This window comes from Prionailurus viverrinus, chromosome C1 (assembly GCF_022837055.1).
Source record: "Prionailurus viverrinus isolate Anna chromosome C1, UM_Priviv_1.0, whole genome shotgun sequence".
NCBI classification, from domain to species: Eukaryota; Metazoa; Chordata; class Mammalia; order Carnivora; family Felidae; genus Prionailurus; species Prionailurus viverrinus.
The window spans coordinates 79,449,527-79,521,615 of NC_062568.1; positions in this window are offsets into that span (position 1 = coordinate 79,449,527).

Here is a 72,089-nt window from a genome sequence, read left to right on the forward strand (position 1 = left end):
ATTGTGTGCCCTCTGACAAAAAGTTTTAACAACTACTCTGAAAAGTACCTTAATTGGCTCAAATCAACTATGAATGTTAAAAATATTGATACATCTTAACATCAAACAAAAAGATAACACATTAGTAAAATATTTTAAAAACATGCATTTGATTCTAAAAGAAAACAGCACATGTTTTAACATTTTAAGAAGTGTGCTACTAAAAGGCTTATAAAAACTACTTTTTTTTAAATAAAACAAAGCCTATTGATTTTCCAAAGAAGTATTTTATAACATGTTTACATTTTTTTTTTTTTTTGGAATTTTTGGTATGAGACAGGAATCCCGACGGGCAATGAATGTTGTGGAGTGGGCATATTTCTAAGTCTAACATAGTATACTTAGGAAATAGTCAAGACAACCCATGGTGGGCAGCATCCTATGGTAGCAGTCTAGAGGTGTTGCATAGATTTTTTCAGTCGGGTAGACAAACACCTTGACATGTTATCTCTCCTTTCCAACAAAATCCTTCATTCTACCTGCCATTTGGCCATTTAAATAATTTAGAAATAAATATTATCTACTGTAACTGAATATGTTCTTTTCATAGCTATAAACTGTTCTCTTGGGGAAAAATATTTCAAATTTTTTTTTTTTTGTTAGAGCAAGCAGGTGACAAGGTTCTGCTTCATCCCCTGAAAAACGCACTCCAATGCCGTACTTGAAGGCAATTACAACATGTCATCAGCCTTATCACTGAGACATTCTCTGTGAACTCAAATCTATAGTCCCTTTACTGCAGTGAGTCATCAAATACTTAAACTATTACATTACTGCATGAATTTTTCCCCCTGAATAAATTACTTAATGTTCTTTGTCATTCTTCAAAAGCAATTTCGGCCCTAAGCACAACTCTAAACTAGGTAAGGTTTACCCTAGGCCTGTCAGCTTTCTGATTCCACATCCCGTCCTCTACTTCTGGACACCTCTTTCTGCCTGAGATCACATCAGTGTCCTCCTGGCACTCTCTATGGAGATTGTTGTCAAGGAAGGATAGAAATCTCTTCCTCAGGACAGTAAACGACTGTTAGCAATTTTAAATGTTTTTTTTCCTTGCAATCATTATATATTTGGTATAACAGAGATCAAAACCTTGAGTTTAAACTTGGATCTTAATACTTTTAAGAAGATAGTGTGTAATGTAATCAGGCATTTTTTCAGCGGGGGGAAAATAGACACAATTTTCCACAAAATTTTAGAGAAAGACTATCTGGGAAAGCTGTCTATGGAATACATGATAGAACCATACAATGAAATGTATTTCATGTTAGGGTATAATTTTTGATATCAGTGAGAAGGATTTTTTTTAGGTTTAGAATTTTCTCTTCACCCATGTACATAAGGCCAGCCTGATTTAAAGCATACTCTTTTCTAAATATCCAATATATATATTTAAATCTTAAAACTCTTTTTTATTTACCTATACTCTCTCATTATGTGCAGTACTCCAAGATGCTTAGCACATTCTTAGAAGGTGCTAACTGATCCAAATTAGAATGCTGTAATTTTAGGGATACCTGACATGTAGTGATCTCGTCGTGGTTCATGAGTTCAAGCCCCGCATCAGGCTCCGCATGGATGGTGGGAGCCTGCTTGGGATTCTCTGTCTCCCTCTCTCTCTGTGCCCCTTCCCCACTTGTGTGCACTCTCTCTCTCTCAAACTTTAAATAAAATAAACAAACAAACAAGAATTACCTTTCAGCTTTAAGGCACTGTGTCCTTTTTAAGTACAAAATAATGAAATGTGTTGCATTTATTCTGAAAATCATGTACATTTCATTTTTTTTAAAGATTTTTAAGCAGCAAAATTTAAATTTATCCATATATATGTCTAGTTGCATAGCATACATTACCAATCTTTGTGAAGTTCTATGTTGAAAAGAATATGCTCTCTTTATTACCAACTATGAATTACATAAAAGTTTTAAATCAGTGAATAAAACTGAAGGTCCAGTGTTTGCTAGCATTGAATTTTCACTTCTTAGTCACTTTGTATCAGGAATGACTTCAGCATATTTACTAGCATGTCAACAGTAAGATTTTCCTAAGATGTTTCTATGTATAATTAATAATACAATCAGTAAAAACTATTCTCCAGGGAACTCACAGTCCTAAAGTTATACATGAATTAAAGATAAAATCTGTGATATTGTACTACTTTTTTCCAGTCTCATCTATCTATAATTCAGATTGCCTAACTAAACTTAAATACAAATATGAGAGTGAGAGTATTTGCAAAGTACTAAGCTGACAAATACAGAGTGCTGGCTATTATTTCTGTTTGGAAGTCAGAGATTTGAGCTATTCATTTTGTAGTCTGACAGTCATCACTACAATTCCTTGAATTCCCAAAGCTTTTCATACAGCTTCCTCAAGGACGGCTATCATGTCTTAGCTACTGCAATGACAGATGGGATATAATGTGTCATGTGATGGATAACTCTGGAGCCATAGTACTTAATCCTTCTAATACTAATAGCTGCATTATCATAGAGATTTATGGGAATGTCAGTTTCAAGTTCCCAGTTCCATTCATGGGTTTTTAAAACTTCAGCTGCAAAAAACATGCATCCATCCCATTAATTCTAATTATCATGGTTCATCTTCTCAGCAGTTTTGCACTCCGGAACCTTTCAGTGCAAATTAACGTACCAAAAAAGTGTATTAATTAATATTTGTAGCTTTTAATTTCTGCAAGAGTGTTGTCTGGAAGCAGCTGGCAGTACAGGGCCGCTGCTATTGAATCTTTGCCAAACAAGTGCAGATGTAATTTTGTTATCTCTTGCTTAGTCATTTACGCAAATTAATTTGAACAATTAGCCTTTTACTGGTCCTTCATGAATCATGCAAAAGGGATCTGCCAAAAATTGCTAGTTGACAGAAAAGAATTGGTTAATGCTGTGCATTTTCTAGGAAGGTAATGCAGAGTGAAGCTCAACACTATTTTAGACTGTAGACAATTGCTTAAATATTCTATTGTAAGATTTACTTAGCACTGTAAAACTTGAGAATCCCCTTAATGAAGAGTAAACCTGCATGCTAGTGAAGGTTTATTTGATAAGACTCAGATTTTTCATGAAATACCCAACTTGAATATGTCTTAATCAAGTATAGAGGCAAAACGAGAAGTAAGGTTTCCTTATGAAATGGAAATTAATTAACCAGTTTTTACTACTTTTCAGGTCACATATGCTCACTTCCGTTTACTCAATGTTTGTGTATATCTTTGTGTAATTATTTGTTTATTATATACGTAGATTTAAAACACATGTGTAGCCTCTTTTGGTGGCTTCTAATAATCTAACTTTCTAAGAAGTTAGAGATGGAGAGTAATTTAAAATAGTTAACTATGTAGTTATTAGATTTTAAGGTCTGGGTGAAAAAGAAGACTTTATGTGAAGGATACATGATTAAATCACCTCTGAATGAGTAGAGATCTGTTTTGTGGTCTTCATACGAAGTTACCAGTATCTTAAAGGAAAAAATAAAATCAGAAAATAACAATTGTAAAATTTGTAATTCTTTTCATTAGAAGTGGTCCAAACTACCTGTGATCTTATGTTTTTAGTTTAATTTTAATCTACTTTTTTGTTGGTATTTTTAATAACCGGAACTAAGGATTTTTTCATCTAATATTAAATGCAGGTGGTTGTACACTGTTACAATGTCAAATAAAAGCTCACCTAAAGTTAAATCCTTCTTTACTTTGTATAGCATTAGCTTAGAAAGGGCACAGAAAATATTTCATGGTATGTACTCAGGTATATGGAAATTATGCATGTATGTATTTTAAATACATGTATGTATGTTCAAATGGACAACATTTATATTTGGTTAAAATATGTCATTCCATCTCCTTATTATTTAAGTTTAAAAGAAAATTGTTTATCTCAGACCATAGCTTTTAAAAAAAGAGACTTGAAAAAAAAGTGAAATTCATTTAGATGCCTGTCCTAGTATAGATCTTAAAAGTAAATCTACTTGAGATGGGTCTAATGAATTTTCTACTGCAGAATATTTTTAAAATTGAAGTTACTGATGATTACATGGATAATAAAGAATTCTAATCATAAAGATTAAAATCACAAATGTCCAAAACTGCAAAGGGATTGCTTTTCAACTGCTTTTTTTTGGCCTCATAATGAAATTTAAATTTTCCAAAATATAATTTCCATAAATATAACATTAATGGAAAAAATCTTTGAAATATTTTAAATTGTTATTTGTAGAAAGTCTTATTTTATCTCTCTGTTGGTCTCAGTCCTGTTGAAAGTAAAATGCTTTGGAGGATTTCAGTTGAATAAATAGTAACAAATCAAGCTCAATGTAAAATCAATCCAGTGAATGTTTAGGTGACATTCAAAGTTCAAACCACAATTAGTTATATTTTTTCTCTTTAAAGAAGCAACATTTGCTAGTGTTAAAAATCTAAAATCTATAACAAAGGCTATTTTAAAAATCACCTTGAAAATTTTGCAAAATAACTATAGAGTTAACATTTTGATTTATCTTATTCCTGTTTTCCACATATATTTAACAAATTACCATACCCTATAAGTAGTAATATATAATGTCAAATATTTCTTGCTGTTAAAAATAGCTGTTAATATCATTTTATTAGACTTACAGTTTTTAACTTTAATTGCCCATTTTGCTATTGCTACACATTAAGTTGTATCTTTTAGTGATAAATAATAAAGCAATGGACATCTTGACTCATAAACTTTTTCTTTATTTCAGTCAGATTCTTTAGGCTTGATTCTCAGAAGTGGGATTATTTGTTCAAATGATGTGAATACTTTGAAATTTGGTACACAGTTCTTCTTTCTTTCCAAAATTATACTTTTCCCTGGAAATAAGAGAAAACTTAGATTATCACATCTCCAACAGCATCAAATATTATCAAAATACCAAAATAGAATTTTAATATTATACATTTAAAAAAAGGTAACATGTTGTTATTTGCTTACCTCTCATTATTAGTAAAGTTGAACATTTTCTCACATAGTGTCTGATGTACATTTTTCTCATCTGCATATACTTATTAATATGAAGTTCGGTGATTTTTTTCGAGATTTAGTTGCAATGATTTGTTTAAAAGAGCTTTGTAAAATCCCATACAGATATATGCTATTATCAATAACATATTGATGAATAATCTTTTCCTATAGAAACCTCATTTGTAACTAAATAACAATAACACTCTAATTTCAATTTAGCGGAAACACAGTAAAAAGACCATATGCCTCCAGAATTGGGGTTGCTCATTTCTTTGGCTAAAACCCTTTTCAGAAAATTTGTTTTTCTTCTGTATTTCTGTATAGATCATTAGAAAGTATAAATCAAAATGTAATTTACATTATTAACAATACATAAGATACTATATAATTTTTCTAGCTCAAGCTATGGAAATCAGTTTTTTAAATTTCATCTTCTTTTATTTTCACTAGCAAATACTGCCATATAGTTACTTATTGCTTGAAGTCATTCTATAATTTATATGACATATGATAAAGTTCATTGGCTTTAATTATATTACAAATAACTTTCTCATATAGCAAATCAATGGAAAACTAAATCAACAAAATAATAGTAATTATTATTTTTTTTACTAATTGACCAAGGTAGCTTAGTGATCATCTTCCCCATTCCCTAGGCTGTATGTACACAGTCTACGTTATAGTCACAAACAAATGTAATACAATGGCTATCCAGAGTTTTTTAAAGAATTATATGACTTGGTATAATAGTAATTTATGGTACCATATAAATATTGAAGGAAAAAAAGAGAGGACAACATACTTCCATTTTTCCCTGGCTATGTAGATGATTTCTTAAGCACAGGATTAGATGAGTTATCATTCATCTGGTTACAAAGGAATGTGCATTTGATGTTGAAAATGCAGAATTAAGAAAATAAATAGGACTCATAATCATCAAAACATAAGTACTGGCTATATAGAGATGATTATAGGGACAGGTTTTGTGTGTGTGTGTGTGTGTGTGTGTGTGTGTGTGTTTGCACATATTTTAACAAAATAAACTGGCTTTTTTCTACTTAATAAAAGACACATATTTCCCATGTTAAAAAAAGTTTTATAAACCCACTGTTATATTATTCAGTTATTTGGAATGATCCATAATTTATATAATCGACATTCTATTTTAAATATTTATATTGTTCTAAATATTTGGTATTATGAACAACACTGAATCAACCATAGAGAATTCTTTGCATGTATTCATTATTTTTTCAAATAAATTTCTTAATTGATTCTTATATTTTAAAGTATGTTTCAGTATGTGTCTTAATGAATGCATTAGTGTTTTATAATATTAATAACTGTTAGCAATGAATACCAAGGAATTCAGATTTGTAATCATTCTTAAGAAATGATTAATAGTTTAAAATAGTTTAAAATGTTTTGGTTTGTTGTTATCAAATCTATAACTCATGTGTTAGTAATGTGTGTCTAAACCAAGTTTGCAGTTTATTTCATTGCTGGGTAACTGACTAATCAGAAAAAACAAAAAAAAATCCCTTCATATATACACACTGAGAGATGAAGCTAGTCTCTCTATAATTGAAAGTATCAGTGGTAAACTTGGCTGGAGCTTGATTAATAGTATATTAAAATCAGAGTCTTCTTGGTGAGTGCTAGATAAGGAGTTTTGGGCAAATTACTTGGTTACTGGGAAGCCTTTAAATTTTAATCATGGAAGTACTTCAGTGTCATTAGAAACTGAAAGGACAGTGGGGTCTGCTGGCAAGTTCTCTGAATTGTTGTGCTTTTCAGGCTCTCCTTCTGCCATGCTATTGAGAGCCAAGCATGGGCTGCAATCGAAAATCCTTTAGCTCCCCATGACTTTGATTGCTATTATTGTAATTTAATATTACACAGTATCTTAGAATAAAAAATTCCATGGAAATGAGAAAAGATAATGCAGGAGGTGGGGGTGGGGTTAGGGAAAATTGAAATAGCACTCAAAATTAGTTCTGAAAATAGTTTTAAGCCAGTGAATCTTTCCTCAAGCCACTGAAGCTGCAGTGAGAAAAGCAAAGATTTTAACTTAAAGTAAGCAACAGGTAAAATAAAGACAGAAAACTTTCTTTATTCTTGGAAATAGCAAACTGTGTTTAAACAAGTTGCAAGGTGAAAAATACAATAGGAAGCAAAGGTGGTTATCCTAGCCTCTGCATGTTTTGACATTTCGCATATAAGTATTTAGATAAAGCATCAGACACATAGAGTTTTATCCAAATAAGAATCCAACATACAATTGGCTATTATTAAAATTTTTATATTAAAGTCATGCCATGAGATTATTTCATGTCCAAGAGGCAAGTGAGCATTTTTCCCTGTGTATGTGACTTTTAGTAGTATGAGCCCTGGCTGCCTCAGTTTTGAACAAGAAAAACAAGGAATAGAATCATAAATAATAAAGTAGTGATTTTAGAAATCACCTAATCCAATAACATTTATTTTTACCAATTAGTGAAAAGAAGAATAGAGTAAGAATATTATCTGATTGGTGTGACACAACTGAAGCAAGCTCACCATTAAAGTATTTCAGTATAGTTTACAAGTTGGGGGATACTTTTATGTCTGACTCCTTTTTAGGAAACAATTTTCAGTGATTCATGCAGCTATTTTCTAGAAAAGGGCACAGAGCGCTTGTGAGATTTGGAAAGAATTTTCCGAATAATTCTAAGAAACCAAAACGTAACTCTGTGCATTGGTGGCTTGCATATGTGTTGTGTGCTGCACTGAGAGTTATTTCAAGTTTTGTAACCTCTTTAATATATTTCTGAAAACTCTCTTATGAAAAAAAAGGCAAACCAAGGTAGGTTGTTTATAAACTAGTTATGAACAAAACACAATCTATTCAAGCATAATTATGAGCCGTTTTTAGCAGTGGGGCTATAAATATATATCATAGAGTAGATATGATTGCAGGCGAATAGTCACACAGATATTTTCAATGTGATGTAATAAGCAGATTTTTAGAGACACAAACAAGATTGAGTAGTGCAGGGGCGCCTGGGTGGCTTAGTCAGTTAAGCGTCCGCTGTGTCAGCTCTGGTCATGATCTTACCATTCCTGAGTTTGAGCCACGCGTCAAGGCCCTGTGCTGACAGCTCAAAGCTTGGAGCCTGCTTCGGGTTCTGTGTCTCCCTCTCTCAGCCTCTCCCCCTGCTTATATTCTGTCTCTCTGTTTCCCTCTCTCTCTCTCAAAAATAAATAAATATTAAAAAATTTTAAAAAAAGATTAAGTAGCGCAATGAACCTGATATAGCATATAATCATTTTTGACTATCTTCTATTCATTTCTCTCCATAACTTTAGGTTATTTCATTTTTTGGTATAGAAACAATCACAAATTTACAGAAATGTTACGAGTATGGTATAAATAACTTCATTTTTGTTTCCTGTGCCAATTGAATGTACATTACTGCCTTCATATCACTTCATCCCTAAATGTTTTCATGTTTGTATCCTATATGACAATAAAAACAGCCATCAAAATTGAGAATTTAACACTGATGTATCATCTTCATTGAATTCTCAGAGGATCCAGGTCAGAGTAGTGTTTTTATTTATTATATTTCCTTAGTCTCTTTCAGTCTAAAACAGTTCCTCAATCTTTGACCTTCATGACCTTTTGAAGATTACAGGCTATTTATTTTGCAGAATGTCTTTCAATTTGGATTGTTTTTCATGATTAGGTCCAGGTGATACATCATTGAAGGTAATATCAAAGTCTCAAAACTTTGTTTTTTTCATCATATTCTCTTAAATGGCTCACAAATTTTCATTTGTCCCATTACTGAGGATTTCATTTTATTAATCAAAGTGTGTTTGCCAGGATTCCTAAAATAGGCATATTATGTGTGTTTCACCAGTGGTTTTGCACAATTATTCAAAGGATTCTTTACATATCTTTTGAGTCCTATGTACATTTTTACCTTTGGAATTAATAAGCGTTTTGTGGGATATACTTTCATGCTATGTAATAAGTTCATAGAGCCAAGTATGAGCTGCTTTATTTATCCATTTATTTTTTGTATGTGTATAGGATCATGACTTCCTATTTTATTCAGTGGATTCTAATTAATGCTATCACTTATTGTGTCTTGACCAATGGGAGCTCATCAAAAAGCTAATTTTTGTGTCCTGTATTATTTGAGTGCTTTTTTTTCTTTCTCTTTTGTGGTAGACCAAGATTTCTTGCCTTATGCACTTTGCCTGAAAACAGCAATTTCTCCAAGGTGCTCTGGTTCTTTTAACTAGTAAGTGATATTTAGAAGATCCAGTTTCTTTATAATTCCTTGTTGTGTCATTGTTCTCAGGTCCTATTGGTGGGCAAAACTAGGGAATGTGTATGTGTGTGTGTGCACGCACATGTGCATGCATATAGTACACATATACTCTGTTGATATTTATTATTGATCTATATAAAACATATGTCTTTTAGATTTATATTTTTATGCTTAGAACTATATGTATGTATGTATGCATGTGTGGCTGTGTATATGCACATGCATATGTGTATTTCCATCAATGACTCTAATTCCAATTCATTACCATAGGGTTTATTCCAGTTTTTTTTTTTAACTTTTCCATATTTGTAAAAATGGCTTCTTCTACAGTGAGAATCTGCCTCCGATTATTCTCAATATACTAATTTGGTCAAGCCTCTATAAGGATGTAAACTACTGTCTGCATTGCACTTCTTCCCTGCATGCCATATACAGCTTGGGCTTCAGTATGCAGTGAGGGGCTTTTGTTATGTAAGCCTATCCCTCTTTTCCTGCTTGATATCTAACATCTCCCCTTGGGTGGCCCTTCCACATGGATGTCTTCTGTGCTCTGCTTAGACACCAGCAACTTGTTCTAGACCACTGCCACTTCATGCCACATACCACCTCTCCATTTACTAACCCGTAAATTTTTGTGCTACAGGTAAAGGCTTTGGTACTAATTTAAGAAGGGGAACAACAGGGGTGCCTGTGTAGCTCAGTCAGTTAAGTATCTGTTGATTTCAGCTCAGGTCATGATCTTGCAGTTTGACCCCAAAAGGAGCTTGCTCAGGATTTTCTCTCTCCCTCTCTTTCTGTCCTTACCTTGCTCGTGCTTGCTCACCTCAAAATAAATAAACTGAAAAACAAAAAGAAGGAAAGGACGAAAGAAATGAAGGAAAAGAAGAGTACCAAATAGAAAAAAAGAGGAAGAGAAAAAGCTCTACATGTTCATCAACTCCCTTACTTATTGGTGCTAATTATGATCATTCTAGCACACTGTTCATTATAATTGTTCACATTAAGAGCCGTTAAAAGAATTTGCTGACTGTGACAGAGTGCTAAGTCTGTCCATGCTCTACAGAAATATGGGGTACAATGTTTTTAAAGGGAATAAAATCAGATTAGGGGAAGTTGCTGGAAGGCAAGGGAGCAGGAAAAGTCAAGAGTACATTAGATCTTGTCATTTTGGGAAATAGCACGAGGAAATGTCTAGATTTAAGAAAGAACATTGTTTTAGATGAAGAGAAATGGCGTTCTGTATTTTTTTAAATAGTAACAAAGGAAGATAGTCATCTAAAAGATAGCAGCCAATAATTCGAGTCCCACTTCCAGACTTTCAATTAGTTATGATAGTAGCATATAATGTTCCCCAAACTGCCCAATTTGACAGTCTCTTCAACTCTACATGTTCTAAGTGTCCAGTAGCTGATTTAGTATGTTTTAGACAATAATTTTTTTTATTTTTTTATTTTTTAAGTTTTTATTTTAATTTGAATTAGTTAACATGTAGTGTTATATTAGTGGGCAGTATTTATTGACCCCCAAAATAGGATGGCCAGTTCCTAATTGCCTAGCCAATGAACTGTCAAAATTGTTCTGTGTGACTATATGGCTATGCAAAAGACAGAATAGAGAACTAAGAAATACTTAGAATACAAAAAGTTGCTATTGACTTGGAGAGAACCCCTTCCTAGTTCTTGCTTCCACAAGTAAACAATTCCAGTTGCATGAATAGACAGATTGAGGTTGGCATTGTTGAATAAGCATATTCAAGAGAGCAATAGCCATTTTCAGCCTTGATTTTAAATGTCTCATGTAATTAAGGAAATAGTTTTATCATTAAACAATCAATATCATAGGCAGCATGATTAAAGATGTAAATGCAAATTATAGCAGTCTTAATCCACAAGCCAACACAGAACATTATTAGATTGTGATAATAAACGGGCATATTGAACGAGTCTTTGATTTGGGAAGATATCCCTAGAGAAATGGCTCCTGGAGGAGCAGTGATCTCAGTCCAAATTTCCTATGAATAATTCTTTGCCTGAAGTGGTGGTATTGCTGGCATTCTAGTGTAGTAAATATGATCTTGGTTAATATAGAGATATCTTTATAGGATTCTAAACTTAAGAATACGAAATCTTGCAACAGTGTCTGCTGCTCTGATTCCTAAGGCTAGAGGTATCTAGTCAGTTAACTACATCACAGAATTTTCATTTCTTATTGGCTCTACTAGTATAACTGAACCAACGGAACCAACCATTTGAATTCATTTTTTGCCTTTGTTTTTTTTTTTTTTTTTTTTGAATAGGCATGATGGTATAAAAGTACTTGTACGGATAAATCTTACATATGATTTCCTTTGAAGAAGCTAGAGTATTTGTCTTGCAGACACTGCCCCCTTTCCACAAGCTACCCATACTTTATTCTTGTTAGTGCCGCACTCTGAATGCTCACTTGTTTCTAGCTTGTTTCTTACTATGTGATGCTGCTCATGACTCAGCAGGACCTTAGGAAAAAGTGTCAAAGGATATTGTAGTATATAACTTGATTACTGGATGTGTGTGTGCTCTTGTGCATGCCATTTGGGTGTGATAGCAAAAGACAAAAAAACAAATTTCAATATAACACTCAAGTTTTGAAATTTGAGAAGTGTAGGGGAAAAAAGAGATAGGAAAACAAACAAAGTTAAGATAAAAATGGGTGAGTTGAGTATATTTTCAGATGATTACAGGACATCCTTGTGGAAATGCCTAGCATGATGACATCAAGCTGAAATTTGAGATAAAGATCAGAAGGCACTCATTTTAACTTATTTCACACTTAATAATGTGTAGCATTTGGAGTTTTTGCATGTTGGGGAAAAAAAACACAGCATCTCATTCTGTACCTATATGCTCCTAGATGAATTCAGAGTTAGGCCTTTTTGAAATATTAATTTTGCTTGTGGGTTTCATTGGGCAATGTGAAAATGACTGTTAGTTCTTTTGAAGTTGATAAAGTTATACTTGGAAATTTGAAAGTTTTCAGACTTAATTGGCCACAGATAGTTGCAAACTTATTCCAATTATTTCAGTTAAGGAATGAAGTATAGACCATATTAAAAACAAAATCAGGAAACGATTCTGATTAAGATGAAAGATCCATCACAAATTAAGGAATAAAAGTGTAATGCTGGTACTTCATGTTAGAGCAGGCCATTTAAAAAATCATGAAGTGAAACATAAGAAGCCTAGAAAAGTTTGGAGTAGGCTAGATAAATTATTTGGAAGACTGTGTGCTAATCTGCCATAAGGGTAAGAATCAATTTGGCTGATAGGCAACGAGTGACTTGTGTTTGATATCTGAATTTTTCAATCAGCATTTTCTGAACATGGTTTCTCATTATGATAATGACTAAAGGATTAATTATCACCACGAGAACAGTGATAATGGCACTTTGAACTGTACTTGTCACCATATGACACAGACTATTACTTGTTTTTTACATTTTAAGAAAGATATGCTTCCAAATGGAAGCACTTGATTCACTTGGTGAAAGTAATACTATTAAGTTGTTGGAGTTAAATGATGGGGAGACAACATTTTAAAAACACTACTTCTACACTGGCCATCCTTTTTACAGTTTTAATTGACCAGTTAAAACAGAGAATAATTAACAATATCGGTGTGAATGCTTGTATCAAATGCATAGTTCAATTAGAATATTTGCTGGTTTCCTCAAAAACTCTCTACTGTAGCAGATAGAATGTTGTAAGAAATAACATTGCTAATTACCTTTCCAAAACAATATCCTTCACTAGCTCAAGTGCAACAGATTAGATGTAAGGCATTTAATGAGAATGGCATAGCATACTGGATTTTAATTTTAGATTATTGGATACATGCATGGTAGGCAATGATATAATTGAGAAATGACTATGTTACTAATTGATACTAATGAAGGAAAAGTATAGATTTTTTGGTATCATCGTTTTTATAGGGACTAGAAACAATGTTTATTAAAGTAATCAAATTAATTACATAAATGATTATATTTTCTTTGTTCTTCTTCTAGGGTGCTTTATATTTGCCATATTAAGGAAGGCTTCTGAGTTAAAACGATAAAAAATTCTGAAATACTGGGCATGTTTATTGTAGTTAGCTGCCATTCTTTGATGTACCCAAGGGCAGCACAATTAAGATAGCCACTAGACAGTTTTAAGTGACTACTTCTGAATCTGCATATCTTAGGCAAACTCTAGAGGAAATTGTTTTAATCCTTCTCTGCTTTCATTTCTTCATCTTTTATATAGGTTCTTTTGGAGCAGTGGTTTCTCAAATTCTACTTACGTACTCCTGTAGTAAGAAATACATTTACCATGCTTACCAACATATTTTCATATATGTAACACAGAGAAAAGTTTCACTAAAAGTATTTTCTTACTACACAATGTACACTGACATTTTCTTCTTTGTTCTTTATCTATTTTATACTATTAAAAAATACCCCTTATGACTACTAAACTGATGGTTCACAGCCTGCAGTTAGAAAATCCTGGTTACAGGACCTTGATATTAGCCCAGCGTGGTGAAGGGTGGGTCTGAAGGAAGACATGAGTTAGGATTGCAGCTACATAACTCTGCATACAGTGCAGAGCAAATGATGCAAGTAAATGAGAATTAGTTAATAGATTTCTAAAATAATATTTTATTGAAATATAAATGTATTCCGTACTCAATAAAAAATATTTTAGGGATCCCTGGGTGGCTCAGTCAGTTAAGCATCTGGCTTCAGCTCAGGTCAGGTCATGATCTCATGGTTTGTGAGTTCGAGCCCCATGTCGGGCTCTGTGCGGGACAGCTGAGAGTCTGGAGCCTGCTTCAGATGCTGTGTCTCCCTCTCTCTCTACCCTCCCCCACTCACACTCTGTCTCTCTCTTTCTCTCTCAAAAATAAATAAACATTAAAAAATTAAAAAAAAAATCTTTTAGTAAAGGACCAAGGAACAAGGAAAAACAAGTTATTCCCATACAAAAAGATGATAGTTGTTAATATTTTGCATATGAGTTTTTGGTAATTTTTCATGTATATGTGTATAGTTTCTTAATAAAATATTATGTATGCTATTTTATAGTCTTTTTCTCAAATTTTATTTTACAATATGATTTTTTTTAAATTTTTAATGTTTATTTATTTTTGATAGAGAAAGAGTCAGAGCATGAGTGGGGAAGGGACAGAGAGAGCGGGAGACCCAGAATCCAAAGCAGGCTCCAGACTCTGAGCTGTCAGCACAGAGCCCAATGTGGGGCTCAAACTTATGAACTGGGAGATCATGACCTGAGCCGAGTTGGACACACAACTGACTGAGCCACCCAGGCGCTCCTACAATATGATTTTTAATAGCTACAAACCACTATTGGGGGAAATTTTCATTTGAAATCTAGAATACAAGTGTCACTGACATAGAGAATTTGAATGTTTAGCTGCCCTGCAGAGGCTGGCTGCTTCTTGGCTATATCAGGTATGTATGGCTTCCTTTTCCAAATTATAAATGAATTAATCCTTAAGATCTAGGATTTGGTTTTCCCTTTTAAAGGTAGCAGATGGAAAGTTTTAGAACTACGTGAAACGATTTGATATAAAGTAAAAAGGATGCAACAATATAAAAATAATAAAAGGCTGGAGAAAGAGAGGACATTCACAAACATAAAGTTGAGCCCTTGACTTACTAGGGGAAAAGGAAGATTAAGTGATCTCAGATCATAACTCCTTTTCTGCATTGGAAACTTCCATAAACAGTTGTCACTGTAAATGGCCTTGGCCACAGGATGCATTAATAATACTTGCTATAAGCCAATAGTGAATCCATTAATGTGTGTCCTCGATATAATTATTTTAAGTGACATATAATTAACTCATATCTTGTATATACCTAATAGTACTCTTCAATTAACATGCGATGACTATATTAGTAAATCAAAGTTAAATGCTTACTGAAGACACTAAGTTTAGTGTGTTACTCTCTAAACCCTTCATGATTTATACATTTATATCTCACTAGTGATTAGTGTATATGTCCTTGGATTGTGACAAACTTTGCCATTACAAAACACGAACTCAGAGGTCTAAAAAGGCAAGGAATGGTAGATTTAGTTTATTTGGTGGGCTCAAGTATTCATTGTAAGCCCAGGAATTCTGCTCTACCGGCTGTAATCCTAGTTGGTTCTTTTGGTGGTGCAAGATTGCTTTCAAGGCATAGTCTTCCTCTGTTTAATTTTTGAGAACAGTTTTGTCCTCCTGAATTAGAAATTTAGATGTTTCTTTCCATAGTCTAGTTTTTACTCCTGGAAATAGTTTTCAAGTTCTGAAGGAATCCATGGGCCATATATATACTATATGCATCATTCTCTAATGCAGTTTTGTTTATGCTGTTCTGAAATAATTCACTTCCTATCTCCAATAGGTACAAATCCATTTATGTATGCAGCTAGAACGTTGTGCTTTGGTTTTAAATTTGAAAGTAGGAACGACTCCTTTTTTGCATCTAAAGGTCAATTAACATGTAGCAGCTAAAGGTATGGATTATGGAAAGGACGTCCTAAGTTTGGATCCCAGCTCTACCACTTACAGCTTAGGTGATGCAGGCCTAGGCATTTCACCATTTTGTGCCTCATTTCCTTATCTGCAAAAAAATGGAACATAACACTGTACCTGTCTGATAGGATAAAGAACTAGATGAATTAATTTATGTAATACACAGTCATAGAAACATTTAGTAAATAATATCTAGCTCTCTATTTGCTTTTAGTGTCTGATAGCATACAAAAGATAGTTGTAGCTGAATACGTTATTGGATGAATGAATACATATTATGGCCACAATAGCTCACAGACATCTTGTTTACCCAATTATTTTATGTGAAATTCAAACATAAAAGCAACTTACTTTATATTCTCTAAAACACCTAGTGTATTATGGTACAAATTATATTTAATGAGTGGGATGTGAATAATGGAATTAGCAATAAATGTTAGAAAACGTAGTGTACTCTATCCTAGAATAAGTCATTTGTAATGGTTTAATATGTATATATTGCAGGAAAAGTGTATCCTGTAATGATCAAGGTCATCTCTCTTTCAGAAGTGATTTTAATTGTATATTAAATTGTATATATACATACATATATCTGCATATATATATGAACTATATATGTTGAATTTTATACTAGATTTTTGAAAAGTAAATCAGAAGTATATGACTCCTATGGACTTCAGGATTGTTCACATAAATGTAGTGCTATTCGAATATCTCCAAGACTTGTTCTCAGAATAAATTTATTCTGGCAATGGATTAGAATCCAGAATGAAGACCTTTATATTCGAAGTAATTAGCAGTACTTAGTAGTATTAGCAGCTTGACCCTGAATTCTGTGGTCTCTTCCCTAGACTATGTATAGATGTTTGTGTCAAACAGTGTCTAACCAGTGTACAAAAGATATTAAATTATAGGGAACACATAATAGAGGCTGTGGAGCGGCTTTGGCAGTAGAATGTGCATCTGGAAGTTGATGAGGGTGGGTGGAAGCTAAGAGGATACTGAACTTGACTCGTACTTATCATAATGTGGCAAGTTGTAACTTGTTTCTGACTTTCTTGGGAATTCTTAAAAAATAAAGTGTATCCTACATTGACTTTTAAATTTACAAAGTAAGTGACATTCCTCAGAGTATTAAAAAAAACAAAACAAAACACTGTGAGAAATAGAAGTCACATCTGTAGCTTGAACTTGGGTTGTTTTTCTCTAACCACTGATCCATTTCATCTTAAGAAGAAAAGAAGTTCATTATATCCCAGAGCTCAGGAACAATTACTTCAGTGAAAAACTGAAATTCATCATTAAAACTTGGGATAAGATCTTCCTTAAATAAAAAGCTTTTAAAAATACATATAACTGGGGGTGCCTGGGTGGCTCAGTCGGTCTTCAGCTCTGACTTCAGCTCAGGACATGATCAAGCAGTTCGTGCGTTTGAGCCCCACGTCTGTCTCTGTGTTGACAGCTCAGAGCCTGGAGCCTGTTTCAGATTCTGTGTCTCCCTCTCTCTCTGCCCCTCCCCCACTCATTCTTCTCTCTCTCTCTCTCTCTCTCAAAAATAAATAAACATTAATAAAATTAAAAAATATATTTGTATATATATGTATGTACATATCTATATATATCTATATGTATGTATCTATACATCTATATCTATATATCTATATCTATATCTATATCTATATCTATATCTATATCTATATCTATATCTATGTCTATCTATATCTGGAGGAGTGGCTAGATCTCCAAACATAAATGCTATAAAATGATAGGTTCAGTAGAAGGTACTGGTCTGGGATGAAAGAATCTGAGAAGGCTAAGGTGTGGAAACATGACATTCATTATCTTATATGTTTCTGTTGCATCCATCCACTTTTCAGAAAAGAACTATAGTGCATCTTAAATGATTTCTATGAATTAGAATTGTATTCTTTCTGAATATTATAAGCATAATGTTGCTTTCTTAGATGCTGCCTTTGGAAGGGATATTATGTTTAAAATGTGTGTAAAACTTCATCAAACCTCGTTTTATCTCATTCTCTTAGTTAAATTACGGTGATTTTGACAAATTTGGAGTGAAAAGACAATGGAAGACTACTCATTGAAATACACTTAATTGAACTTCTGATTCAACAACCATATTTCATTTCCCTACACTTTCCTCTCTTCATTTTCTTATCTTCCTCATGGCTATATTTTATCATTGTCTTTCTAGCCATAATTTATTCATTCCATTATTCCTTTCTGTTCTTTCCTTTTTTATTTCAACTTTCCCCTTCCTCCTCTCTCCTCTCTCTTCAACAAGCCTGAATCGCCATCGTCTAACCTTCTGCATCTCATGTGTTTCCTATGCACAGGAATGCAAATAAGGTCTTAGAAAAAGAGGTGAACAAAAAAATCACATAGCTCTATTGTTGGTTGCTCTGCACATAGCCTGTTAATTAGGTGTTCAAATTAGCTGTAACCTGGGTGTTGATTTGGATGACTGGAGCTTGATTTATCCAAATTTGCTTGGAGTTGCATGAGGCTCAGGAAATCAGGAGTGGGCTATTGCCAGGGTGGAACACTCATCCTTCGTTAGGCTTTTCCACACAGGAGAAAGATGTTCATTATCAATTTGGATTTTCACCAATCTGCAATTTTTATGTGACCCAACAAATACATATATTTAATATTGTTATAAATGTTTTATTTTTTTTTAATTTTTTTAATGTTTATTTATTTTTGAGACAGAAAGAGAGCATGAACGGGGAGGGGCAGAGAGAGAGGGAGACACAGAATCGGAAGCAGGCTCCAGGCTCCAAGCTCCGAGCTCCGAGCTCCGAGCTGTCAGCCCAGAGCCCGACGTGGGGTCCGAACTCACGGACCGTGAGATCGTGACCTGAGCTGAAGTCGGACGCTTAACCGACTGAGCCACCCAGGCACCCCTGGATGTTGTTATAAATGTTTTAAAGAGAATGTTGCTTAAGTAACTTTACTCGCAACATTAGCAAATGCTTTTAATAGAGAGCCAGGTAGTCTTAAATATATTTCCCCTCTCTTAAAAAGTACATTCTACCTAGAAAAGATTCAAATACTGAATCAGAGAGTGAGTCTTCAAACATATTAACTTAAATGCAATATAGTAGAATTTATGGCTATAAAATTTTTGTTTCCTGTTTCAAAGATATTTATGTGGAAAATTATTAATCAAGGAACACTTCAATGGAAAAGCAACCATATCTTTCAAAAAACATCCTTTCTGTTTTTAAATGTATCTTTTATGAGTTTTTTGAGTCTCTCATGTTGTTAAACAAGGCATTCTGTATCGGTGAGACCCTTTGATAACTGGCACTTTGAAAGCCTTTCTTTTCAAATATTTTTGCAAGACTAGTATTAATATATGTATAAAGTCTTAAATTAGGAACTACTCTGGAATTTGTAAAGAAATTGAGAGAATTAAATACTTGTAGGAAGCATATTAAGAAAAAATATTTATTTTAATTAAATTTAGTTGCTTGAGTTATAATCTTATTTCCGTGGTGGCCAAGACTTGCTTGGAGTTTTAATTTTACAATGACCCTTGTCGTTGTAAGGATCTCTGTCTTACAATTCTCTGATTTTCCTGTTCCTTCTACTGTTTCTGTTTTTAACGAAAAGAATTTTGAAGTTCAAGTAAAGGATTCTAAGTCCATTGTTATCAGTTCTTTATAAGGAATCTATTAACAGAGTTTTCTAAATCAAGATGGAAGATGTATATTTGAAAATTATTCTCACCCACTTCTGCCCCATTAACCTTACACAGGATGAGTCTGTAGAATTGCAGAAATGTCCTGATGTATCTGTATTATTGGTTCTCATTTGTCATGCTGTAAAAATAGAAGTCTGCTAGAATGCTACAGTTGTTGTCTTACTGTATCCATTCTTCATCATTAATAGTAGTAATAGAATAACTCTATGAGAAGTATTGCAGCTGCATCTTTCTTGAATAAATCCTCTTCCCTCTTTGAACTCTACCCATGTTGACCTTCTTCAGTTTTGTCATCTCCTGGCTAAACTCAGGGCCTTTGTACGGGCTGTTCTTTCTAGCTGGGATAATTCCTGCTTGGCTGATATTGCATTAAGTGCTGCTCATTCTATAAATCTCAGCTTAAATGTGAGCTTCCTTTGAAGGGCCCCTCCTGACTACCCAGATTTGGTAGGTTTTCCAAATCAACCTTTCCGTAACAGAATGTATTTCTTCATACCACTTTGCCACAACTGCAGTGAATGAAAATGTGAATTCTTTTCTGTAAATCTTTCTCTCACACCTGCTTTTGCTGCCACACTAAAAGGTCCATCGTGGTAAGGACTGTCTTTGCCTTGTTGGTAGCCCTTTCTGATGCCTAGCACAATTCCTGGGATATAGAAGTTGCACAATCATTTTTTGTTGAGAAAAAGAAGGGGGAAAGGTAGATTTATGAAGAAATTGATTATTTTTCAGTTCCATTGACCCATATTTAAGAATATGGGTACATGGAAAGTACTTTGGAAATGTCCATGAGCTAATAGCTCTTCATAGGGTCAGACTTAGAATATTTGAAGGAGGTGACAGACTCATAAAGTTATGGGGAGATGATCTAGCATTATAGACATCACATTGGTATAGAGCAATGCAGAGGTAAGTAACTCCTGTATCTAAGATTTTAGACACATGGAGCATCACAGAGGCAGTTATCAACATATAATATTTGAAATAGAACTTTGAGTTTGATCAGCAACTGGCCTTTTTTTCATTCAACAATGAAAGCACACCATATGCAAAATGCTGTAGAACATCCTGCTGAGATAGAAAAACTGAGAAAAAAGTATCTTAACTGCCTGCAATATAAAGGGCAAAACAGAGTGAGGAAGGGAAGAATGGCAAAATAAACTAAATACAACATTAGAAGTATAGTACAGGCAGAGTTCTATGGGATTCCGGGCACATTATGAGCAGAGAGCAGGTACAGGACACGGCAATAGGCATGGCATATATAGAAAATGACAAAGAGGTTAACTCAGGATTATTGAGGAATGTCGAGTGCCAGCCATATTGTAAGAAGTTATGAAGGCAAGAAATACATAATTCATGTTTGTTTAATTTTTGTTTTTGTTACTTTGTCTGCAGATAACTTTGAAGTCAAGGTGGGGAATAAATGAAACAAATGAGGGAATGAGACACACGGTGTTAACAGCTAAGAGTCTATTGAAACAATTCATGTAATCGATCAGATTATGCCTCGTGTTATTAATGGGTCAAATGTACAAAATAGGAAATATTCCTTGGATAATTGAAATGAACATTTTCTCTTGAGTTTTTCAAAAACATTATTTGTAACTAGTGTCAAACTACAGAATAGTTGCATGAATAAAAATAGTATACTTGTATACCTTTTACCTAGATTAATCTGTTAACAGTTTTGCCCCATTTGCTTTATCGTTTATTCTCTCTCTCTCTCCATACACATACAAACACACATTTTTTTTCAGTCATTTTGAGAGTAAGTTTCATACATCATGACCCTTTCCTTTCAAACATGAAATGAATGCATTCCATTTTTCGTGTTTGTTGAGTAATATGAACTGTTTACCATGAGAAGTATTTAAGAGATTTATAAAAATTAAAACTATTAAACAGAAAGTAAAATCATCTGTAGCCTTCAAGCTTTGTTATATTTCTAATATAAAATGAAAACACCACTCCATCATTTCATTTCGTCAAAGAATTGGATTTGCAGAGAAAATGCCTTAGCACAAACATACTTCTTTATTTTCTTTTTGTCTCCCAGGTTAGTAAAGGCTTTGTGCAGTGCACAGATCCTTCCCTATGATAATTACACATCATTCAACTAGCTTTTAATCAGGACTTTAAGGACCAGTCTACTCACAAGGTGAAAAAGGCCAAGTTACAATTATAGTGACAGTTACCGCTTTGAGTTCCCTGAATTTTCATTCTAAAATATCAGTTACCAATCACTTGGCATGAGTTCTTACTCAAAAACATCAGTTAGTAATCATTTGGCCTGAATTCAGTATATGTATTCTGTTGTGTGTGGCAAAAAGCCACAGGTCTGATTGATGACTTTTAGTAATAGAGTCCTATAAAAAATACACAGTCATTTATATTAAAAAACCCCTTTATTAATGGTAAGTTAGGAGAATATTGTTTTGACAGTCCTCATTTTAAAAGTTAATATTTTTTTTAAAGTGTATTTATTTTTGAGAGTGAGAAAGAGAGCATGTGCAAAGCAGGGGAGGGGCAGACAGAGAGGGAGACAGAAGTGGGCTCTACACTGATAGCAGAGATCCTGATGTGGGGCTCAGACTCACAAACCACGAGATTGTGACCTGAGCGGGCATCAGGTGCCTAATCGACTGAGCCACCCAGGCGCCCCTAAATGGTACCAATTTTCATAATTACTGACAAGAATTATTTTTACTTTTTACTTTACTTTACTTTTACTTTACTTTTATTCTTTATAAAGAATAAAATAGTGTCACTTATAATCCTTCTGCACAGAGATACCATCTTCTAATTTATGTTTATATTTTGGCATTTTTTCAGTCATACATACATTATATTTAATATACTTGCAATCATACTGTTGTACATCATATAATCATACAATGTTGTCTCTATTTTGTTTTCATTCTCACTTTGTGAGAACATCCCCAAAGTACAAGTATCCATTTGAATATCTCATTTTAATTGTCAAATAATATTCAAAGTTATGTGTTTATGAGAATTTGACTTACCATCTTTGTAGGTAATTTTGGTCATTAAAGTATTTCCAGATACTTTTGATAATGTAAAATAATGTTTGATGTACATCTTTTTGTATAAATATTTTCTCAACTCTCTGATTATTTCTTTAAAATAAATTTCTATCAATGGAATTCTTACATCAAATTAAACAGCCTTAAGAAATTCTCACTACATATTCCCCAAGAGTATTCTAACAAGTCTATAGCAATATATAATCCACAACCAAAAGCATACTTAATTGAAATTTTTTATGATTTCCCTTTTATGTTTATTTGACTCTTAGTGTGTTGACCTTTTTTTTTTTTTCTGTTTATTGTGTGGTTCAGTACATTCTGTGAATTGTTAGTTAATATCTTCTTGTTTGTTATTCTTTTGGTATACCCATGTTTTTATTGACAGCTCAAAGCATATTTTACATTAAAAATATTATCTCCTTTTTATAAATGAGCTTAATAATGTTTTCCAAATTCCTGGTCAGAATGATAAAACCATTTGTTTCATAGAGAATTTTATTATTTCTACTTTGTAGTTAAATTTTAGTAAACCTTTTAAAAATTTAAAAGGTGTATTTTGATAGGTTTACCTATCAAAATATTTTGTCCTGAGTGTAAATTGTGGATATAGGTATGTCTAGATTAAATTCAAACACTAGTTAAAAATCTAGTGTGGTTGAATTTTTAGAAATCAAGCAAAGTTATTGTTTATAATGATTTTTATAATTGACAGATTTTGTTCTTATAAATAGGATTCACAGTGTTCCACTTCATTTTGCATTCTGTATGATAATTTACAGTACACTTGCACCTATACCACAGGCTACTGGGAGCCCGAATAGTCAGAGAATCTAAGGTCTCCACATTTGGCTTTGACACTTAGTGGGGGCATGGGAAGTATTGTTGGGCTTGACTTCAGTAACTTCAGGCAGTAAGCCTTGCTGGAGCTGACTCTTGGGCAAAGATCCTCCAAGTAGTTAGTAATTCAGTTTTGCCTTTTGTTCAAGTCCCTCTCTCCACTGAGTCCAGTCCTACCCCTATTCCTGTCAAAATCTTGTGTTTTCAACTGAATAACCAAATAGCAATCATTTATTGCTGAGTAGGAACTTTTCTTTTAGAAGAGACATGCATGAGATCTTTTATTTGCCAGACTGTGCCAGATATTTTCTATTTGCCCTTACCCCTGCCCCATTCACCTTCCATCCTTCTCTGCCTGGTGAGGAGGAGCTTATCTGTATGGATACCATTAACAGAACATCCATTCCCTGGTTTCCATTTATTTTTAGCCAATGGAGAAATGGGAAAGAAAGAAGAGGGAGAGATTAGAGTGTTTATTCCCCTGGCTAAACTCGATGTGAGGTCACCTGTTTTAACAGAACATTTTCCCTCCTTGAATGATGGGCTGTTGTATGTGAGTTTTGCTTCCTACTGGTTTCAGGAAGTTTTTGCTCCCCATTATCTCTTCCATTTCAGTGTGGTAACAATGCCACTGATGCTAGTCTTAGAATCCCTGAATAGTCCTTAGCAGTTAGTTATTACTTAATAATTACTACCTTCTGATCAGTTTTATTTTTGTAAAAATTACATTTGTTATCTATCTCATGAGTTACCTCTAAACTTCTGAGCTTAAAATAGTATTAAACGATTATTATGCCACAGTGTCTGTGGGTCAGGAATTTAGGAGTGGTTTAGCTGGGTAGGTTTGAGAAGCAATTCCTGGGGCGCCTGAGTGGCTCAGTCCCTTGAGTGTCTGACTTCAGCTCAGGTCTTGATCTCAGTTTGTGAATTTGAGCCCCTTGTCAGGCTCGGTGGTGACAGCTCAGAGACTGGAGCCTGCATCAGACCTGTCTCTCTCTCTCTCTCTGCCCCTCCCCTGTTCACGTTTTGTCTCTTTCTCTCTCAAAAATAAATCAACATTAAAAATTTTTTAAATAAAAAAAATAAAAACAAACAATTCTTCATGAGTCCCTCACATATCTGCATTTATTGAGAGAAAAGTCATTGATTGCCTTAATTCTGAGCTGTATTTTTAAGTATATTTAAAGATTGACCTGCCTTGGAAGATAGATAATTCTGACTCTTACCTGAGCAAAGTATAGGCATCTTTAGTGACTATTGTAAAAGATTTGGGTTTCCTAAATTCAGGATTTATCTCATGTAATGCAATCTGCTGTGTATGCAGACGTTACCTGGCCCCATTCACATTGTTTTGTGGGAATGAAGACTTGAACCCAGATAAAGAAAAAGCTAATAATCTGATTATTGTAGTTTTGTTTCTGTTCTGTTACTGTTGTTTTTCTGACTTCAGGAATCTTATATCTTCTACAAATATCCATGAAAATGAGGCAGGGTAATATGTTAGTTGTCAAGTAGGGTAAAATCTTAGACCTTCGACTGTTCAGGGTTTCTCATGAGGTTGCAGTCTTGATGCTGGCAGGGACTATAGTCATCTGAAGGCCTGACTAGAGACGGAAGATAGGCTTTCAAGATGGCTGACTCACATGACTGACAGGTTGATGCTGGCTGTTGTCAAGAGGCCTGGTTCCTGCCTGGTTCCTTGCCACATGAAATTCTCCCATAGATTGGTCTGAGTATTTTCCCAACATTGTAGCCAGTTTCTCCAGAGTAATTGATCCAAGAGAGCGTAAGGTAGAAAACACAATGTCACATGACCTGACGTCAGAAATCACCCTGCCCCTTCCAAATACCCTATTGACCCCACTGCATAACACATTTACTCCATGTGAGAGATAACTACACAGGGGCATGAATATCACAAGGCAAAGATCATTGCAGTCCATTTTGGACACTGGCTACCATGTAAATCATTCTCAAAAATTCCTACTCTGTGTTTAATGTCTCTGTCCTGACTGAAAGTTATTACAGTTCTCTTAGCTGCTGTAGGCATGTTTGTATTTGAATTTGCTCTCTTTATTCTCTTAATGCACATACCTCTACGGTCACTAATTCCATCTACAGGGAAATATCAAGTTAAAATTTTTGAGTAATTTGACCAAAAATTGCAATCAGTATGGGACTAAAGATACCTGAAATCTACTTCTTCCAATATTCAAACATTTTCTTTTGGATAAGAAATGTAACAATGAATTGAGAGCAATAATTTTGAAATCTTCTTATGTAAATTGGATTAACATGTAGGCAAATGCTTACTTAAGTGGCATAATTGAAAGAATGTGTCTATCAAAATATTGTTCCCAGTCTTCTACCAGAATGTCTGTAAAGCATCTACTGTAAAATTTATTGTTGGAGAGCCATCAGGAAAGTCTATATTTTTGTCTTGATTAAGGCATTACATTTTATCAGAAGGGCAATATATTACCTTGGGCTTTAGCTAATAGTTTTGAAAACCATTTTTAATAACTAATTTATTTAAAATTAAGTTTAATTCCTAAACACCTATTGTCACCTAATAGAAAGCGCACATTTTCAAGATTGATTTTATTTGGAATAGAGACGAGAAAGTCCAGGGACCTATGTGGTTTTGTGTAGTGGGGTTCTTGGATAGTTTGGTACTATATTCAAAGGTACCTGAAAGAATGGCAGTGTCTACTAGAAATTCTGTGCTCTTCTCAAAATCAACCTGAGTTGACCCTAATAGGAGAAATGCACTAGTAATTCACTTTTTAATGAAAGCAAAAAGGAGCAGTTGTACAATTATTGCGTAAACAAGCTTGAAGAGCTGCGAATTGCTTCTTTTCTCTTACAGAAGGTTAAAGTATTAGGTGATTGCAACAGTGTGATATTATGGGTAGGAGTATTCTGAGGTTAGAAATCTTATTAAAAAAAAAGACTGCCCCCCCCCTGAATTTTCAGTGAAAGTATATTTTGTGTTTGTCAGTATTTTGAGCTGAAATGTTAGTTTACATTTATCTGTACTTTAAACTTGTTTCATTCTTTCCTTTTAACTCATTCTTATAACAATTCTCTTTTCTGCAGCGTCCTTGACAGAAAAAGCTATGGAGTTTTTCAAATCCAATAAGGAAGATTAGAAGGGAGACATCCCTCAACCAAACCTCCACCAAAAGACCTCAGATCATTAGTGTATGGGAGATCTTGAGAGCTATTAATCTGATAGAGCATCTGACATCTTAGAGTGCTTTTTTATAGATGCCTGGGATGGGCACTCCGTTTTTAGTGTAAAACAACTGTACAGTCTGAAATTCCTCAGCTCTTTACTGGGAGGGTCAGAGTATGAGTATACTCTTTCAAGGTATCTAAGGAGAGACAGAGAAATGAATTCAATCATACATTGCACACTTGAATCCCCTGGCTGTGACACTGAAACACACTTTTGAATGATGCTTGGCATATTCCCATAAAGCCCTTTAGCTGAGACAGAAACAAAATAGCCATGTTAATCTAGTGCCTGCTGCCAGAGCTGCTGTTTAGTTTCAGTGTTCAACCTCTCTGAATACTTATTGTGGCAATTGAGTGTGGCTTATTCTATTAGATCTCCAGATGTGGGATTGTGGGACAGACTTCAGTAAAGGATAGAATCACAGGTGCTGTCACAAAGTGCCCCTTTCACTTTCTTCTGCCAACTGATGGCTTAGTCTCCCTTTGCCAGTTGTTAATTGTTCTGAAACTGAGGCAATGAGACTAATAAAACTTATTTTCCATGGTTATGGCTCTCCCCTTCCTCTCTCTTCCCCCCTCCCCCCTTTTCCTCTCCAGCCCTCTTTCTCTCCTTCTTTGTATCCATCCCCCATCCCCTTCCCTTGCTAGAGATGAATAAGAGAAGCCCAATTACTTTTGGAAACTGTCTTAACCCAGTTGGAGAAAGAGCCGTAGGATAATGGACCCAGGAGATAGGAGAATTAAATCCCATGATGACATCCTTAGGTCATTCTCCTTGTCCTGCTGAGACTTGCCCTAACTCTAGGGCAGGAATAGCCAATTTCCTCATTAATGAAGCCACTCTGGAGAGGGTTTCTTTTAGCTGCATTTGAAATCATCCACTCTGACACATAGAACATATGAAAAGTAGAGAGGTGAGCGGAGCCGGGCATGAGTGGTTCCACTTGCTGGCCATCCTTCAGAATTGGCATAGCAGTTGGGAAAGTGGGAAGTATTGAAAGATTTTTATGTAAATATATGTTTTAGAAAGATCAGTTTGTTGGCAGTGACTGAAATAGAAAAATATGTTTGGAAGATAATATTGGGAAAAATCGTGCCCAATCGGTGTTTTTGGTGAATCTTCCATGGCAGATTTAATATTGTCTTCTAGGAGGTCACATCAGAGCCAGCCATTAGGCCCCTGCTCATTCAGGGAGTTCTTCTCTTATTAGTTTAATATAGTAGGTTTCTGGATAAGATTTTGCTTGGGAAAAAAAAAAGCTTATCATTTAGCAGTACATACTCATTCTGTCAGTGTTCCATGATAAATACAATGAGTGCCCCGGAAACTGCTTATCATATGTCATCCATTTCCATCTGCACTTGACTTCTGGCAAGACTGGCATTGCTTAGTGTTCTCATGTAGCCTACCCCACCCTTTCTGTATGAGGATAAGGTACAGGTACTGCCGTTTCATCTCCTTGTCTTCCATTCTCCTTGCCAATCAATGCCACTTGATAAGGAATATGCAACTTTGTCCACATTCAGTACAGATCTTCAACCTATGTGCATAGTGAGGCTATTTTTTTCTTCCAGGGATGAATTTGGTTCTAATATCTCAGGTTGCATTATACTGTTAGAAAAACAAACAAACAAACAAAAAACATTTCGTATTTCTATGATTACCAGCTAGTTGTCTTTTTTTTCTCATTTTGAATCCAAGAAGTTTGTTTACTTGTTTATCTCTTTTTGTGGGGGTAGGTGAATGGCAATTTTTCTTGGATCCAATCGAAATGTACTAATTTCCCTGTTTAAGTCAGTAAACTTTCTGCCTAAATAAGAAACAGTAGTCATAGCAGAAGCATCAACAACCACCTTCAGAAAGAGAAAACAAAATGTCCTAATGCAGGATTTTTTATGTAAAACTGAATTGCTTTGGTAAAATATCTACTGGCAAAGCGGAACCTAAACAGCATTTCATGTGCATCCTAAACAGCTTGCCTGAAGTCTGAAGCAACACTCTGCTTATATACTTTCTGAAATCTATCTATATTTTATTTCGTCTTGGAAAAAGATTAAAGAATAGAATTATATTAGAAATGGTGGAGGCATGATCCATGCCCCCTTGATTATATTGAAACATTAAAATGTCATCAGCATGTTAATTTTGTCATCTCAACTGCACGAGATTTATTCAGCACTTCTATCTATTACATTACTGTGGAAACACAATTTATTCTGATTGTGGAAATGTCATAGGCAGCAACTAAAAACATCTGGAATTCTTGGTTTAGAAAGAATGCCTGGTTTCAATAATGCTATTTCTAAATTAACTTTATCTATGAAGAAGGCAGGAATCATGCATTTTTAAATTATTCAAATTGAAATATTCATTTGGCTTACCAATTTTAACTGAGGAGGTCAGAAATTTAAAAAAAAATTGTGGATAAAGAACTGCTGTTTTTTTAATGGTTGGGAAAAATAAAATGATCTCCAATGAAAGTGTAATTTCAGGAAAATATAGTGACCTGGCTTTTTTTGCTTGTTTGGTTTTCCTCTTCATTATAGCAAGAAAAGCTTGACTAAGTCTGTGACACATCTAGGAAGGGGAGGCAAGGGAGAAAGATGAGTAATTAATTCCAAAAGACCAAAGACAGAATTGTCAGAATGGCACAAAGAAATATGAATTTTGCTTTTACGTTTTACTTTTTCCTCTATAAAAATTGTAAATAGAGTACATTTATTTGCTACTATTGAGGTGAGAGCTACTCCCCTGCTAAGGACTTGTATACAGGGTAGTGAGGCAAATGTTGGTTGATGATAGTTTAGGGGTTTTCTCAGTATGCATATCTGCAATGTGTTGTCTAAGATACCTAAGTCCTGAAGCTCTGCAAACTGAAATAAATGCCCGTTGAGTGGCAAAAATTGGAACTGACCTAATGTGAGGTTATATTCTTTATCTCATTTACCTAACTATTCATAAATTTACTGGAGAATTACTAATTCTAATTACTAATACAATTATAAGCTGCTGCCGCAGACCTCATGTAGACAGTTTTATGATTCTTTCCTAGTGTAACTTGAAAAATTCCTAGAACTTGAAAAATTCTAAGTTTCACAACACATTTTGTTGACAAAGATTCAGCTATGTGGATAATGGATCTGTAGTAAATTCTAGCGATACACCTCCCTGACTCTCATCCCTACCAAAGCAGGTTATTTCCAACTTGTGTGGGCTTGACTTCAAAATTTCTGCTGTGAGGCATTATTTGAAACACGTACGCTCGTGTCTTAGCTAAATTCACCTCCAGGTTTCACATCTAGTATAAAATTATTTTGGCAGACTCCATGGAGAATAAATATACTATTATGCTTATTAGATATATGCAGCTGTTGCATTCCTGCTTTTTATTTTTAACACTCTTCTAATTTTGGAATATTTTTAGATTTACAGAAAAGGTACAAAGATAGTACAGAGGAATCCCATATACCATCACCATGTTTCCCTGTCGCTTTCCTGCTGTTTTAAAGAAGCTGATCTTACCAAAGCAGGGTGCTCAGATGTGTGCTGATTGGCTAATCAAGTTCCTCTTTTTTAGGCTCTGCACATTGCTTATATTTGTGATCTTTAATTCTTACAACAAGTATGTGAAGTGGATGTTAATTTTTGCACAGTTTAGAAAGGAAAAATAGAGTTCAAGGAAGGAAACTGACTTATCTAGAGCAACATTTCTCTCGCTCTCTCTTTTTTAAAGTTTATTTATTTTGAGAGAGAGAGAGAATGAGAACAAGTGGGGGGGTAGCAGAGAGAGAGAGGAAGAGAGAGAATTCTAAGCAGGTTTTGCACTGTTAGCACAGAGCCCCATGCAGGGTTCGAACTCACCAACCAGGAGATCATGAGCCAAAATCAAGAGCCAGATGCTTAAGGGACTGAGCCTCCCTGGTGCCCCTGTGGGGACAGTTCTCCTATAACAGAACTAGGTGTCTAACTCGGGACCTCAGTGGCTGTGAAACACAAATTCTCTTCAAAGCACAGCACTGTCTTCAGCCCCTGCCTTGCTGAGTGCCCCCTGGTCAGCAGAACTTGTCTTCCTCTCTGATGCTCACAGTTTGTCCTCTGGCTGAAGCTACTACACCCTCTCTCAGCTTCCTGGGCGGGGGGGTGGGGGTGGGGTGGGGCGCTCCTCAGAAAAATGTGGGAGTTTGGGAAAATGGGAAGAGAGCCTATGGAGTTTAGCAAGACAAGGAGCAACAGAGGTAAAAACTAGTTTTGCCACTTTTGAGGTTCAGGAATAAGGCCTTTCACAGCATTTTCCTTTGTTTATGCAAAGGCACCCATTAGCATTGGCATGCATTCTTTGCTTTCTAAGTGAAAAAGAGAAAGGATGGAGCTTTAGAGTCTGTTTTTTTTATGTTGTCTCCTTTTATCGGGAGGAACAAGCTGTAAAATACCCTTAGAAAACCACTTAAGAAGCTAAACGGAAGAATGGTTATGAGACCCTTGGTTTTTTTTTTTAAACACAGCTTTGTTTGTGTCACTCAAAGGCCTGGTGAAAACAGAATGGGAGAAACTGCTCAGAAGCCTCCAGGGTAGAATTGAGGTAAATTAAGTCTCTCCTCAGAGTTTCTTCCTCTCTGAATCTTAGGCCATCACAATTTGGTTCCCACCCTGGTTAGGAGGGATGTCTGGAGGGCAACAAGGACTGTGTCAGGAAGATAGCTTGATCCTTCTGAGTTAATTTTTTTTTCAATAAATATGTCATTATACTTGGCTAAACAGTTCATTGTCATCATTAGAGTAACCCTTGGGGTGCCTGGGTGGCTCAGTAGATTAAGCAACTCTTGATTTTGGCTCGGGCATGATCTCACAGTTCATGAGATGGAGCCCCTTGTTGGGCTCTGCGCTGAGTGTGGAGCCTGCTTGAAATTCTCCCTCCCCCTCTCCCCTGCTTGTTCGTGTTCTCTCTCTCTCTCTCTCTCTCTCTCTCTCTCTCTCTCTCAAAATAAATAAACATTAAAAAAATAAATAAATAAAAGGAGGGGCACCTGAGTGGCTTATTCGGGTGAGCATCTGACTTTGGCGCAGGTCATGCTCTCATGGATCTTGAGTTCTGGCCTCACATCCAGCTCTGTACTGACAGTTCAGAACCTGCTTTAGATTCTCTGTCTCCTTCTGCCCCTCCCCCGTGCTCGCTCGTTCTCTCTCTATCAAAAATAAGCATTTTTTAAAAACAGAATAACCCTCTTTGAACCCCCAAAAGATCTCATATGAAAATGTCACATAGCAATTCCAAGATGGGCTATGTATAGTTCTGACATCACTAGAGTATATGTGAAATTAGTTTATTTAGTATTTATACGATAGAAATTGAAAAATATTCTTGTGATATTTACAGAGAATAATCCACTTGAAACATCCCAAATATGTCCATATTTCTTCCTATATTAATAATTAAAGCAACATTGGGCCCCTGGGTGGCTCAGTCAGTTGAGCATCCGACTTCGGCTCAGGTCATGATCTCACAGTTGACAAGTTTGAGCCCCACGTCGGGCTCTGTGCTGACAGCTCAGAGCTTAGAGCCTGCTTCCGATTCTGTGTCTCCCTCTCTCTCTGCCTCTCCCCCGCTCCTGTTCTGTCTCTCTCTATCTCAAAAATAAAGATAAACATTAATTTTTTTAATAATTAAAGCAACATTGATGAAAACAGGTGTTTCTGTGGCTCTGAGGCTCCTACTGTCTGGTGGCTCTCTGTCTTCATGACATGGTTTCCAGGGTCATCATGAAGGGCCAAGATGTGGGAGTCCCATTAGGGACATTTTTATAGGACATTCTTGGGTGTCACTTGTATCAATTCTTTCTATGCTATATTAACCAGATGTGAATTGTACTTTATGTGGGCATCCAGAAAGAAAAAGAAACTGGTATGGTGAAGAGCTCACTAGTCTCTGCCATACTTATCAAGTTAAAATAAATTCTCATTTTACTCAAAATTTCTCCTGCCTCTTAATTCTTATAAATCAAATATCTTTGTTTCCTCCATATTTCATCCTAATGTATCCTTTAATCCTTTTTTATTTTTATTTATTTTATTTTTTATTTTATTATTTTTTACTTATTTTTTCAATCTCTTTATTTTTATTTTTTCATCTCTCCCACCTTTCTCTTGCTTGATTTCAGTTTTCTTATGTACTATACCCAGGTCACTGAGTTAGCCAGGCAGCCCTCTTTCCATTACCCATAGTAACCTCACTTCCTGGTTCTGCCACAGCTGCCCCTCCAGTCTTCCATACTTGTGTAAGTGAACTAACGTGAATTCTCGTTCCTGGGTGAAGCACAAGTAGAAACCACACCAGGCAGAGTTGTCTCACAAATTAAGCTTTATTTGCAGCAAATAAGCAGATCATAGAGAATAACTTCCAAAGGTGAGACTTCCTGAGCAACAGTGAATGGGTTCCTTTTATTTAGGGTTCGGATGAATATTTGGACAGGGATGCCTTGTCATCATATGTTGACAGGCATAAGATTGTGCATATGCCTTAAAGAAACATGCCTATACATATGTTGGTTATTATGTAAATGAGGCTTGTGCTTCTCCTTGGGGTTCAGCTGGTGACACCTGGACAATCTAATCTTCTGCTTTCTCCACTTTTGTCCCACATGGAAAACACCACCACTACCACCACCACCGGCAACAACAACAGAAACTCAGTAGTCCTTATAAAACTGTTTCCAACCTCTGCCAAACCCTAATAATACTGTTTGGCTATTAGTGATTTGGGATCAATTTACTTTTTCATTTTCCATGGCAAATATTTCAAACTTTGACAATTTATTTCATTTATTTGTTTACTACCTGCCTTAACATCAGAAGGTCAATTTTTTTTTTAAAAAGTACATGCCATGTTCCCCACATTTTATCTCTAATCAGTATAGCCCTGCTTTGTTTCCCACGACTCTTCTGCTCAGACTGCTCCTGGCCCTTACTTCCTTACTTCTTTCCTTATCTCTTCCTTATTCTCCATCTACTTCTTCTCCCCATTCTGTATCATGTTCCCTTTATGGAGGAAAACTTTGATTCATCCTTCAAAATGCACCTGAAGTATCACCGTTTAGTCTGCTCTGGCTGCTATAACAAACTACCACAGACTAGGTTGCTTAAACAACAGAAATTTATTTTCTCACTGTTTTGGAGGCTGGGATGTCCAACGTTAACGTGCCATCAACTAGGTTTTATTCTGAGGCCTCTTCTCTTAAATTGTAGGCGGCTACCATCTCAGTGTGTGCTCACATGGCCTCTCTGTGAGCCTGTGGACAGAGAAAGAGAGAACAAGTTCCTCTGGTGTCCCTTCTCCAAAGGATCAGAGCCCCACCTTTGTCACATCATTTGACCCTAATTACTTCCTTAGAGGCTCCGTCTGTAAATACATCCACATTAGGGGGTTGCCTCACCATTGCTTACAATTTCAGCATAATAACCTTTTGACTGTAGCCACACAAATGTGACCCTTGAAGACAATCTGTGTCATATTTTAGACTATGTTCGCCTTTTCAACTTCACCAGATAAATTTTAGAGGGCTGCGACAATCACCTTTACCATCACTTCCCAGTGATGCATCCTTTGAAATGAGGCAGGAAGAGTCTGTGCCCATATAATTTTGAGTAGTGTGTTGCACTGTCATCATACTTTAAAGTGTTTTCTTAGGTATCCTCTCTGGAGTATGAGCTAGATAGAGATGGAAATCATGTCTTAGTATCTTTTGTATCATGTTCAATAGCTAGTACCAAGTCTGCAACAGAGTAGGCTCTCAATAGCTATTTTTTGATCAGTCGACTGATCCACCAGATCCTGAAAGTCAGCCAAATGATAAAAGAAAGATTATGTTATGGGGCATATCGCTTAATAGCAAGAATGATGCATTTAATTGGAATTATTTTGATATCGATTCCCTATATATGGCATGTACTCATTCTTCAATGGAATGTTTAATTCAGCTCAGTTCTGTGATCACTTGGGGAAAATACCATTTGTAAACACCAGTTTAAGTACAGGTATAAATTCCTCAAGAACTAAAATAGAAAAATTTGAGTATGTTCATTCCATTGAGCTTGTATATCTCAAAAGGTTGCTAGCATAAAACTGCTAGAATTGGAAGCTTACTGTGGATTAAGCATAGTATCTAGAGTTATAGCTATTTATTTCAAGAGGCCTGGGCAGTTCAAGCATATGTTTTAAGGCCTTAAAGCTCTATTCCTTTTTTGTCATCATTTGAGTCCTGGCCTGATTCAAGTTATTTTTTTTTTCTTTTACCAATTACATCTTGGAATTGTAGAGTAGATTTTTTTTTAGGTTGCTGTTTGTGATTATTCTTACTACTTCATCAACTCCATAGTTGTCAGAAAGGCATTTTTGCATGAAATTTAATTTCTGCAATGAAGATTGAAAAATTATCTTGTCTCATCAATAAGGAAAACTCTACCACATCCCCCACCCCTGTTTTCTGTCAGAGCAAAATAATCTCTTGAATTATCTGTATAAAATATTTTGCATTGTTCTGGCAATGATCTGGCTCCATCCCTGGGTAAGAAATTGGGCATGTGTGGCTAGGCATCCAGAGGAATATGTTTACCAATGAATTATCTTCCAAGGTTTTGACACCACCATCAGTTATGCCAGATGCAAATCATTTACTCTCTGTCAGTTCAAATACACAGTCTTGTTTGGATGACTTAAATCTATGCTGGCACCAAAATATAGCAAGCAGTATTGCTCAACTTTTGAGTTGAAAGCATAGACAAATGTATACAGCGCCAAAACATGGAAATAATACAATGTAGGGTGAATTCTGTTAAGTGTTACTTAATGTTAGCATAGCATGAGATTGTCAAAGGAGTAGTGACATTTCGTATTGAGAAAAGGAAATGTTCTTCTACAATGGTAGACATAAATGTTTGACATGGAGTTTTAAGATGACTGTCATGTTCTGTACAGCCCACAATCCTGCCAGATCTCATAAAGTAAAAAAAATGAAACTCCTGGTAAATACCTCAGGAAAGTGCGATATTAAATTTTGGGATTTTATAATAATGACTTCAGTGCTTCAGTATTTCATAGAGTTTAGCATCACGTCTATAGACCATGAACTGGTGGATTAATGGCCTCAAGAGTTAAAAAGTTTTGACAGATTTTTCTTTATTCTTTCTTATTTCTGAATCAAGGCAGATCATGGTACAAAAATTTAGATTATTAAATCACTTACTTTTTGGCTTTGGCATAAAGACAGCTGAAGTAAACAAAGTTGACCAATATTTGACTTACTGAATAGATACAATTTCTGTTTGTATAAAATAATGGGAGAATTTAATAAAATATCCCAGCTGAGGACTATGGATTTAGATCACACACAGACCATTAAATTAGAAAACACAAATCTGGCTGGCTCAGTGGGTTGAGCATCAAGCTTCGGCTCAGGTCATGATCTCATGGTTCGTGAGTTCGAGCTCCTCATTGGGCTCACAGCTATCGGTGCAGATCCCACTTAGGATCCTCTGTACCTCCCTATTGATTCCCTATATATGGCATATACTAATTCTTCAATGGAATGCTTAATTTAGCTCAGTTCTATGATTTGGAGAAAATAACCATTTGCAAATACCAGCTTAAGTAATATATAAATTACTCAAGAACTGGAATGGAAAAATTTGAGTATGTTCATTCCATTGAGCTTGTATATCTGCTCCCCCACCCATGCTCCTCTCTCAAAAATGAATATTTACTAAAAACAAAACAAAACAAAAAACAGAAAGAAAATCCAGATTTGAATATTAGTTCCACTTTCTTATCTATGAAACAGGAAGGATACTTCCTAACTTATAAAGACAGTATATTGATTTCAAACTTGAAGGATAGGGGTGCCTGGGTGGCTCAGTTGGTTAAGCATCTGACTTCGGCTCAGGTCATAATCTCATGATTTGTGAGTTCAAGCCCCACATCAGGCTCTGTGCTAACAGCTCAGAGCCTGGAGCCTGCTTCAGATTCTGTGTCTCCCTCTCTCTCTGCCCTCTCCCTCTCGTACTCTGTCTCTGTCTCTCAAAAATTAATAAACATATAAAGGATTTTTTAAATGTGATGGATAAGTATGCATATGTTTATGTACACACTTATGACAACTGGCAATTGTTATAAACATACATCAGGTCATATTGATTTTAATTGAGCTGAGTAATCAAGGTAATTGTAAAAAAAATACTTCCTTTTCTTAGGTAGAACAAGTCTTACCTAATTTAATGTTTCCCTGGCTTCTTTGACTTTGGCCTATGCTTCCCAGTTAGATTTAAATTGGGCTAAGTAATCACATTTCTAGTTATATATTTTCTCAGAGTCAGAACTTACAGAGCATCCCCGGATCCAGCAATAGAAAAAAACACACATTAGTGCCAGAAAATATTTGTGTTACATAAATCTTTTTAAATGTTTTTTTGTATAAAATGGTTACACAAAATAAATAAGTGGACCATGGAATTATTTTAGAATGTATATATTTATGATTTAAGAGCATTTCACTTTTCTTTGGTCAAGATACTATTTTCACTAGTTGCTCATCAACCAGGATGGTAGTTCTCAAACAGAGATTTTTTTCTTTTTCCTCTGGGGGATGTTGCTAATGTCTGGAGAGGCATTTTTAATTTTTATAACTGGTGCATGGAGGGGTATCACTATCATGTAGTGGATACAGATCAGCGATTCTATTAAACATATCATAATACATAAGACAGTCCCTACAATAAAAATTGTCTAGTTCCAAATGTCAATGGTGCTGCTCTTTAGAAACCACTTTTATCAGGTTTCTTCTATCATACAGACATGAAGTTTCTCATTTCAGAACTAGTAGAAGACTGATTTAGAGATGATAGAATGTATTTGAACACATTTTCAGTCATACACAGGTAACAGGTTTCAGGAGGAAGTCACACACAAATTATCCTTGCCTACAGACAATGAGCACGCAGTATGAGAAGTTCAAGCCTTCTAATTTGTACACGTGGGAGTGTAATATTTTATAACTTTATTATTCCTCGTAGAGAAGGAACTTCATACACCTGTTGATAGATAATTTTCTGCAATCAATTAAAAACAGTTCTCTTTGATTATCCATAAGTAGGTTTCACTTTATAATACATATTTTTATTTGAAAGATTGTAGAAAATATTTTCTAAACTGAGCCTTGACTCTCATCATTATAATAAGTGAAAACTAGAGAAGATCAAGAAATCCATCTACTTCTTCATTTTATAGCTGAGAAAATTGGGAAACGATGAGACTGAGCAACTTTCCCAGGGTTATAAAGTTTGTTGCACATTGTGTCAGGACCATATTTCCAGTCCAGTCAATTAATTGCCAATATTTTCATTTTAATGCTGTCATTCATCATATATGCATTTAAGTTCATTGCCTATTTTTCAAAGAACTGTCTTGGGTCTCTCCTGCCTCCCTGTCACAACTCATCCTTACATTTATTTTTGTCTGACAGTTTTTTCTCCTGGTTTCTTTTAGGTCAGTGAAGCCAACAGTACAAAACCTTTAATTTGATACCTTACCCTAAAGCCTTTCCATGGGCTTTTATACCAAACCAGACTCCCCTAGATTTAAGAGGTGTGGAAAAGCTAGATTAAGGTGTCTCAGGCTAGCTACTCTTCTATTTGGTCAGATTGTGAAATGGCCTGTGCTGCAGAGTTCGCCCATCACTAGAGGAAAAAGCTCTTCTCATTTGTACCGGTTTAACTTACAGGGATTTTAGTGATCCACGAAACAAGTGAAATTTAAGATACACATCTTAAGCCCAGTTTGTAAAGGCTTGCGCTTTCAATAACAAAACTCACAGTGACAGTGATGTATGGTTTTCTTTATGAGACCTGAAAACTGATGGATATGTGATCTTATAAATGCTTAGACAAACTAATGCACATAATTATATTTTCCATTTGAAGTCTATTGCTAGGCATTCTAATACAATATCATTAGTTGAAATGGCCACGATGATACAGCTTGGGCAGTTTGTCACGGTAATTACAGGGTGATTATTTTTGACTGGAATAAAGATTTCAGTTTTAGTATGGTGGAAAGCATCATCACAAATTACAGTCTTGGAAAATAATAATAAAAACTTTAAGATTTTAATGCATTCTGCAGCATTATTCCAAAATAATTTCTCATTAAGGAAAATGTCCATAAATTGGATAAATAAATTATTTTTAAAGTGATTAAAATATGGCTTTGCCAAAAGGATCCCACTTATCTCATTAATGGTTCCTATGTATAAAAATGTCGACATTAGATAAAATTTGAATGTGGTAAATAAGGCTTATGTCATAATTAACAACCTTTGAAGAAAGGATTTTTTTTTTAAGCAGACACAAAAGTACGGCATTTATCTTCACTATTTTCAGAATGGTTGATTAAAGTAGACAGTGTCCTAACATCTATATTGAAAACTATATTAATCAATTGATTAATCATGCAACATTAATCAAAAGCCTCCCTAAGTGTTTTAGTATCTGAGCAGCTCTTAGTATTTTCTATCAGATCCCTTTTAAGGTGTCCATTAAAAAGATTAAATTTGGGTGGTAAATACTGAGGGGTTGTGGAACTTGAGGCTTCTCACTGGAAGGTCACAGACACCGCTCATTAGTGCTACTTTTAATGGGATAAGAAGCAAAAGTTTTGAATATGTGACTAAATCAATTAATCAGTCCCACAGTTGACTCATTGCAGTAAGCAGTTTAATATTTGCCGAATTGGCACCAGGGCCATCTGGGTGATTTGTCCTCAGTGGGTTGGCTTAAACCAAAGAACACTTTTTACTTAAGAGTTTAAATTGAATGGCAAAAAAAAAAAAAAAAATGAAGCCGCAACTGCTATTCAATATGTTGGTTTGTACAAACTAGTTAAAAGTCAGCCTTTATTATTAAGAATGTATTCAAATGATCTAGGGTGCCCTGTACAATGAGTGTAAAATGTCCTATTACTGGAGTGGATGGTTCAAAATCAAATGAATTATTTCAGTGTTTAGTGAGATTCGATTGAACTTCATAGTACACTCTCAAGCTTACTAATCAGCTGTAAATTTCAACATTGGTGATTTATAATTGGTTTAGTTCTTAGATTTCTAAACTCTTTTACATGTAATATTAGTGAAGCAAATTTGTGCAATAAATATGGAGAATGTCAGCATCAAAAACAAACAAAATTAGTATAGTTTAGATAAAGACAAATGTAATAACTATTGGGCAACAAATAAAATTATTTATCATATTTTCAGAAGTCACAGCTCTATTATCTTTTGTGTCTCATATCTTTCTAATTTTAAAAAGCAACACTTTTCAATATATCTGTTTATTTTGATCATTTTCCCATATAAGAAATGGTAGGTTCTGCAAACTGTGTTGATCTTACAATCCTTTTCGTTTACTTGACAGAGATTTTCTTTCTACTACTGAATAAGTGATCATAACGACATTCAATGAAATTAAATCTTGTCAATTTTTTCTGGATAGTTTTGCCAGCTTTTCAAACAGAATCCAAACCTATAGACATTTAAAAGCATGGTATGGCCCATCTGTTCATCCCTGCTGTTGCTTGAGGAAAGATTCTGTAGTCGAGACAGTTCCCAGAGTTTGTGCAAAGGACTTTATGATTTGGGCAATCTCTAGCTATTGCTGTTTTTCAACAAAATGATTAGGTGGTAGTTTTAAAATTTGCAAATATGTCCTGAAGCTTCAGCGATAGAAACACATATCTAGATAACTAAATTTAATATATGCTGAATATCTTCAGCTTCAAAAGATGCTTGTTTTCTTCTCTGCCAGTTGCTCAGAGTGAAAACAGATATTTTGTTATATATGCTGCCCTGCTGCTGGTGCTCATCTGCAAAAGGATGATGATTGGGAGATAGAGAGGCATGCTTCATCTTTGTGCTTCTCTTTTGCATAAAGTTACCTAAAGAAAGGCAGCTACTTTTTAAAAGACAGTTACCTTTATGATGTATTATGTAATGACACAAATTCTAAAGAAATAACTTTAGGTTTTTATTTAGCATTTAGTACTACAGAAAAGGAATTTAGATAATGCATTTTACCTCCCAAAGTTGATTTCTTACCCTTCTTAGTTCTTTGTTTTCAGCAGAATAGTGCTTAAAAGAGAGTTACAGAATATATCTAATTATGATAAGGCATTATAAAAAATTGGTTTCTGTTAGCATGCACAATCTACATTATAATTCCAAGTGTGCATTTTGGTATGAAGTATCTGAATAATATTCTTAGTTGATTACTACTTAGAGCTATTCAGGTACACACCAAATGCTCTAAATCTTTATTTTGTTCTTTGTTATCAAATAATTACATGAAAAAGAAACATGTCTAAAAATAATCAGAAATAGATTTGGTTATGTCTCCATGTATATATTGTTTCATATTTGAGTTATATTTTCATTTTGCTATTGACGTGAAGCTTGGTTGCCTTCAGCGGGGAAGGAAATATAATCTGCATAATTCCCATTAGTTCTTCATTGGGTAAATGCATTTTGATATTCTATAGTAGGTTGGTTTGTGGCTAATCATTTTTGTACTTAGCAGCAGGTGTTACTTCTATATTGAAAAACTAGTGCACATTTTAGAAATTATGGGTATAAGTTAGCCATAAAACACCTAAGTTTCAGGATCCATCATTTCACTAAATAAGTTCACTGGAAACAAGAAAAGCAATCAGTTGCTAATAAGATCATTGTTTCATTACCTGGGTTAACTTTTATACTATTCAGAAAGCATTTTAGAGAGAGATTTGTTTTTGGTGGTGTTCTTATGGTGTAATAGGACTACCTGACATCAAATATTCTGACGGAGCCTGATTTCCCAAATGTTGCCTTGGGGCAGCTTTTTAGGGAGGGCACAATTTTGAACACAAGAAAGTATTATATGTTGGTAACATTTTGGTTTATGGATTTTAGCTAAGATTTATATTTTAAACATTCTTACAAGAATATCCATTTAAAAGTAGATGACTCTAGGGGTATCTGGGTGGCTCAGTCAGTTGAGCATCAGATTTCAGCTCAGGTCATGACCTCACAGCTTGTGAGTTTGAGCCCCGCGTCAGGCTCTGTGCTGACAGCTCAGAGCCTAGAGCCTGCTTCAGATCCTGTGTCTCCCTCTCTCTCTGCCCCTCCCCTGCTCATGCTGTCTCTGTCTCTTAAAAATAAAATAAACATTAAAAAAAATTGAAAAAAAGGTAGATGTCTCTAGTATTCAACGTGATAACCCCTTAATAGAATTCAAAATTATGTAATTCTGTGACTGCAGGCATAAACTATTGGTGATTGTGAGTGAAACCCTTTTGTTCTTTATACCACTCCTCAGACCTTTAGGAGGAGGACCTAGGAAAATTACAGAACCACTTCCGTGACCTCATTTTTAAAAAAAAAAAATTTAACGTTTATTTATTTTTGAGACAGAGAGAGACAGAGCATGAATGGGGGAAGGTCAGAGAGAGAGGGAGACACAGAATCCGAAACAGGCTCCAGGCTCCGAGCTGTCAGCACAGAGCCCGACGCGGGGCTCGAACTCACGGACCGCGAGATCGTGACCCGAGCTGAAGTCGGACGCTTAACCGACTGAGCCACCCAGGCGCCCCTGGTGACCTTATTTTTAAGAGAAGTGATATGACAGACGTATCTGTCTCACTGTTTTCTGAGGATCACATGAGGTACAGGAATTAATATAATTTTGAAAACTGTCAGTTATCAAAGAAATGTAAATTTGTATTATTATGTTTAATTATTACTGATTGTGTTATCATGCTATCGATGAGGGCCTTTATGTATTGTTTAGAGCACTACTCCCTCAGCTGAAGGCTCCGTTCCTGGAGTCCTGTTGCCTTATTTCTTCACAACTTTCCTCTTCAACTTATTGTGTGGATTTGCTCAAGTGACCCAAATTCTCTGTACCTCATTTTACTCATTTGTAAATAGATAATAATATCTAGATTATAAGGTTACTGGTAGGACTAAATGAGTTAATACAAAGAGAGCTCTGAGAACATGAGACCAAAAAATGCTGAATCACTGTTTTTGTTGTTGCTGCTGTTACCAGGATCTTGTGTTCTGGCCATAATGAAGTTACCACATTCCTTTCCATTCAAATTTCTTGTGCTATAGGCTTGAGTCACGACAGAAGGAGAACTGTGAAAAGAAGCTCCCCAAATGTGTTTTTAAAATGTAGTTTTTTGGGGGTGCCTGGGTGGCTCAGTCAGTTAAGCAGCCGACTTCGGCTGAGGTCATGATCTCGCAGTCTGTGAGTTTGAGCCCAGCCTCAGGCTCTGTGCTGACAGCTCGGAGCCTGGAGCCTGTTTCAGATTCTGTGTCTCCCTCTCTCTCTGCCCCTCCCCTGCTCATGTTCTGTCTCTTTCTGTCTCAAAAATAAAGAAAAACATTAAGAATTTTTTTTTAAAAAGTAGTTCTTATATTTCTCCATAGTAGTTAACTCCTATTTCTGTACTAGTGGCCTCAAAAGACAAAAGGAAATATGAAGTGAAATTTATCCTGACTGTTCCAGATAATACAGAATTTTCCCTCCAAACATTCAGCCAATGGATTTATTCCTGGGCAATAACTTACTATATAATAAGGACAGTTCTAAACATGTGGCTCCTATCTATAAATGAAAGTGAAGTGAACTTGGTCTATGAAAGATTTGCTTTGATTATAGTCAAAACCATATTTATATAGACAAAGTGGTAGAACAAGAAACCTGGAATTTGGTTAAGTGGTAATTCTTTTTTTTTTTAAGTTTATTTATTCATTTATTTTGAAAGAGAGAGGGAGAGGGAGGAGCAGAGAGAGAGGGAGAGAGGGAGAATCCCAAGCTCCACACTGCCAGAACAGAACATGAAGCAGGGCTTGAACTCACAAACTATAAGATCATGACTGAGCCAAAATCAAGAGTTGGACACTTAACTGACTGAGCCACCCAGCCACCCCTAATGGGTAACTCTGATTGAATGTAGTCATCTCAGTAGCTATTGATCTCTAGTCTTTCCATAGGTAGAGCAGAATTGCCTGATTTTCTACTGAGGTAGAGAATCCACCAGTCTGGTTTACTATAGACACCCATGGAATTTATCCTCCCACTACTTAATTCTGCTAACATTCTCTGACCAAACACATGCCTTTTTCTTTTCACTGTGTTTTTTATGTTCTCTTCATCCAAATGTCATAGTGATCTGAAATTTCTTGAAGGCTGAAAGTCAGGAATAATGGAACAATTTCTTATGTTAAAGATGTGTTTTCTTCTAAACCAATTTCCTTTTCCTAAGAATTTGTACATTCCATGTACCTCGGCCTGGAGAGGGCTGATAGTTCTCTAGGAGTCATTTAAGTTTATAAATATATATCACATTTCAGGGGCACCTGGCTGGCTCAGTCGATAGAGCATATGACTCTTGACCTTGGGTCATGAGTTCAAGCCCCATGTTGGTCATAGAGCTTACTTCAAAAATAAAGACATAGATGCTTATGTACATTTTTACATAAATTTCCTTTGATTCACTGTAGCATTTTTTAAGAAAATCATATCTCAGCTTTCTACTGAAAAATAAACCTAACTTGTAATCCAGTTCTATACAAGGAAACATCTTCTCTTAAACTTATATTTAGTTTTATGGGGTGCCTGGCTGGCTCAGTCACTAGAGCATGCAACTCTTGACCTCAGGGTTGTGAGTTCAAGCCCCACATTGGATATAGAGATTACTTAAAAATAAAATCTTTAAAAAAGTATTTAGTTTTATTCTTGATAGTTCCCCAAATCAGTTAACTAGAAAGGGAACACTGAGAACAATGAACAATGGTAATTGATCAAAAGGATTATGGATACAACTAAATAAGACAAGAAAGTAACTAAATAGCTATGAGCTAATTCTATATTTTTCAACATTTAAGAAGAAAAAAACTCATCTTTCTGGTGACTTGTAAGCTGCTTTCATTGAATCAAGGGTGAAGAGGAAAGAAGAAATATAAAATATAAAAATATAAAAAAATATAAAATATATCATATAATTAGACTGCAATATTTAGTTATTAGACTTTTTATCTATTAAGATTGAGAAACAAAAAGGTTTAGAAGACTATAGTAATAATAGCATAGGTTTACTTATTTATTCTAAATTCTGAATATTTAAAAATATTCCTAAATGCTCTTTGTTTAGTTTGTAAACTCACATCAAATTTCAGATACTTGCAAACATTTGTAAAACATCTCTGAGAAATCTCTCCCCTCAGCTTGCAGAAAAGACCATTTATTTTAATTTTACTTTTTTTAGCACAAAAATACCACCAGTTGTAAAAAGATATTTGCTCCTTCTTAGAACACAAAAATGTTTATTGAAACAAAAATAAGATAATTTTTAAAAACAGGAATAAAATTCATGTTCTCACTGACTGCAAGTATAATTCAATTTTTAAATTATTTTTATTCTGTGAACATTTTTTATTACCAACATATTACAGAAAAGTTAGTAATTGTCATTGTTTGGTTGTGTGTTTCACATAAAAGTATCTTATTTAATTTCTGTAACAACCCTATTGATAGGAAGCAATATCTTCATTTTACAGAGAATTATAGGTAGTAGTTAATTTAATTAACCATGTACATATCATCTGATTTCACAATCCTTGCTTTTGTCTCAACCCTTATTCTATATTACAATATAAACAAATGAATACACAGTGCTCTGAAAATTTCAGTTTCCTTAGAATACTTGTTAGTTTTATTGCAACTTTTTACTGAGTGGAATTCCATTTGTGACTGTTTCTTCTTTTTCTACAAATTGTGTCACTTTGTCTTTAAATACACTCAATACATTCCGATTTACCCATTAAAAGTCACATACATTACTTTTAAAGACAAAATTCATGTGTATGCTTAAGCCTAAGAGAAAATCTAAGGAAATATATATGTTAGTAAGTCATTTTATTATGTCAGATGTTTTGGTTATTAGGATTTTTAAAAATCCATATACTCTGCCTGCTCCATTTTTAGGTACAATTACAAATTAAATTTTATTCCTGTGTACTTTGATAGCTACATTAAAGTGTCTTTCTTCCTGGATTTTTTTTTGTATGAATAATGATGAATACAAACCACAAACTAAATGAGATTATTATAACTAAATTAGGTGTACAAAACATCCAATGGTAAACCTTAATTTCTCTTACCAACATGCTTTTACTATTACCTTGGTGAACTTGTTTTTAATCAGAGCATATCAATGACATTTGCAAAGAAGTACCATTATTTTAACTGGAGCCATGAGCCTACCTACAGTAATGCCATCCTGTCCAGTTCTGATCCCAAACTCAATCTATTAAACCCTTGAAAGTTTGCTTGTTAATTATTGCCAAGTAAAATTTTCATTTGCTCTGAAATTGCATGGTGAATATAGTTATTACAATTAAGTTTATATTAGAAATTGGCACTAGAGGGAGCTAAGTAATTGTATCATTTATGTGTTTAGGGGAAATTGAACATTCATTTAAAAACTTGTATTTTTTTTTCAGAACCTGCTGATTTTACAAATATGGCAGCTATGCCTCAGCAAATTATAAGCAATAATGAATTAGTTAATTTTCTTCAGTGAAAACTGCTATGGTAAGATTATTAAATTACTGTATTTCTACTTAGTGAAAGTAGCTACCAGTCAGTAAATTAGGATTTCTAGGACTCTTTGGGGAAAGGGATTATTACTATTATCCATGTTTATCATTATTTTGGCCCTAACAGAATTAAAATGCTCATAGTACCATGTTAAAATACAATATTTTGTTCCCAAATTTATGGTTTGATAAGAAAATGGCTTTATTGAATAGGATCTCAGTGTTTTTTCTCAGATGAGAAAACAATTTTACTCTTATGGTACAGTCTAGGAATTTAGTTGGTTCGATTACTTTGAAGGGCTGGTTCTGTTTAAGAACAGCGTTCTTCCCCAACGAGCACAGCCTATGGTGAGTTGGTAACATTGTGCCATTTCCTGCTTTTATACTTATCTCCACAATTCATAAAAGTCTGTTTAGGTGTGCAGAGGTAAAAGCTGCAGGATGCTTTTATTTACATGAACTAAAGAGCTAAAAAACAAATATTTAATCCCATGTATTTTCACGTTGACTCCCTGAAAACACATTTGAAAACAGCTTGTATTAAGTCAGTATTGTGGGGAGAAAATGGGACATTTTATCCTCCCCGTCACATTGCTTAGGTGGTCACGGCCAAAAAAGGCACACATCTTACACATCCTTATGTGAGTTTGTCCTCTTACAGACAATGCATATGGGAATTTGTTCTTTTTTTCACAGGTCTAATGAAGGAAAAATATGGTTTAGATGTTAAAAAAAAAAAGGTTTCGTTCACATACCATTCTACTTTGAAATACAATGATGTTGAAAATAGTGATGTAAAACTCCTGATTTTTTTTTTTATGGTGAAATCCTTTTAGCTAATCTTTTATTATAGATTTGAATTGATACACCAGTGTGCAAAGTGAAGTTTCTAGCTTTTTTTCTAGTGGATCAAATGAGGAAACCCTCTGCCTTTAACTACCTCTGCACAGGTTTAGCTTTAATATAAACGTGAATTTTAGAGAAAATAAATGTAAAAAGTAGAAAAAAATTATAGCTGGGCTATACATTATGTGATAAACCACAACTTTGATTTCTTTCTGTTTGCTTCACTTATTTCCTTTATGAAAATGAAGCATTGCTTAACTTTATGTTTTATTTTTATGATTTGAATTATTAGTGTATTATCTATCTCAAAGGAATATCATAATTGAGGTTAGCCTTATAAGAGAGGTTAGCAAGTAGCATTTTAAAGACAGGATTTTGGGGGCACCTGGTGGCTTAGTCAGTTGAGCATCTGATTCTTGATTTCAGCTCAGGTCATAAACTCAGGGTTGTGAAGTTGACTCCTGAGTCAGGCTCCATGCTGAACGTGGAGCCTGTGTGGGATTCTCTTTCTCCATTTCTCTCTCTGCTGTTCCCCTGGTTGTACTCTCTCACTCTCTCTCTCAAAAAACAAAAAACAAAACAAAACAAAAACAGTATTTTGGAGAAGAAAGAAGGCTTGTATATGGGATACCTAGGACATCTTTTAGATCTCTAAATTAGTGTTTAAAAAACTGTAATGTACATGCTGATCACCTGAGCCTTCTTAAAATGAAGATTCCGTTTCAGAAGATCTGGGTTCTTCATTTTTAATGAGTTTCCTGTTATTATCTGTGGACCACACTCAGAATAGCAATAGTCTTCACTTTCCTTAATCCTGATACGTGTTGCTGTGACTTGAAATGAGAATTTAGAGCAAAGGAAAGTTGGAATCTAGAACCAAATGATGGCCCTGATACAGTAAACCTGAGATGCCAATTATAGTTGCTCTTGCCCTTTGTGAGCATGTTAGATGTGCGACACTGACAACATACAAGAACAGTGAGTGTGCAGGCACAGGGCCATCTGCAAACCATTTACACTGTGTAGCTGTAAAATTCCTTTGATTCCACAATATGTAGAAGATACCATAATGTTATCTTTTAAGAATTTCAATAACTTTAAAATCCTTCTTATGAGTAGATAAATCCATTTCAAACGGAGGTGTGGGAGATCTCAGGAAACAGTCTGGAGTAGCAAACAGAACTGTTTGCTTTGGAAACAGATTCATCTGGATTCATATTCCAGCTCTGCCACTCATTAGCTATGTAGTTTTAACAATTTTATTTAGCATTATTTCTTATTGGTAAAATGGAGCTACATACCTACTTTCTAGGTTTGTTATTAAATTTTATAATTTCTGATTTCTTGGCTTTGATCGTTGAACATCTAGAGTGTTTTATTTAGTATCAGGAATTTAGCATCAGGAAATGCTCTCGTGTGTAAAGGCCATCAGTACTACAACCATTATCAGCAAAATAGGATGTTGGGCCACCAGTAGTGGAGTGTAGATGGAATGCCTAATTTATGAGATGGAACGATGAGGGAGGAAGGTAGAAAGGAAGATTGGATCAGGTAAGGCAAGGTCTCAGAACTATGCTAGGGATTTGGCATTTATTCTGTAAGGAATGATAAACCATTAGAAGACTGTGAACTGAGGAGTGGTGGGAACAAATAGTATTTCTTTTTTTTATTGGAGAATGCTTTAGATGGGGATCAGGATAAGGTATTTCTTTTTTTTTATTTAAAAAAATTTTTTTTCAAAATTTTTATTTATTTTTGGGACAGAGAGAGACAGAGCATGAACAGGGGAGGGGCAGAGAGAGAGGGAGACACAGAATCAGAAACAGGCTCCAGGCTCTGAGCCATCAGCCCAGAGCCTGACGTGGGGCTCGAACTCACAGACCGCGAGATCGTGACCTGGCTGAAGTCGGGCGCTTAACCGACTGCGCCACCCAGGCGCCCTGAGGATAAGGTATTTTTTCTGTAATCCAGGTTAAGAGAGTGTAGGGATATGAGTCAAAATACTGGAAATAAAGAGATATATTTATTTAATAATTATTTGGGAGTCAAATACATAAGGATTTGTAGCCTTGAGTTAGGATGCTTAAAGTCATTAAAACCCCTAACTCAACAGACTTCAGGAAATTTACTATTTCACAAAATGAGAAGTGCAACAGAGAGTGATGTTAGCTTTTCTGTGGATTCTTTTGATAATTTATCTTTTGATAAATTGTATAATTTACAGATTGCTGCACATCCATACAATCTCCAGAGACAGAATAAGGATTATCTCTTCCTTGTGTCTCTTTTCTAAAGTAAGAGGACTTTTCCTAGAAACTCCCAGCCAATTTCCCTAGGTCTTGCTTAGCGTGGTATCCCAAGCATAGTCATAAACCAATCTGGCAAGGGGAAGAGACAACTAGGAATGACTGAGACTATAAGGACTCTCTTCCTAATATGGGGAATAGAGGTGGCTTTTCCTGTAGTACAAGACTATTTGCAGAAGAGTGGATTGCTCTGTTAGGAAGGCTATGTTTGAAGGTGTAGTGGGGGAGTGTGTGTGTGTGTGTGTGTGTGTGTGTGTGTGTGTGTGTGTCTGCTTTTGAAAGAGCAAAGTTACACTTAACTAATAATTGATTATTTGTAAATAAATATTTAATGTCTCTCTCTAGAATATACTATTAATATCATGAGATCTGGGATATATATATATATATACACACACACATATATATATATACATATATATATATATATACACACACACACACACATATATATATGTATATGTATATATATTTTTTTTAATTCATTATTGTATCCCTATCACCTTGAATAGTATCAGACACACTGATGATTTTCAAGAAAATATTTTCTGGTAAACTACTTTTGAAAGTCATATGGCATTCTTATATATACCTAATAGATTTATTTACCCTCTAGTAACATTTCTCTAACCCACTAAACTCTAGTCACACCAAGCTTTATATACTCCTTTAGTCAAGCCCACATTTTTCCAGAACTGAGCAAGTGTTCTTCGCAAGCCTAGTTTCTCCTTTAGTTTTCTGTTCATATATTACCTCCTCAGAGAGTCCTTTTCCGGTTATCTTGTCTGAATTATTTTCCCACCATGAATTTTTTGTTATTTTATTTCAGCATCTTGGATATTGTCCTCAAATACTAATTTTAATAACTTTTAAATAGAAATAGTATATGTAGGTCTAGATATCTATGGCTTTTCAATATCTAGTTTCAATTTTTTGTACCAGTATACCTAGGCATGGGACAGGTTTGTACTTTATCAATATTTGCTGCATGAACAATCATGGCTGAGGTCCTTGTTTCCATTATAGGTTGACTAGGGGAATCCTCTTAACTAATCTAGAAATTTTAGAAAAAGTGTTTTTTTTCCCAATGGAGAATAATTAATTTGAATAGTTGTACAGTGTGATATTGGAGGAGAATTAAGGATGACTCCTAAAGTTTTAAAATTTAGAGTCTGTCAGACACCTGGGTAACTCATTCAGTAGGGTCCAACTCTTGATTTTGGCTCAGATCATGATCTTTCAGTTCATGGGATCAAGCCCTGTGTCAGGCTCCACAGTGATAGTGTCGGACTTGCTTGGGATTTTCTCTTCGTGTCTCTGTGCCTCCCCCGCTCACACTTTGTTTCTCTCCATCAAAGTAAATAAATAAACATTAAAAAATAAAAATAAAAATGTAAGTCTGTACCACAGGGGAGAGAAAATGATAATAGAAGTAGCAATATGGAAAATATAATCTATCCTGTTATATAATCATCTGCTTTTCAAAATATTTTACATGTATTTTATATGTTTTTATATGCTTTATATATATATTTTAGATTATTTGAGTAAAACTAGGTAATGTGCTTTTCCACCCAAAGTATCTTCTCAGTATTATACTATATTTAGTATTTATTTATTTATCTATTTATTTAGCTACTTGAGTTTCTCAAAATTTTAATTCTATAAGCTTCATGAGGAGTTACCATAACATATGTTTTAAGTTATGTTGAAAAGAAGTAGAGAATCTTAGATCTTGAATTTGGTGGTATTGTAATGAGAATGTACAGGTGTTAAAGAGTGATTTTCAAGAGGCTAAAAAGCATGACTTGTGCAAATATAGAAATAACATGTAGCAAAGACTTTATTCAACCCATTATTTCAGGTAGTAACCAGTAAAATGTTGAAACCAGTTCAAAAACTATTTGAGATTTGCAGATTATATATAAAGCTAGCTAATGTCTTCAAGGGAATTATACTTTTGGAGTTTTCTGTTCTACCAGGTAGCAATTATTTGCAACTCTTCTGAATAACAATCTACAAATTAATTCTACCCCTGTGGAATTATAAAATAGGCAATCAACAGAAAATCAAGCTCGGGGTGCCTGCGTGGCTCAGTCAGTTAAGCATCTGACTTCAGCTCAGGTAATGATCTCACGGTCCATGGGTTCAAGCCCTGTGTTGGGCTGTGTGCTGACAGCTCAGAGCCTGGAGCTGGCTTCTGATTCTGTGCCTCCCTCTCTGTCTGCCAATCTCTCTCTCTCTCTCTCTCTCTCTCTCTCTCTCTCTCTCTCTCTCATTCAAAAATAAAAAAAAAAAGAAAGAAAAAGAAAATGAAGCTCAGTATTGAATTTTTGAGCACCAAAAGAGCACATCGTGTGTGTGTGTGTGTGTGTGTGTGTGTGTGTGTGTGTGTGTGAGAGAGAGAGAGAGAGAGAGAGAGAGAGAGAGAGAGAGAGATGACAATAATGATTGTTTGCTGCTAACACTACCACCAAACCACTATAGTATGTCCTGCAATTTAGATCTTTGAAAGTTAATCTATCTATAACTTAAAAAAATAAGGTAGCCAGACATAATTGGTCAAAGCAATTTTTAAAACTTTTGGTGCCAGATGAAATGTGTCTATAGATTCAAACCCTAGGTAACATACATAATGTAAATTTTTCCAAAATAAATCTGAGTGTTTATGAAGAAGTGTCGTCAAATCTATCTAGAGGAACATATCCTGACTTAGTTTTCCTTTAGGATGAAAAAAAAATTCAAAACTAGAATCACCTACATTAAAACACTATTGCTGACCCAGTGCCCCTTCTGTTGTTATTTCATTCACTGCACTTCATGCAGCTGAACTAGATTGTATCCTTAATGAGAGATTGGTGACACTCTAACAGGGCTACTCAGCATCTATATCATGTAACATATGTCTAGAATAATAGGTGATATTTAGCAAGTTCTTATTGGCAGAGTGACACAATTCTGATACAACATATATCATTTAATCCATACAATGAGAACTTTGAAGTAAACAGTATTTTACAATAAAATCCAAAGTTCATAGAGATTGAATAACTGGCAGAAGCTCTTATAACCATTAAATGAGGTGGCAATATCTATCCCAATCTAATTGAAACTGCGGTCCTGTCTTCAACCATATTTCTTTTATCCTTAAGATAATTGTTTTCTATGGATACTTTTCCTTCAGGGACCTCTAAGCATCAGTCGGCTATTTTCTCAGCAGCTATATGATTTTTCAATAGGAATTCAGTAATAATAATAACAATATTAATATAGCTTCTACTTATTAAGTATTGTTTGTCATCTAATAGTTTTATCTCATGTAATTTTTAACAATAGTTCCCTGTGGTAAGCATTATTATTCTAACCTTATGCTTTGGGAAATTGAAATTCAGATAAACATCCAGAATTGCCCACTACATGGCCAGATCTGTCTGACTCCTCTGCCCACATTTACCTCTGTCATGAGAACTGCCCCTGCTGAATATTTAAGAATATCCATTTCTTTTTTTTTAATTTTTAAATGCTTATTTATTTTTGAGAGAGAGAGAGAGAGACAGAGTGTGAGTAGGGAAGGGGCAGAGAGAGAGGGAGACACAGAATCCGAAGTAGGCTTCAGGCTCCGAGCTGTCAGCACAGAGCCCAATGTGGGGCTTGAACTCACGAACTGTGAGTTCATGGCCTGAGCCAAAGTCGTACACTTAACTAACTGAGCTTCCCAGGCACCCCAAGAACATCCATTTCCAAGGTAAACTTCTAGGATGAATTTCAAAAGACTCCCTTTCCCTAGATCCTGGAAGCATTCTTTAATTTTTGTCCCTGTCCTTGGGATGGGACTTAGGGGATTCTTGCTGATTTCTTGACAGTATTCCTGCTCCCCTTATTAAAGTCATCTTCATGGCTGCCTGTTTGGCCAAACCACGTTTGTAGACATGGATGGTACTCTTGATATAATACAGGGACTAATGTTCTGTCTAAGTTTTCTCTATTAGTCTTCTTGTGCTATTGTTTATAGTTATTTTATAGCTCCAATTGAAACAATCATTACTCCTATGTCTCCTGCTATTAAGAAGAACATCTTCTAATGCTGGGTCAGAAAACATTTTTATGTGGGCACTTGGGTGGCTCAGTTGGTTAAGTGCCTGACTCTTGGTTTAGGCTCAGGTCATGATCTCACGGTTTGTGAGTTGGAGCCGCATGTTGAGCACCATGCTGATGGTGTGGACCCTGGTTAGGATTCTCTCTCTCCCTCTCTTGCTGCCCTTCCCATGCTACCTGTTTGTCTGTCTCTCAAAATAAATACATAAACTTAAAAATATAAAAAAAAGAAAACATTTTAATTTGCACCAAAATATGTTATTCAAAAGTCTGTCTCAGAAGGGTGGTTACATGGATACAGGTGGTACAACAAACACTACCAAGTGTTAAAGGATCTGTATGTTAAAGAATCTATATGAGTCCACACTGCTAAAATATTTCAACTTTCTGTGTAAATACTTTCATAATAAAAAGCCTGGGGAAAAAATATCTACCTCCTATGAAGTTGCAGCTAATTTGTTTTGTGTTGCCATCCTCTCTCTGATAGACTAGATGTCCATGAGAGCAAGAATCTTTGTCTCTTCTGCTCAGAGATGTGTCCCAATGCCTAAAACAGCAGATGACATATAGTAGCCCCTTAAAAATATTTCCTTAGTGAAAGAGTTTTAAAACTACAGCAAAGACTTATTGTTGCTTGTGGTAAGATGATTTTTTTTTAAAGCTTTGTTCTGGAACACTGCATACTGTGATAAATGCCTCAGGGTGGGGCAGGAGGGGAGAGTAAGGAGTATTAAAAATGTCAAGATCCTTCAAACAGATCTCCTTTCTCGGCTCAAACAGGAATCTGAGGCTCAGTCTTAAAATTTATTATTTTTTTTTCCCTTCTGGGTTTCCCATAGGAAGAGTTTACAAAACAGAACCAATTGGGTCCTACCCATCCATAGACAACCAGTGAGTTCAGAAACCTTCACACTCCCCTACCATGTAGGAGAAATCCTCCATACCAGGAGGAACCCCAGGAATATTTGGGTTTCCAGTGAGAATGCAAATGAAAGAAAGATAGCTAAATGAAGCAGTTACTTTTTTTCCTCCAAGAAATTATCTCATCCTCAGAGGTAGTAATGTTCCAACATCAGGAAGATTTAGCCTGTAAGTTGGGGATGACTTCTGGAGAATGTGTGACAGGGCAACTGCTCTTCTGGCTCCTCTAAGCCACGCTTCTGACAACCAGCAGAGAGAGAGATAAGAGGTCACAGAAGCCACTTTTGTTCCAGAAGCTGCAAATACATGGGAAGAGAATTCTCACATAGACATGTGGGAGGGGTAGCAGTATAAGTCTGCCTCTCCTCAATGTTATTTTCTTCAGTCAGGTCAGCAATATTCCCAGAAGTGTATGTAGGTGGGGCTCCCTCTTGTACCTTCAATATCACTATTGGTGTCTGTGTTGTCTCTTGACTAGACCACAGGCTAGACTCATTTTTAAATATATTATGGTGGAAATTTCCAAACACAAAAACAGAGGGATTGGCATTAAATAAAAACATCTCATGGAGAAAAATTATTAACCATATAGGCTACTGTGTTAAAGCTATATAACCTCCATTTTATTAAAAATTAAATAAACCAGTCACCTATTCTTATCATCTCTCTCTTCTGAAAAACTTGTGCCATACTTCTATTTTTGTACTCATTGAATTATTTTCCTTTAATCTACATGGTCATGACCTTCTGCTTTAAGCACTGGAATCTGTCCTTAGAACATAACCAATTTCATTTCTTCAAATACATACTATCTCCTACCATATAATCTAAACCACAGTCTGCATTTAAGGCTCTTAAACAAGCAAACAAGATTTTCTTCCTCATCTAGATTGAGATCCTTACTACCTAATTAACACATATCCATGAACACATTCATTTCCATTTCTTCTCAGACTTTCAGTTATGTCATTTCTCCAACATGAAAGTTTCTTCCATTGCCACCTTACAAGTCTGCATTCAAACAGTCCTACAAAACCTGATCTCACTTCCATCTTGTCCAAGCAGACATTCCTGATCATAACTGACCTGCTCCAGATTCCTAAGCACTTATCTATGCTAAATGTGGTGGTATGTCATGCTATAGCTTATATTTGTTCTGATGTTTTGATATGTAATCAGTTTGTATTTTCTGTAGGAGCATCAAGTTAATGAGATCAGGATACATGTCTTCTAAAGCTCCTACATCTGTGAGTTCTAATTTTGGTTGCTCATCACTCACATGAAATCTTTATATAGAAAAAAAGAAAAAAAAACTTCTAGATACACTATGTCAGATATATTCAGATATATAGAACCTGAGAAGGTTTATATTTCATAGTCCTCCAGGTAATTCATGTATACCTATTTCAGTGTTGATTCATGAACCAACATTTGAGATCTCTTGCTGCAGAAAATAATGGTTAGATTGAGCATATTTAAGAAAAAATCTAATCCAGACAAATTAATTTGCTAACTTCATAGGATTTGTGGTCAATCATTAGGCATCTTTATAAGGTTACTTGAAAGTTCATAAAAAAATAAAGCTAATTTTTCAAACTAGTGCAAAACATTCAAAATTCATTTATATTATAATTACAATATTTACAATAATTACAATATATATAATTACAATTATAATTGATGATATCTCAAAATAAGCCAAACATGAAACAGTCATTTTAAGTATTTCTATTTAATGTGTCTTGAGTGGAAATCCATAGAAGACCCTGTCATTAATTTATCACATAGAATTTGAACACCATCTCTAATTTAGCTCTAAAACTGAATATGTGTATTATGGTTTTGTTCTGTTTGCTATAATCTTGCTATCTAGCAGAATGCTATCTAAAGCATTACTGTATATAAATATGTATCTTTAACATAGAAAGAGAAGGAAAAACAGTTTCTGTCCCTTTGCTCATGCCAAATTTCAATAGGATAGTGACATTGCAAGATTATTTGATCACTATAACCAGTGGATAGGATCAGTATATTCCAAAGACCCACCCAGTTCCGTGTTGCCCTCTTCTTTTTCTTCCTTCCTTCGTGCAGCTGGTTAAGTAAATTGAGCAAGGAACTCTTGTTTGTGTCGTGGGACAATAGGTAAGTCATGACCATTGGACATTGGCCAGGCTAATAATAAAATGAAAATACCTCTATTATTTTGCTATGATTTTTTTTAAAGTATATAGCCCTGACAGCAGCTTCTCTTCAGGAGAATTGATTGGTAAAACAGAGTTTAAACTTCTAACATCATCCATCCCAATACTGTAAAATGCCATCTTAAACTTATGTTCCTTCCCAACTTCTTAGATTCAGTAAGAGGTGCTATCTGTCAGATCCACACATTCATGGCACCAGAATCTTGACTATGATAATCAAGAAGTTGATGAACAAGCAGATGAATGTATAAAGTCATGACAGTAGCTATAACATGGAACTCTACTGGGTTGACAAAATGATATAGTTTAAAAAAATGGACCCTAAACTCTTCAACCCTTCTCTATCTATCTATCTATCTATCTATCTGCCATCTATCCATTCACTTTTATTCTGTTATGAATTTCTAACTCCTACCACTAAAGATCTTTTGATAACTCATCTCAGAAAAGAAGTATGTCAAGGTACAATTTAAATGTACTTTTGTTTCATGCCTTTCTATGGAATATGGGCTGCAATGCCTGCTTCTTGTGTTAAGGACCTTATTGATTATTGCAGAAACTGTCTTAGACTTTGTTTATTCACTTGCTCAAAGAATGGTCTTTCATTACTAGGTCTTTAATAGATTGATTTCTATGCTACGTTTGCTTTCTTTTAATATTCTTTGCAAAGTTGTGGCTTCTTCCATTACTAATGAAAGAAAATTGAGGAGAGCTGTTTTGGCTGTCTCTTTCTCTCTGAGGACATATCGCTGTTCTATTTGCTACTCTATTCTCTTTGCCATTTATCAGAATTCTCTTCTGAGCTGTGGAAAGGGAGGGCCATTTAAAAATTATTCTTTGGGAAGAATGTACTGCTGTTTGGGCATTGTCAGGACACTCTCCCTATAAAACATTACAAATCTATTGGGCAGGAACTTAAGAGAGCTTATGGATTTTATCACATCCAATGTTGTAAAGGGTAACAGTGCTCAGCAGATGCATATTAATCAATGAATATATGAATGTAGTTACTTGATAGGACACTGAGAATTTTGTTTGCATGTCTACAATAATATGTGATTTGATAAGAAAACATTGATGTCCAAATTGTATATATTTAAAGCAGTGCCTTAATTAAAAAAAAAAAAAAGTACCTGAATGACTCAGTTGGTTAAGCATTGGACTCTTGATTTCAGCTCAGGTCATGATCTCACAGTCTTGAGATTGAGCCTCCCCCCACTGCCCCCCAATCAGTCTCAGGCCTCCATAATGTGCAGTTCAGTTTGTTAACTGTCCAACTTCAGCTCAGGTCATGATCTCTTGGTTCGAGGGTTGAAGCCCCGCTTCGGGCTCTGTGCTATAGCTCAGAACCTGGAGCCTGCTTCAGATTCTGTGTTTCCCTTTCTCTGCCCTTCCCCTACTCACACTCTGCCTCTCAAAAATAAATAAATAAATAAACATTAAAAAAAACTAAAATTAAAACAAAACAAAATTTCACATCCATATTTTGTTTCACAGTTCTAGTAAGTCCTTTGTGTACCTAGAATTTTAATATGTGTTTCATCCCTTTTGTATAAATTTGACCCTAGGATACTACAGAAAAAAGACTGTTCAAAGTTATTTCTTTACTACCATTATTCATTAATTCAATAAAATGTGTTCCACTAAGAATATGTTCCACTAGGCATATGTTCCACTAAGAATCACAAAATGTGAAAATCAGAATAAACTTTATGAGTCCTGTCTACTAATACCACATTTTATATAGAGGATAACTGAGGGTCAGAGAAATGAATTGATTTGTGCAATGTGGCAACTAGTTGGTTACAAAGTTGAGAATAGACTGTATCATAAATGATTTTGATCTTATGATTATCTTATGATACTTAGAATTGGATTATAAATAATTGCTCAAAAATCACTCGTGTTTAATTTTTATTTGGTAGAAATTTGTCATTTACTGCAACATCAATGAAACTTCTGTGAATATGCAGAGTCAAAAGAGAAATAAATCTAATGAATTTTTTTCTTATGAAGTACAATTGAATATTATATTAAAGAAAGATTACTGTTGTTAGCTAATTTTGCCACTATATAGGGCAAAGAAATCTATAACAACAGATCTTTGAAGCATGAGTGATGTAGAAGAGTTATGGATATTAATTCAGTCTTTCCATGTGGTGTTCAGTGAAATATTAAGCTTTAGATTCTGTGTGGGAGTGTATCTAAATATAGTTGTTATTTTGCATTTTTACTCTGCAGTTTCTCAGACATATTCATGGCAGGGAAGGAAAAAAAAAATGTCTGCCATAAAGGCATGATTCCCGATAGGATGCTGAGAGGTCATTTCTTCACAGCCAAAGCACAGTATAGCTAAAATCAAGAATTCTTATTCTGTCTTCCTATCTCTCCCTTCTTGCTCTGCATTCTTCAGGGTGACTTCAAGAGTACATTTTTTCCAGAGATGCTGACTTCCATGAAAAATTCTTGCACAGACTGTAACTAATTAGTTTAACTTCAAATTACAATTGATCCATTTTCTGGCAGTCCTGTCAACAACCTGGGGTGCTGATGAGGTAATGGAGATCAAAAGTTCTAGATTAGAAATTGGAAACTCTTGAGCCAAGTATTCAGACTTGACCCAAGAATATGTTTTTTTGGACAGGCACGCTGTCTTAAAGTTCTAAGTTTTTTAATGTTTTTAGGAATATCTATGTATTCTTGAGTTTATCATTCCCTATTATCTTTCACAAACCAGCTTCATACATTGATTTTATTTGCCTGCTATAACCGCTGCTTAAATGACTACATCTAGGTAATGTAATATATCCTAGAATCATAGAATTTCAGATATGGGGAAAACTTCATCATCCAGATTAAGCTGTTGCTTTTTTAGATAAAGAAATGGATTCAGGGAGGTAAGCTGATTTATAGAAGATGAAACATGAGTAAGAAAAAAAGAGAAAAAAAGAAGCTAATGTTTATAGTGAACATGAATGCCAGGTAGTGAGCTGGACACTTAAACTCACATCATCACATTTAATTCTGATACTTATAGGTGAAAAAAATGATATTTATATTCACATTGTTAGGGCAAAAACAAATCAGACTTAAAAGTCAAATATTGGTCAGCTCGACCCAAAACACCTAGTCTTCCAAACAGAACCACATATCTATTCCTGAAAGTCAGTGAACTTTCAACTATATAATATTGCCAATCAATTAGGCAAATGATTTGGGATAAATAATTATGCTTTTCACTTTAGAAATGCTCCCCTCTGAGGGGCACCTGGATGGCTCAGTCAGTTAAGTATCTCGCTCTTGATTTCAGCTCAGGTCATGATCCTGGCGTTGTGGGACCATGTTGCGCTCTGTGCTGAGCTTGAAGCCTTCTTAAGATTCTCTCTCTCTCTCTCTCTCTCTCTCTCTCTCTCTCTCTCTCCCTCTCTCCCTCTCTCCCTCCCTCCCTCTGCATCCTCCCTCGCTCAAGCGCACTCTCTCTAAAATACAATAAAATACAATACAATAAAATAAAATAAGCACCAATCTGGTAAACTTGCCACACACTCACCTTGGGCATTTTTGCTTAAAATGTAGAAGAGGCGCCTGGGTGGCTCAGTCGGTCAAGCGCCCAACTCTTGGTTTTGGCTCAGGTTTGTGAGTTCAAACCCCGCATCAGGCTCTGCACTGACAGTGTGGAGCCTGCTTGGGATTCTGTCTCCCTGTCTCTCTGTCCCTCCCCAACTTACTCTCTGTCTCTCTCAAAATAAACATTTTTTTTGAAAAAATGTAGAAACATTCCAGGAAGAATCCCAAACTGAACTGTATCTGATGCCTTGTGTTCTTATCCTGTCTCGAATATGTCATCTAAAAATAACAGAGGTAAAGTGGCAGATGTGTCATTTCTCTGTGTAATTTATCAGTTGGTGGATTCAGTACAAAATCATAAGTCTCCACTATTTGAAAGCTACATGAGACATTCCTCATTGCCTCATCTTCCTGACCATCTTAGTACATCTGCTTCTTGGTGTACGTAAGTACTTGTCGACCTAAGCTAAGTCATCACTAAGTCATACCAGTAACAGTTTATACTTTACACAAGTTTCTCAACATTCCTACAGAACCATAACAATTCTGCCATTTTTTTTTTTACCTACACTTCACAGCATTTAATGAACTGCATCTTTGTGGGTCTATGTATATGAGAAGGTTGTCAGGCAGGATGTGTAGCAAATGATTTATTAAATGTAAAACAAAAATGAAAGCCTACACACCAGCCATACCAGTCACCTTCTTAAACATTGAAATTCCCTTAGAAGATATGTCTAGAACGTTCATCAGAATCACTTATGAGTCATATTTATCAGTTAATACAATGGAGGAAAAACGTATCAGCTGTCAGGTTTTGGAATATATCCAGACAAAAGTGATGCTAGTGGTATTATACTTGTGAAAGACCTATTAATGGGAGATGAATTAGACATGGAAGCACATACAGGAGGTGTGTTATGCGGATCTCAGGAGATGGATCAACCTGGATCATGAGACTCTGTGCAAAGAGAAAACAGGTCATTCTGTATCACAGTGCATATACAAAGAGATTTATTTTTTAAATAAAAAGCCCTGACAAGCTTGTTAGATTAAATATAAAATGAGAACTCTTGCCTGCTACTACTGAACATTCATAAATCCTTTTGCCAATGATAGCCTCACATCTTTTCAGCTACATAGACACTCTGAGAAGAAGGATACTGGTTCACGAGTACGCATAATTATTTTGACATGTCATTTACGTCATGTGCAGAAATCCCCCTTTATCCGCGGAAGATGTCTTCCAAGGTGCCCAGTACATGCCTGAAACTACCATAGTACCTATTTATGCTATGTTTTTCCTATCCATACATACCTATGAGAAAGTTTATTTTATAACTTAGGTAAATTAAGAGATTAACAATAATAACAGAATGAAATAATTATAACAGTATACTATAATAACAGTTATGTGAGTGTGGTCTCTCAAAATATCTATTGTACTGTAGTATTATCTTTATAATAATATATAAATAATAAGTAATATACAAATTTAAGCAATATATAAAAACAGTACCATATTGTAATATAGTATTATATTCAACCTTCTTCTTATGGTGATGTGAGATGGTAAAATGCCTATGTGATGAGATGAAGTGCGGCACATGACGTAAGCACTGGGATGTAAGGTTAGGTTACTCTTAGCCTTCTGGCAGTGTGTCGGGAGGATCATTTACTTCCAGACCGGGGCTGACCACAGGTAACTGAAACCACAGAAAGTGAAACTGTGGATAAGGGGGACTACTGTGGTGTATATATATTTAAAACTATGCATACGTAAAACTTCTGTATACATTGAATTGTGATGTTGCTGCAAGGAGTTCTAGAGCATGTATTTTTGTGGTATAAATAACCATGTGCATATGTGCATGCACACATGCACATGCACACACACCCCTAACTGATCTAACCTGCTTTGTGAATTGAGACTTTTTAAAAAAATTTTTTTAACATTTATTCATCGTTTGAGAGAGAGAGAAGAGAGACAGAGTGTGAGTGGGGGAGAGGCAGAGAGAGAGGGAGACACAGAATCTGAAACAGGCTCCCAGCTCTGAGCTGTTAGCATAGAGCCTGATGTGGAGCTTGAACTCATGAACTGTGAAGTCATGACCTGAGCCAAAGTTGGATGCTTAACGGACTGAGCCACCCAGACACCCCATGATTTGAGACTCTTAATGAGAAGTATTGCTGTCAGCCACATGAGTAGGTGAATATGGTTAACTGTGCAGTGCAGCTTTGGCCCATATTACCCTTGTCTTATTCTGGGGTTCATCTGCACTGTGCACTAACAACTGGGCTGGTGTCTTTACCCTTGAGTCTGTTTCAGGCTTGATGCAAGGCTGCTATGTGCGAATGTTCTGTAGAGTAGGAATATAAAGGAGAAACACAGGAGGTAGGCTTGAGGAAAAGTCACATTTACATCTGAGTTGTCTGTCCAGGTGATTTCTGCTTCTGATGGAACCAGCAAAAAAGTACAATCTGGATAAAGCCCAATTGGTTAGAAAACTGACACTGGTTAAGTGGATGATTAAAAGTGAATGGTAGAAGAGAGAACTTAATAAAAATTTGGAATTTGTAAAGGAGTGGCTTTATAGCTTTTACAGAAGTATCTCCATTCTCTGAGTAGCATGGAAGTAGCTGTTAAAGCCACTGGCCTCCGATAATTTATTTACAGTAGGGTAGGTCATTAGAAAGGTGAAGCATGCCAGGAGATTGAGGATTGCTGATAGGTTTCATCCTGCCTGCCAAGTCTGTTTGATTTGTAGTGGCTGCCTAGAGAGATGTGGATAAAAGGACTTTAAGACCTTATCTAAACCCAACAATTTAGTGTCCTGTGATTGATTAGTGATGTCTACATGGGCACAGAAATGTGAGTTATTGACATCATGTAATGTGTCTTTAATCCTGTACCAGATATCTCTCAATAATTGGGTAGTTAAAAGGGTCCACATCTGACTAACAGAAATTTAGCTTATCATTTGAACACCTTGATTAGCTTTAACAAAATTCCAGAATCCTTGCAACTCTGGCAATTGATTGGTCTGAACAGGTTAAGAGGATAGATAGAGTGGGATTTTCTCATATGTTCTTAAGCATAATTTGGGAATACAGGTTTTGCAGAACTTGAGAGCAGGCTAATATTTTTCTTTAGCCTGTCCAAACAGTCCAACTTGAAAATGAGGCACTGGAATTCTGGGTCAGAATTCAGATCAAAACAAGGAGTACTAGCATGATGCAGAGCTCTGTTCTTTAAAGAGAATGTATTGGTTATAAGAACATGACTAGTTCTCTGAACTAGGCTTTGGCACATCGGCACAGATAGTTCCTTCTCAGAATTCCAAAAGGCAAATGAGTGTGACTTGCAAATTGTCGACTGAGGATGCTACTAGGGCAGTGGATGTCTGCAAAGAAGCATCACAGTAGCGGTGAGCCTAACAGGAAGGAAGACAAAACAATAAGCCTTGCCATATTGGGGGTTAAGCCTTAGGAATGAACTTTGCTTTAAAGAGTAGTGCCAAAGCTTGGATCATCCTGATAATTGGCATATAAGTGAACCATTAAATAAGGAAATTAGGAAGCCTCACCATGGGAATACCTGATAAAATTAGGACAGGAACATAAAGAGAGTGCTTGGCCCACTCGATTTTCTTATAAATGAAATTATGTAAGTGGAGTTTCAGTGTTTATCCAGAAGTCAGGATTTCCCTCTTTAATTTTTAAAGTTTTCTGGTAAAGGTATTAGATTAAGTGTTAGCAGATATTTATATCATACTATGAATGAGTCTGTGAGAAACTTTCCTAAATACACATTTTGCAAATCGCAAGAAAGCTGCTACAGAGAAGCTGGGAAGGATACCAAAGGAGTAAATTAGGCAAAATGAAAGCTGGAAGTAGGGGGATCCATGAAGACATGGACACAGATCTTAGATCAGTGATTTCTTGAACAAAGAAGTTATTGCTGAATGCAGAGAATAGATAAAAGTCCTCAAGAATAATAGAAATGATGGTTGATGAAAATTATTGGCATGATTCTTGATGGGCCTTATTAGGTCTCCCAAAGGCTGCTCTTGGGAAGTGTATAAAAGTAGGGTTACCAGATAGTCCTAGTTTGCCAAAGACTTTCCAGATTTTAGCAATACAGTTCCTTGTTCAGGAATTTTCTCATTCCCAGGCAAACAGGGGTGGTTGGTCTCTCTCAGAGATGTGAAATATGGCCCTTTTCTGAGGAGGGGGGGAAGTAGTGCTTTCAGAAAATGTTTTAACACCTGAAGATGATCTTTGCTTGAAAAGCATGGCAACAGTAATATGGTCATCCTTTCAGGCATCGGTGAAAAAACCCGGAAAAGAACCTCTGTCCCACTTGTTCCCATCTATTTGAAGGGATGTGTGTGTGTTCACTCACATAGAGGGAAATCTGTTTCCATTTTTTTAAATTTTTTAAATGTTTTTATTCTATTTTGAGAGACAAAGAGAGAGCATGAGCAGGGGAGGAATAGAGAGAGAGGGAGACACAGAATCCAAAGCAGGCTCCAGGCTCTGAGCTGTAGCACAGAACCCGATGCGGGACTCGAACCCATGAACTGTGAGATCATGACTTGAGCTGAAGTTGGACACTTAACCGACAGCCACCCAGGCGCCCTCGTTTCCATTCTTCAAGCTGTGAACGGACAACCTTTTGTTTTGGGGTTGGCAGCAACTGAAATTAGTATTTACGGAATCAGCATACCTCTCTCCCTCAAGGAACATCATGACTGAATTTGATTAGGAACTTGGTGATTTAAAATGTACATCTGATGCATATTAATACACATGTGTTAGGGCTACTGTTTTTTAGGGATAAGAATCATTATTCTTCATTATGCTCATAGTTTTATAAATCTGGAACTGGATTTTTTGGATTTGATTATGATCGCAGTTTTAAAACTGTTTTTCATTATAAAAGACTCTCACTGGCCACCTCTATTTGACTTTACCATTTTGTACTTGATAAATTTCTCTTCTGTATCCTGGCTTTGAAATTTCATTAGAAATTTAAATGATAATTCCAATACCCTTACCAGGGAAAATCTCTACCAAATGTTATGTGGTGGAAGAAAATAAATAATAGCACTTAGACTGGAATACATAGGGAATTAAAGAATAATGCCAAAAGTCACTTTAAGTCTTTAGGAAAAGTCATAGTAACCATTTTGTTTTTGAAAATGGTTGAAGTGAATTATTTAGGTAATGAAGTTCTCTAGTATTTGGTGCTTTGAGTTTAATTGGTATCAGTGAATACATATATTATTTGCAAGATGCTGAAAAACTGGGGATTACACACAAAGAAAAATATATCAAAAATGTAGAGGAACTAACCATAAGCATCATTAATTTACTTGGAGATTTCCCAAGTACTTTCAGTGATCAATTTTTAGCTTTTTTGAGATTGGTTTAGTTATGGCTACTTAGTATATTTAAATGATCAGAAAAGGTTATATTTTAATGTGGATGTGTGCATTTATGTGTGTTTATGACTTCCCTTGTTTTACTTAATAGTGGTGGGCAGATGTATTTTGGTGTGAATATCATGTGCTGTGTTTATTGATATTTAAGCCCTAACACACACTAGTTCAAATCCTTTGTTGTATATATAGATAAAAGAGTAACTTAAAGACCTGTAGTCTGAAAACTATAAAACACTGATGAAATAAATTAAAGGTGACACAAGCAAATGGAAAGATATCCTATGCTCATGGATTGGAAAAACTAATATTGTTAAAAAATTTCCATACTACACAAAGCAATCTACGGATTCAATTCATTCCCTATCAAAATATCCACATTTTTTTTCACAGAATAAGAACAAATAATACTAAAATTTGTGTGGAACACAGAAGACCCCAAATAGCCAAAGCAATCTTGGGGAAGAAGAACAAAGCTTTGAGTGAATGACTCTTGATTTCAGCTCAGGTCGTGATCTCACAGTTCATTAGTTGGAGTCCCACATTAGGCTCTGAGCTAATGGCATGGGGCCTGCTTGGGATTCTCTTTCTCTCTCTGTCTCTCTGCCCCTCCCCTACTTGGGTTCTCAATCTCTCTCTCTCAAAATAAATAAACTTAAAAAAGAAAAAGGAGAAGAAGGAGGAGGAGAAGAAGAAAAAAGAGAGAAGGAAGAAGAAAGAGAAGGAGAAGAAGAAGAAAGCTGGAGGTATCACAATCCCAGATTTCAAACTATACTACAAATTTGTAGTAATCACAAGACTATGGTACTAGCACAAAAAAAGACACATAGATCAATAGAACACCGTAGAGAGCCTGGAAGTAAACTAATACCTATTTGGTCAATTAATCTATAACAAAGGAGGCAAAAATACACAGTAGAGAAAAGACAGTCTTCAATAAATGATGCTGGGAAAACTGGACAGCTACATGCAAAAGAGTGAAACTGGACCACTTTCTAAAGCCATACACAAAAATAAACTCAAAATAGATTAAAGAACTAAATGTGAGATCTGAAACCATAAAAATACTAGAAGATAAAACAGGCATACTTTCTCTGGCATTGGGTATAGCAATATTTTTCTAGATATGTCTCCCAAGACAAGTGAAACAAACACAAAAAGAAACTATTGGGACTACATACAGATAAGCTTTGGCACAGTGAAGAAAACCATCAAGAAAACAAAAAGGCAACCTACTGAATGGGAGAGGATACTTACAAATATCCTATAAGAGTTTAATATCCAAAATTGTAAAGAACTTATACAATTGAACAACAGCAACAAAATCCAATTTAAAAATGGGCAGAGGACCTGAATAGACATTTTCCCAAAGAAGGCATGCAGATGGCCAGCAAACACATGAAAAGATGCTCAGCATCATTAATCATCAGGGAAATGCAAATCAAAGCTACAATGAGATATCACCTCACACCTGTCTGAATGGCTGAAATCAACACAAGAAACAAATGTGGAGGAAAATGAACATTCCTACACTGTTGGTATACCTCAGAGATTATTATGTGCGAAGTGGAGGGTAAGGGGCTGAGAGAGGACTGTGTATGTACTTGTCTTATTTCCCTATTTCTATCAAACACGACATTTTATTATCTTAATTACTAATAGTCTACTTAGGACAAAGCTGTGTGGTTAAAAAAGAAAAATCAAATCAATTTAAAGGTTTTTGTGTACAGGATGTACAGGTGTACAGGTTTAAAGGCTTTTGAGTACAGGATATGAGTTCTAATCTCAACTTGACTTTCTACCAACATGGGAGAAAGTCTAATCTTCAAAGATATAAATAAAAATAATATATATATGTATTATTAATATATAGTATATATATCATATGATATATATAGTATATATCATATGATATATATAGTGTATATATATATATAGTATTTGAAACAAATTATTTCCAAGACTTATTGAAAACAGCTTACATTGTTCCTACAGTTTACCTATACTACCTAACCTGTATTTTGAGACATTTTCCCCACTTCTTTCTTCTTTCCCCACTTCAGCCAACTAGACACCCTGCCACTGCCAACATTTTCCAAAATTCCCTCCTCATGTAATTTCTTTCACGTACATATCTTTTAGAGGGGACTGGCATTTTATCTTCCTTCTTTTATATCCATCTTTCAATATCCTGCACATCTAAGATGTAACTTAAATATCATTTCTTCTCTGAAGCTTCTTTGATCACCCCACATGTGATATTTTTCTCCTCTGAATATCCTGCGGCATTTTGTAGGTCTCTTCTGGCATGTTTTGTCTTTGTTCTATATTATTTGCATATGTGTGGTTTGCTTATCTAACCCCCCAAATTGTAAATTACTTAATGACTTTAAGGTGAGGATTTTAAGCAAGGTTTAATTTTCATAAAAATGTTTTTGATCTGTCTTCTCTGTAAAATTATCAAGATCTGTGAAAAGTTTCCAATTAACTATTTAGGCTGTGGAAGATTCATGGATACTAGCAAAACATATGAGCCACTGGATTCAGACATAACTGACAGTTTACTATTCAAAGTAGTAACAGAAGCTAGACTATTGGAATTTTCTTGTACAAGTTTCCCAATTTCCAATTTCCACAAGACTGTAAAGAGGACCAGATATAAGATGCACATACACAGTTGGTTGCAATACAAGAGAAGAACTATGAGCTTAGAGAAATTCATCTTATATACCGAACAGGAAGCATGCCAGCCCATTGCCCCTAAGAGAGCCACTTTCTCTATCTTCCAAGGCTATTTACTGTACAAATACTTTGGAGCCAATTTGATGCCTCTGCTCACAAGACATGCTGAATTATGAGAAGTCCAAGGAGAACTGTCTCACTAAGAAATATTCATTCAATGGAGCACTTGGGTGGCTCCGTTGGTTAAACTTCCGACTCTTGATTTTGGCCCAGGTCATGATCTCATGGTTCTTGGGATCAAGCCCCATGCCAGACTGTGCACTGACAGCATGGAGCCTGCTTGGAACTCTCTCTCTCTCTCTCTCTCTCTCTCTCTCTCTCTCTCTCTTTCTTTCTCTCTCTCTCTCTGCCCTTCCCCTGTTCTCTTTATTGGTCTCTCTGAAAATAAATATGTAAACATTAAAAGAAAAAGAAATATTCAGCAAGTATTTTGTGAGCACCATATATATGCCCTAGTTCTAGGCACCAGGAAATCAGGTACAAGTGAAACAGTAGACCTTTGTTCCAATGATGTAACTGGAAAAAAATACGAAATCCATGAGAGCTTTGGCATATTACAACAGTAGTACAGTGCATCCTTCCAATATAGGAGTGATTTTGGTTTAATTTTGTCCTCTGTATTATATCTTCCTTTGTATTGGTATCAGCCCTCTTAAAATGTAATAAGATGAACAAATCATAGTTTGTCCTCTGCTATTAAAAAGAATACGTCATTAGAAAGTGTCATGCTTAACTACAGTAATCATCTTTAGGAAGTAATTAGTATACATATTACATTCCACTCTAAGTATGCAAATTTGTACCTGGATATTTGATGAATACATTTCACTTTATGTATGAAAAAATGATCCTTATTATTGAATGAACTAATTAGTGACAAAAATTTAGGCAACCAACTCCACATTTTCATAGAGAGCTGATAACTACCATGACTACTACTGTCAAAATTAAATATTAAAAATAAATTTATTAAAAAGTATTGCTAATTGTTATTGCATGTTGCCAGATAATATAAAAAAATTATTTTTTACTCTGAATTGTGAACACCATAGCTCCATGTCACAAAGCATCACTAAACATATTATCATCAGAAACATTGATATCTCATTTTCCCATTGATAACTTCCACTTGTAATGGTGAGACATGGAACTTGACTTCAATTTGACCATTTCTGTGATCTCACTTTATTTCATAAATTCTTTTATCTGGCCAATTATTAAATGGCATGTGATTGCATTTCTGGAAAACCATGGTGCTTCCCCAACAGAAGTAGGACATTGCCAAGGTTTCAAAAGGTAAAAAACAGTTATTTTGTTCAGCTTCTACAGAGGCTGTTCTCTGCTCTTTAAAAGTTTTGCACGAAGTGAATTAATGTAATAGTTTTACAGTCTGTATAGTATAAAATAGACTCAGATTAAGCTAGCAGACTTGTTATTTGACAGTTTATAAAATATTTTAGTATCTTTTTGGCAGTAGCAGTTTGAATGTTGGCAAATGTACACATTGCTTGCAGTTTCAAAACCTTGTAATGAGTATTTTCCACTGTAATAGCAGAGAGCTGAAATTTGGATAAACCACTTAGACTTGTGAACTCTGACATGCATGGTAACAATGTCTTTGTAAAAGAATTTTGTCAAGTATTGGAGCTCCTACTAATAGCACATCCATCTTTCTGCACACCATAAATCTTAAGAAAATTTCTATTACTCTGCAATTTGTCTGGCTTATGCTATTTATTAGCCATTTTATTCTGCTGCTTTAAGAAGTAATGTGATGTTCATTTTATTGCTGGTTCAATAAATTGTTAATTATAATGCAGTGATTGCAGCTGACGTGATTTAAAAGCCACATTAGCACTATAGCATTAAGTTTTAACTATTTTACCCTTCAATTCCCTGTTTATACAACAGTAAAAGGAAAATAGCCTGAGACTAATTTAAAAAATGAAGGTACTTATATCTATTGATCACATGACACATTAGAAACTTTTTTTTAATAAAGGTTACACTTTCGTCTTGAAAAGTGGGGGAAAATGAGTGAACGATACACAATAGAACACTTAAGAGAATGGCGTATGACTCTAAGACAGGTAGAACATAAGTGAAGTAACTAGATTATATTTATGAATGTTAATATTAGAGGCGTCTACAAACTGTTAAATAGAAAAGCATATGGGTCATGCTAATTTTGTAAAGGTATTCCTTCTGAAATAAAGAAAAAGTTAATAAGAATATGATAGGTGTGACTTTTGAAGAATATTTAGTTTTATGCTCTAAATGATCAAACACGATCATCATTAACAACCCTATTCTTTTCAGGCTCAGACTAACCTAGATTATTCTTGCTTGCCTAAAATACATGAATTCTAGCCCCATATTGTATTCCCATTGAAATATGTCAATTCACACTCTCTTCAACATGGAAGCTGTGACACTTCCTATACCATACATGTTTGCTGTTGATTATGTACTGCTCCATATAATTTCAGAGTGTAATGTCTGTCTTTTCATGCAAAGTATGGAGTTTGCTCACTGACTTCAGTTCCCGGAAGCCAAGGATTCTGTTCTTTGTTTGTTAGCCCCCCCATACCCAACTCCCTCAGTATCCTGCAAAATCCCAAGCATTAATATAAACTCTTCAAATAAATATATTGGTTCCAGAACATTTCTCTAAGGCTGTATCTGTACATTTTAAATGATGTATAATCTATGAGGTACCATTTCTCTTACACTGATGAGTGAGGGGCTAGGGAATATGCCCATTAATGCCAGTAAATTAGATTGGCTTTCTTTTAATTTTGTGATTCAGTTTGCAAAACAGGGAAAGGGACTAGGAGTTGGATGATTTGGGTGTCTTTGTGCCTTTCTCCTAACCACCTTTTTTCTGGCACAATATGAATTTGGGCAAATCAGTGGAATTGTTCTAGGATTTGGTTTGAGTATTGTTTTGTTTTATTCATCATCTCCAAGTCGAGAAACTACCATGTGCCAGGCACTCAACTATATACTGGGAGTACAATTGTAGATAACCCTTCTAAAGTTTACCTGCTAATGAGCATAGATATGTAGATACCCAGATGCCTTTGATTTTTTCCCCTGCAATAAAGCATTGATCCAACAATTTATAAATCATTATCGTGTGCTATCTATAGCACTGGGCTTTCTTCTGTTTTAGTGCTTTGTCTTATTAAAAAAATGTATAAAATGGATGTTACCTATATATGCTTATTTAAATGGAGAATTTGGCAATTATAACTATTTCTAGTACCATAAAATATTAGAAATCAAAAAAGATTTAAAGCCAATTAGTTTGTAATTTTACTACTTCAGGATAAGTTGAGATTTCAAATTATATAGCTCTTTGGCTGCACTTCCAAAAGTCTGATTCAGTAGCTTGGGTTGAGATCCTGGGATCTGTATTTTCCTAACTCTCCCTGCGTAAAAGCTGTTGATCTAACTCACATCTTCGATCTTACAACACAGAACAACTGAAGCGTAGATCAGGATCTTCTTC